At 53.2% G+C, this 55000-nt stretch overlaps 8 protein-coding genes across 8 annotated transcripts; 5 read left to right on the top strand and 3 right to left on the bottom strand.

Moving 5' to 3' along the window:
- Positions 1-962: 962 nt before the first annotated feature.
- EMWEY_00014850 (hypothetical protein) lies at positions 963-11688 on the top strand (the record flags this gene model as incomplete). Its single annotated transcript, XM_013479470.1, has 5 exons — positions 963-5887; positions 6296-7086; positions 7324-7546; positions 8168-9223; positions 9465-11688. 5 exons carry the CDS (start codon positions 963-965, stop codon positions 11686-11688), a joined length of 9219 nt encoding a protein of 3072 aa, XP_013334924.1.
- A 505-nt stretch (positions 11689-12193) lies between these two features.
- Positions 12194-18706, bottom strand: EMWEY_00014840 (hypothetical protein, conserved; the record flags this gene model as incomplete). The annotated part of the gene is made up of 8 exons (XM_013479469.1): positions 12194-12517; positions 12768-13018; positions 13309-13378; positions 13880-14135; positions 14306-14748; positions 14971-15061; positions 15427-16324; positions 16561-18706. The coding sequence occupies 8 exons, from the start codon at positions 18704-18706 to the stop codon at positions 12194-12196; spliced, it is 4479 nt and encodes a 1492-aa protein (XP_013334923.1).
- A 2742-nt stretch (positions 18707-21448) lies between these two features.
- On the top strand, positions 21449-29098 carry EMWEY_00014830 (hypothetical protein, conserved; the record flags this gene model as incomplete). Its single annotated transcript, XM_013479468.1, has 5 exons — positions 21449-27649; positions 27835-27991; positions 28112-28191; positions 28345-28437; positions 28739-29098. 5 exons carry the CDS (start codon positions 21449-21451, stop codon positions 29096-29098), a joined length of 6891 nt encoding a protein of 2296 aa, XP_013334922.1.
- Positions 29099-34884: 5786 nt separating this feature from the next.
- Positions 34885-36251, top strand: EMWEY_00014820 (TPR domain-containing protein, putative; the record flags this gene model as incomplete). The annotated part of the gene is made up of 2 exons (XM_013479467.1): positions 34885-35832; positions 36072-36251. The coding sequence occupies 2 exons, from the start codon at positions 34885-34887 to the stop codon at positions 36249-36251; spliced, it is 1128 nt and encodes a 375-aa protein (XP_013334921.1).
- A 1782-nt stretch (positions 36252-38033) lies between these two features.
- Positions 38034-44493, top strand: EMWEY_00014810 (hypothetical protein, conserved; the record flags this gene model as incomplete). Its single annotated transcript, XM_013479466.1, has 17 exons — positions 38034-38084; positions 38513-38812; positions 39004-39099; positions 39456-39653; positions 39751-40267; positions 40413-40796; positions 40992-41148; positions 41310-41410; positions 41612-41700; positions 41819-41960; positions 42126-42250; positions 42590-42708; positions 42807-42945; positions 43149-43264; positions 43510-43731; positions 44021-44111; positions 44278-44493. The coding sequence occupies 17 exons, from the start codon at positions 38034-38036 to the stop codon at positions 44491-44493; spliced, it is 3063 nt and encodes a 1020-aa protein (XP_013334920.1).
- Positions 44494-44545: 52 nt separating this feature from the next.
- EMWEY_00014800 (hypothetical protein, conserved) lies at positions 44546-47712 on the bottom strand (the record flags this gene model as incomplete). Its single annotated transcript, XM_013479465.1, has 10 exons — positions 44546-44667; positions 44841-44935; positions 45055-45125; positions 45309-45359; positions 45587-45910; positions 46070-46344; positions 46449-46667; positions 46811-46880; positions 47241-47492; positions 47593-47712. The coding sequence occupies 10 exons, from the start codon at positions 47710-47712 to the stop codon at positions 44546-44548; spliced, it is 1599 nt and encodes a 532-aa protein (XP_013334919.1).
- Positions 47713-49172: 1460 nt separating this feature from the next.
- EMWEY_00014790 (hypothetical protein, conserved) lies at positions 49173-53117 on the top strand (the record flags this gene model as incomplete). The annotated part of the gene is made up of 8 exons (XM_013479464.1): positions 49173-49560; positions 49841-50113; positions 50341-50494; positions 50844-51370; positions 51481-51925; positions 52375-52483; positions 52613-52744; positions 52983-53117. The coding sequence occupies 8 exons, from the start codon at positions 49173-49175 to the stop codon at positions 53115-53117; spliced, it is 2163 nt and encodes a 720-aa protein (XP_013334918.1).
- A 546-nt stretch (positions 53118-53663) lies between these two features.
- EMWEY_00014780 (hypothetical protein) lies at positions 53664-54685 on the bottom strand (the record flags this gene model as incomplete). The annotated part of the gene is made up of 4 exons (XM_013479463.1): positions 53664-53807; positions 53994-54056; positions 54375-54473; positions 54620-54685. 4 exons carry the CDS (start codon positions 54683-54685, stop codon positions 53664-53666), a joined length of 372 nt encoding a protein of 123 aa, XP_013334917.1.
- Between the last annotated feature and the right edge of the window lie 315 nt (positions 54686-55000).

Raw genomic sequence — 55000 nt, 5'->3', positions numbered from 1 at the left:
AATAAATAAGAAAGAAGGGTACCCTCCTCCTTCTTTCCTCTTCCTCCTGCTGCTTACTCCTTATTGCTATATCCTTTTATTAATAAAGAGGAGAGCAGCAAATAAATAAGAAGAAAAAAGAGGAAAAAAGAAGGGAAAGAAGAAGAAAAGGATAAATAAAAGGGAGGAGACACACTAACGGTGGGGCCCCTCTTTGTTATATAAAGGAGACAATTGTACCCTTTTGCCTAACCATTACTGTACCCTTTTCTTCTTTATGTGTAGTCAACACTACTTCAAGGGCATAGGGGCCCCCAAGGGGGGCCCCCAGAGGCCCGGGGGGCCCCCCTTGGGGGCCCACATGCCCAATCGTTTAGCCATAGATCTTTATTAAAAGATGCAAAATAATATTATTTATATTTATTTATTGTCTTTTTTGTTTATTTTTTATTAATTAAGGTGTACATACACCCCAATACTATCAAGACACCTGGCGACACAAACAGCTCATGGTAAAGACACATATAGCAGCAGAAGCAGGAGCATCAACAGCAGCCGCAGCAACAGCAGCAGCAGCAGCAGCAACAGCAGCAGCAACAGCAACAACAATGGCAATAAAATATTAATTGCTGCTTTTAAAGCAACAATATAACTTCTTAATGAATTATACGGTACAGGCACAGACAAGGGGCCCCAGAGGTCACCATAAGGGGCCCCCCACCGGTGCCAGGGGGCCCCCACCGCTGCAGAGGGGCCCACCTCCCTCTATGAAGACCTTTAGAGAGAGTTGATGGCCATTCAGTCTTCCCTCATAATGGACCCCCTGTACTAGAGACCAGCCGAAGGTCAGGGTCTGCTGTTGTACTTTCTGCTGCTGCTGCTGCTACTGCTGCTGCTGCTGCTTCTTGGGAAGCAGGGCCCTTGCTCACGGCAGCAGCAGCTGCTGCTCCTGCAGCTACTGCTGCTGTGGTGTCACCTAACCTATGGCACGGGAGGAGAGGAAGCAGCAGCAGCAAACATCAGGGAGGAGCTGCCAGGGGGCCCCGACAGGGGGCCCCTCTGTGCTGAGCAGCAGAAGCGGGATTAGTAGCAGCAGCGGGATTAATAGCAGCAGAAGCAGCAGCAGGAGCAGCAGCAGACGGGGGGATGAGCCGCATGCAGCAGTCAACCATAGCGCCGTTAGGGGCCCCACTCCTGCCTTGGGGGCCCCTGATGCAGCAATTAGACCCTATAAAAGAAGATGCAGGGAAGAAGAAATCGTTGCATCTAACGACCTACTGGGTGCTGGGTTAGCCCCTCGTGCCTGCTACAGCAGCAACTGCAGCAGCAGCAGCTGCAGCCCCTCGACTGCACCTGCAGCAGAGTCTAAAGCAGCAGCAGCAACATCTGCAACAGCAGCAGCAACAGCAGCAACAGCAGCACTTCTCCCCCCTTGTTGTGTCTCCATTGGGGGCCCCTATATCTCCCCCTTCTCTAAGGCCAAAGATGTCTTGGGGTTTGGGGTGTACGTACAGCAGGTGCTGCATGCTGCTGCTGCTGCAGCGCAGCAGTATCTTGACCTAAAGGAAGATATTATATGTGGGGGCTCCCTCCTTCTCTCCAGCAGGAGGCAGCAGGGGACTGCTGCTGCTGCTGCTGTTGCTGCAGCAGCAAAACTATTGAGAGATGCAGGTGCTGCGGTGTCTGCACACTTGTCTACCGTTGCTGCTGCTGATGAGGAAGATTTACGCAGGCATATGTGCTCTGCTGCTGCTGCTATTGACAATGTTGTTGTTGTTGCTGCTGCTGCTGCTGCTGGTTCTCCTGGTGAAGGGAGACAGTGGGACAGATGCGTGCTGCTGCAGCAAATATGTGGGGGGCTGCTGCTGCTGGGGATCGAACGGCTTTCGCAGCCGCAGCTGCAGCAGCAACCTAGCCCGGTTGCCGCTGCTGCTGCTGCTGCTGCTGCATTCATAGGAGTGAAGAAGCTGCTGCTGCAGGAGAGGTGGGAGATGCCACTGTGGCTACACAGCAGCCGCAGCGGCAGCAGCAGCAGCAGCAGCAGCAGCGGGCCCGTGCTCCTGGGGTGTCTGCTGCGTGTTCCCGATGAGGGCGGCGGTTCGCTGCTCTTTGCTGATGCAGCGATCATCACGGGCGGTTTAACAGCAGCACAGCCGCAGCAGCAGCAGCAGCAACAGCAGCAGCAACAGCAGCAACGGGGAGAGCCTTGCCCTATATACGCAATTGCATGCACAATATGGGGCTCCTTTAGCAGCAGTGCCTTTGTGTCTCTTGAACTCATTAGAGACAGGGGCCCCCAAATCTCTTGGGGGCCCATTGGGGGTAGCAACAGCAGCAGGGATACGGGGCACCATCGGTCCAGTACCCTTTGTGGTCGCTTGGTGTCGGAGGGGGCCCCTGGGGGCCCCTGTCTCCTCGCCGTTAGACAGTGGCGGTACATCCCCACAGCAGGCATCAACAGGGTCTCGGGGCCCCCCCCCAAAGCAGGTGAGGAGAGTGGGGAGCCGCCCAACCTGCTGCTGCTGCAGCAGGGGGGCCCTGCAGCAAACCATAGGTCTAGTACAAAGTCCCCATGTGGTAGCCGGGTCAGCAGGGGGGCCCTACAGTCTCAGGGGTGTAGGGGCCCCCCAAATTGGGACAGAAGGAGAGAAAAGGGAGACAGAGACAGTAAGGAGACAGTGCTGCTGCATATCTTGCCAGGATGTGTGGGGTTAACTGCTGCCTCTGCTGTGCTGCTGCCGCTGCAGCAGCAGCAACAAGTTGCAGCTCCGCTGTTGCAGCAGACAACTGCACCGGAGGCTACAGCCACACCGCCACTGACGATAGCCGAGCCTTTAGCATCTGCTGCTGCAGCAGCTGCTGCTGCTGGCCGCGAGAGCCGGTCAGCACCAACAACAGCACCTGCAGCACAACCAGCAGCAACCGCAGCGTTCGCATACAAGTGGGCTGTAAGGGGGCCCTCGGGGGGGCCCCCAAACAGCAACAGTACAGCGCGGGGCCCCGAAGGGACACCGCATCTGGGGAGACCGCATTGGGTGTCTGTACAGCCCAATCTCTGCTCTACGAGTTCGTCTGAGGAAGAGCAAGCAGCAACACAGGCAGCAGCAGCAGCAGCCTCTGCAGCAGCAGATGCTGCAGCAGCAGCAGAGGCAGCATCAATAGCAGCAGCAGCAGAGACACTGGAAACACAAACAGCTGTTAGAACGCAAATCAACAGCTCTGCTGCTGCGGAGGAGAGCAGTAGCCCGCAGCAGCATCGGAACGACAGTTGCCCTGCTGAAGCAGCATGTGGAGGCCCCTATGGGGGCCTCCACGTGGAGCAGCAGCAGCAGCAGCAGGGCACGCTGCCGCTGCTGCCTGCAGAGGTTGCGCGGGGCTCTTCAAGGAAGTGTTTTGTGGTGTATGGGCGTGTGGTGTCTGTCTCCCCCATATTAAGTTCGAGGGAGACAGGTCCTGCTGCTGCTGCTGCTTCTGCTGCTGCTGCTGCTGCTCCTTGCTGCGTGGCTCGCTTGGCTTGCCCCCTCATTGGGGGGCCCCTGCAGCCACAGGACGTTAACTCTGCGGCGCCCCCCTATATACCGACCCTCCGCCGCCTGTGCAACAGCACCGTAGACCGTCACACACATGCGCGGCACTGCAGCAGCTGCAGCACCGGCAACAGCAGCACCAACAGCAGTAGCAGCCACTGCTTTACCAGTGCCGCTACCGGCAGCGCATGTAGTACCAGCAGTCGATGCAGCAGCAGTCGTTGCAGCAGCAGCACCACCACCACCACGAGCAGCAATATCTGCTGCTGTTGCTGCTGCCCTACAGGCGGCCTCATCTTTTTCGTTGGATCTGCTGCAGCAGTTGGACGTCTATGCTTGATGCCCGGTAGAGTCGCATGCATAGCGGGTCTGCGGCTACAGCGCATGCGCAGCAAAAAGCAGCTGCAGCAGCACGAGGAACAGCAACCCGAGCAACAGCAGCAGGAGGGGGAGCAACAGTGGCGTCTAGTTGCCGGGCCAGCAGTTTCTATTGCACAATGGCAAATGTCAGAGCTCGATGCAGCCTTGAAAGTAGCGCAGCAGCAGCAGCAGCAGCAAGTAGACACGTTGCAGCAAAGTACTGAGGAGACATCTGGTAAGAATGGATGGCAGCAGCAGAGTCCCCTGCTGCCACTGCTGCAGCAGCTGCTAGGGGGGGTCGGGCCTTCATTGATGTGCGACGGTCGCTTGCCGTGGCTGCTCCCGCTGCTGTCTAGGCACGGTGAGGAGGGTCCGTATGCTGCTGCTGTCCTACTTGCTGCCCACAGCACCAGCAGCAGCAGCAGCAGCAGTTGTATAGGGGGTACGGACTTGTGGGGTGCTTCGCTGCTGCACTATCTGGGGCAGCAGTGCAGCAGAGGAGGCCTTCGGAGAGAGAATATGGGGTCTCCTGTCTCTTTTGAAGGCCGGATGACGAGCAGCAGCAGCAGCACCAGCAGGTTTGGTCTGTTAGAAGGTTTGCTGCAGTGGCAGCCTTTTCCCTGGTGTCTCTGCAGCAGCACAGAGAGCAGGGGGTTCACGGGTGGTGTTGGGGCATCCGTGCTGCTGCTGCAGCAGCACGTCGCATGGAGACGTGTTGGCTGCAGCGGCAAGGATATCCTGCAGCGAGCAGCAAGATGCGCTGGAGCAACTTCAGCGGCAGCAGCAGCAAAAGCAGCAGCAACAGCAGCAAAGGATACAGAGGAACAGAAGGTGGGGTACTCCCCGTGGGCCCCCGCTGAAGTTAAAGATCGGCAATTCCCCCAAAGAGACACCGCACCGTCTGCTGCTGCTGCTGCTGCTGCTGCCGAAGGGCCTTTGCCTGTAGCGCTCATCTCCAGCAGCAGTAGCAGCGTGGTGGTGTTGGGGCCCCCTGCGGCGTCAGTACGGGGGGGCCCCCAGCACCTCTGCATAGACGACAGCAGCTTCCTCTCGCGGCTGCTCATGGCTGCTGCAAGTGGAGAGACAGCTGCAGCAGAGGGGGCAAGCAGCAGCAACAACAGCAGAAGCAGGATCATGTGCTGCGCTTGCTGCTCCTGCAGTAGTTTACGGCATCTAAACTGGCCGTTGTTGCTGCAAAACCAAGGTGCTGAAGGGGCAAAAGCATCGTATCCAGCAGCAGCAGCAGCAGCATCAACAGCAGCAGCAGCAGCAACAGCAGTAGCAACAGCCGCAGCAAGAGCAACAGCAGGAGCAGCAGGCATGGAAAGAGGAGAAAGTCTCCGCAGGAGTCCCCTGCTGCTAAGCTTCCTCTGTTGGCGGCATGCAAAGACAGCAGAAGAAATAAATTTAAAATTTAGTCCCTCCTGGATTGCTGAAAAATTCGGCTGTCTCCATGGGGTCTATGAAGGGCCTACGCATGCATCTGTTGCTGCTGCTGCTGCTGCTGCTGCTGCACTCCGTTGGTCAGCTTTAGTGGCACGTAGCAGCGCTGGTGCCGCCACAACAGCTGCAGCAAGCACCGCGGCAGACGCAGGAGAAGAAACAGCAGCAGCAGCAACAGCTGCAGCACCTGGAGCAGGTTCGTGGTGTGCTTCTCCTCTTACTCTCCTGCAGCCCTTCATTGGTTGCTGCGCCCTAACAGGGCGTCGCCCCAAGGCGTCGGAGGTGTGGGGCCCTTGGAGGCCGCTGACACCTGAAGAGGAGGATTGTCTCTGCCACCTCCGCAGCAGCAGCAGCAACGGCAGCAGCAGGAGCAACGGCAGCAGCAGCAACAGCAGCAATGATAGCGTGGTAAGGGTGCACAAGACTATAGGCATAGCAGCAGCAGTAAAGGAAGCTCAGACCTCTGTCTCCTACTGGCTGCTAATAGACGCTCAACATCTTGTGCTGCAGCTGCTGCAGCAAACTGCTGCTATTGCTGCAGCAAAAGCCTTCCGATATTTGGCAGCAGCAGCAGGCTGGTCCGTTTCTTGTAGCTCCAGTTTGCGCAGCAGCAGCAGCAGCAATTGCAGCAGCAGCAGCAGCAGCAGTCCTCATGATGGATCACTACAGAGCCATGGCAGCGGCAACTTGCCTGCTGCTGTTGCTGCAGTAACCCTCAATTCATTTGCTGCTGCTGCTGCCCACCTAGCGCAGGTGCCATCCCTTGTACACCTGCGGAGACCCTTAGTAATCGTCCCCGTAGATCCCTTCGCGTATGAAGGGGGCACTTGCTGCTGCTGCTGCTGCTGCAGCGGCGGCAGTAGCAGCAGGTGTCTGAGGTGTTTATCTCTGCACGGAGCAGCAGCAGCACCTGCTGCTGGTGCTACTGGATTGCCTTCAGCTGCCAGCTGCTGTATGGCAGGAGGGTCTTCTTGTGTCTCCTCCAGGCGTCTCTGTGCTGATGTGCTGCGGTGGCTGCTGCTGCTACAGCGCCAGGAAGCTCGGGTGTCTCTGCAGGTGCCACAGGACTACAGCAGCAGTATTGACCCCACACCGAGACCCCCGTTCTTTGGGGCTGCCACCACAACCACCTTTGCATGCGCAGCAGCAGATGAAGCAGCAGCAACATCAGCAGCAGCAGCAAATTTGAGCAAGACTTACTCCCTCAGTGTTCCTGCTTCGCCTGCAACTGCCGCTGCTGCAGATGCTGCTGCTGCAGATGCTGCTGCTGGTGGAGACGTCCCGCTGCATCGTTTGATCGAGTGGTCGTCCCTTTCAGAAGCCCAACCTCAAGACAGCAACGCTCGTTTCCTCCCCGTAGGAAAGCTCCAGAAGCAGCAGCAGCAGCCGGAGCAGCAGCAGCAGCAGCAGCAGAAACGGCTGCACCCACCCAGACTCACAGCTCCGATATCTTCAGCTGCTGTAGCCGCAACAACTCAGCAGTGTCCGCACCGCAGGCCACGCCACCACCAGAGGGAGCTGCAGCAGCAGGTGCAGCGTCAGCAGTTGCAGCATCAGCAGGTGCAGCAGCAGCAGCAACGCATGCACGCCTTGCCACCCATTAGCTGTACTGCCCTCAATGCAGTCGATTGTGCTGCTCTACTGGCAGCAGAAGATGTGTGTGGGGTTGTGGGGTTCCTCAACTACGGGATCCCCCTGCCCCCTGCTGCTGCTGCAGCTGCTGGTGTTCGAAGCCGCAGCAGCAGCACCAGCAGCAACAGCAGCAGGTATACTGTGGGTACTAGCCAGTTTAGTCTATGCGGCAATTTGCTGCTGCTGTCTGACCAATCCTTGACAATACCTGTGCTGCTGCTGCCGAGCTGCCCCCATGCTGTCTCTTCAAGTGTCTCCTCGTGTTTGCTGCGGGAGTTGCTGCCAGCAGCAGCAGCAGCACCACCTGGTGCTCGGTCTCTTTGTGTCTCCCTTGATCGTTGCTGCTTTGTTGCTGCTGTCTCCTTCAATGCCATTCCCACAGCCGAGTGTCTCTCCACCTCCTTAGCAGCAGCAGCAGCAAAGGTGCAGCAAAACAAGGGGATTAATGCGCCTGCTGCTGCGGCTGTGGAGACAGGAACACGAGACACCTCCACCAGCAGCAGCAGCAGCAGGACTAGCAAGAAGGCTGGATCGGGACCTCTCCAGCGGCGTCAGCATCACCAGCAGCATCAGCAGCAGGAGCAGGAGCAGCAGCAGCAGTGTGGGTTGGCATCTGGTGTTATTCCCGCTGCACCAGCAACAGCAGCATGCTGCTCCTCGTTCCTCAGTGTGTCTCCTTTGTTTGGTTTTATTTCTTTAATTATTTGTTCTGCTGCAGCAGTTAAAGTAACCCACATAACTCACTGTGTAACGGAGAATGGGGTGTCTCCTCAGTCTTTTTTTGTGTCTCCTCGTCAGTCTCCTGTGTCTCCTTTATCCTTTTTAGATAAAGAAAGAGACACTAAGAGTTTTTTCCCTGCTGCTGTCTCCTCCGGCTGCTTCTTCTTCTTCCTTAGAAGCAAATGCTGTGTCGTACTGTCAACTAAAAGCAAAGCAAAAGGGCCTCAGGGGGCCCCCAAAGGGGGGGCCCCGTCAAGTGTCTCTCCCGAGTGTATCTGTCTTATCCAGGGGAGCGTCTTCTCCCCTCTCGGGAGCCCCTGTGTCCCTTCAACAGGGGCCCCCACACACGTCTGCTGCTGCAAGAAGCAGCGGCAGGGGCCCCCCACGAGTCCTACTGCTGCAAGTGTAGGGGCCCCCACCTGCCGCTGCAGGGGCCCTGGGCGGGAGGTGACTTTTCATGTGTCTCCCTGGCAGTTTGCTGCGCTGCAGCGTCTTGCCTTCTATAGGGTGCTGCCTGCTGCAGCTGCTGCAGATGCACTTGAAGCAACGTCGAGTGTATCTGCAGCTGCTGCAGCAGAAGAAGAATTGCATTATCCCTGGGATCGTCAACTCCCGACCCCACACACATTCACAGACGCCCTCGCAGAACCGATCTTAGAGCGCATGCAGCGACGCAGCTGGACCGCATGCACCCCACGCATGCAGGAGGAGGAGGAGGAGGAGGAGGAGGAGCAGCAGCAGCAGCAGCAGCAGCAGGCAAACAAGAAACGAATGCGGGAGGAGACTGTCTCCTCAGATTGGCTGCCACCTGTCTCCTCCTTTGTTTTCCATCGTTGGCATTCGCTCGAGGAAGCAACACAGTTCATGGGGCCCCCTAACCGCAGCAGAGGCCCCTGTCTCTCTTTAAATGGGGTCCCTCCTCTGGGGGCCCCTCTACCTCCATCTACAGGAGACGACACCTCCACCAGCGGGAGGCCGCATGAAGCAACAGCAGCAAGCCCAGCAGCAGCAGAAGCTCCTCTGGTGCTGGCACGTCGTCTCCGCACGCCTCTGTGCTTCTGCGATCTCGCAACATCTGCTGCAGGACACGCAGTACAAGCAGCAACTACAGCAGCAGTAGCAGCAGCAGGAGCTGCTGCTGCTGCAAATGCTGGCGAAACGGGAGTTTGTCTCCCTACCTCACGGTGTCTGCGGTGTTTGTCTGTGTTGGGGTGTTGGGCTCTTGAGTGTCATCGATCTGCTGAGGAGGAGACACGGGGATCGTTCGACTCCCTGCTGCAGCTGATGGCAGCTGCAGCAACATGGCTGTGGGGCCCCACTCCCCCAGGGATCCGTTCCCCGTTGCAGTTATCTCCACAAGGCTGTCTCCCTCTGTCGTCGTCGAGGAGACAGCGCGTATTCCTCAAAGGCCTCACTGTCGTGGACCTGGTGATGCTGCCAATGCGAGCCGCTACAGGTGGTGCTACCGCTTCTGCTGCAGCAACAGCAGGCAGCAAGAGCAAACGTTCATGGGAACTGTTAGGGGATGAGGCCACCCGCCGCTGTACATGGCTAGTTGTAAGGTACGTTACATAGCTGACCCTTTTGTTTTGCTTCAGTAAGCTGTGCAGCCTCCTTACGATCAGCAACGGCAGCAGCAGGAAAAGCAGCAGCAGCAGGCGCAGCAGCAGGCAGGCAGGCAGGCATTCCTTTAAATTGTTTGTGTGTGTGGCAATTGCTTATCCTGGCGTGTATTTTATCTCCTGCGGCAGATGTTGCTGCTGTGCTGCTGCTGTTTCTGTGTGTTGCGTTGCTGCTGCTTAGGCTGGCTGGGTGCCCTTCGTTTGGCGTTGCAAGACGGGGGCCTCCTTCTGGAGCACATGACCCCCTCTTAAGGAAGAGCGGCCCCACAAAAGCAGACGGCGGATTCATTGATCTGTGGGTCCCCCCCGGTGTCTCCCCAGGGAGATTTGATGTGCTGCAGGTAGGCATGCAAATAGATGTGGGGCCCTGTCTCCTTGTCCTTTCTACAGCTCCCCCGTGGCCTCCTCCCCCAAGACGCATCCGCGGGAAGCCACGAGCAGCAGCAGCAGCAGCAACGGGAGCGGCAGCGGGGGAGGAGGAGAAACACTGTCTGGGGCCCTTGCCTGGGGAGGGACTCGGCAGTTGGGTGTCTCCATTATGCAGGATGTGGGCAGCAGCAATTGAGGAGACAGTGGGAGGGGGTCTACTTGGCAGATCAATTGCTGCTCATTGCATGCGCTGCACTGCTCCTATACCCTCTACTGTCTCCTTGACTCGCCAGCAGCTGCTTCTGTCCATAGCACTTGCAAATGCTGTGTCTATGGGCCCTTTGCCCTCTCTTAAGTGCTGTGGGGCCCCCCCTGGGCCCCCACAGCAGCACCCCACTGGCGCTCTGCAGCAGCAAGAGCAGCAGCATGCAACGGCGGCCTTTGGGGAGTTGCTTTTGGAAGCGATCCCAGCTACTGAAGTTAAATGTGTGGGCTTCAGTTCTGCTGCCTTGGCGCTGCGGTGTCTACCCTCGCAACAGGAGCTGCAAGGAGCAGCAACTGTCTCTTCTGTTTCCTTAGGGGGAGGAGACACTTCTTCTGCAGCCACCTCCTACTCGCCTCGTGTGGATGCTACTGCTGCTGCGTGTCCGCATCCGGTGCTGCAGCAGCTGCGGCACCGCTATGCAGCAGCCCCAGGAGGCCTTCCTCTAAGTTTATGGGAGACAGCAGAGGCGCATGCAGCGGCTGGTGCTGCAGCCAGCAGTAGAGACCCTCAAACTCCGTCCTATGCGTTTGCAGCCACTCGTCATCGCTGCAACAGTAGCAGTTGCTGCTGCTGCGCTGACGTGTCGCCCAGAAAAGGCACAAGAGCAGATGGGGCTCATTCGAATTTGCCTCTGAGCCTGCAGCTGTCTCCTTTGTTTTCTATTGGCATGGAACCTCCCGTGTCTGCTTCTTCTCTTGGGGGTAGAAGTGTCCCCTTGTGCGAGGAGACAGTTCCTGCTTCGCGGCGCGCATGCAGAGACACGCGACATGCAGCAAGCGGAGGCGGCCGGGAGAGCTGTCTCCAAAGGGACAAGAGAGACAGGAAAGGGGAGACAAAGGGGCACAATGCCCCTTCTGTCTCTTCTTTTCCTTACTATAAAAAACAACCCCACCTTATTAACACCTCTGCATGCAGTTGGGTGTCGGGGTCAATAGAAGAGCTGATGGCGGTGCACCTGTCTTGGGTGTGTCGCCGCTGCCTAACCGCCCCCAGCACCAGCAACACCAGCAGCACCAGCAGCAGTAATACCAGTACCGGCGGCGGCAGCAGCAGGAGCACCGGCAGGAGCATCTGCGGCGGCAGCTGTAGCTGTGGGGCTGTCCAACAGCAAGACACCGAGGGGAACCACAAATTGTTGGGCCTGCAGCTAGGCATATTAGTGGCCCTTGAGGAGAGCAGCACGGGGCGGCTGCTGCTGCTGCTGCTGCAGAACGCAGCAGCGCTTAGCTTGCTTCGGCACCTCGGGTGTCTCGGCACTGTATCCGATATGGAGACACTTGAGGAGTGTGCTGCAGCGTTGATGCTTGCGCAGAGAGATGAGCAGCAGCAGCAGCACAAGCAGCAGCAGCGCCAGCACAGAGACCTCCTGCTCAACAGCAACAGCAGCAGTGCAGGGCATCTGGTGTTTGGCGCTTTGTGCTGCGCTGCATGCAACGCAGCAGCAGGGTGTCTCCTCAGGTTTAATAAAGGACAAGACGGGGGGATAATTAACACAAAACGTATAAAAAGAATCAAGGCGGAGGGATTAATACGCCCTGTCTGCCTCCGCTACAAACAGCGTCGCCCCCCTTCTGCTGCTGCTGCTTCTCGGTCAGCAGCAACACCAGCAGCAGCAGCGCGAATGCGCCAGCAAGAGGAGCAGCAAACAGTTTGTCTCCCCGTACTCTTTGTTGTAGGCTGGGAACCAATCACAGCAGCGGAACTGTTGCGCAACATGTGCAACGAGCATGCCGATCTGCTGCAGGAGCAGCAGAAACCACAGCGAAAGTAGCAGCTGCAGCAGCAGCAGCAAGCGTAGCTGCTGCAGCAGCAGGCGCAGCTTGTGTCACTCTTTTAATAACCACCTGTACAGCTACAGCAGGCCTTGCTGTCCCGTTAATGCCACGAGGGATGCATGCGCACTTATGAGGCGCAGAGGGTGTCTCCTTTAGATAATCTACCTAACTGTCTCCTTTTGTCTCTGCCAGCTGCAACCTGTCTCCTTTTGTTGCAAGCTGTCACATTTTCGCTTTCTCTGCCTCCCTTTTTCTCCTTTCCAGTCTTCTGTTTCTTTAAGTTTCTACCCTATACTAATAATTATTATAATAACAATAATAGTTATTTTTGTCATTTTTACGCCTCCAGTAATAATAATAATTATTATTACTAGTAGTATTAGTATTAGTATTAGTATTAGTATTAGTATTAGTATTAGTATTAGTATTAGTATTAGTATTAGTATTATTTACAATAGTTGTAATAATAAGCGGCAGAGAGAAGGAGACAAAATGCTTAGCTCAGCTGCTCTTATAGCCATAGGCCTGCTGCAGAGCATCAAGAGCAGCAAGCGTGTTGCTGGTGTCTGCCTCTAGTGTCTCCTCAGCCCCAAGGGTCTCCTCCGTGTCTTGGCGTCCTTTAAGTTGGCTGTCTTGCATGGGTAGCTCTTCGCTTACACCGGGGGCACCGCTACCAGGACCAGGGGCCCCCGGGGCTTCAGGCCCCCCCCCAGCAACAGAGGTGCGGAGACGGGGCCTTCGCAGCATCCAATGACGGCTGCTGTTTCCTTTTGTTTCTTCTTCTAACTCATCGTCTGTTAGATCCTCAGCCTCCAACTGTCTCCTCTGAGCAGCACATGCACGCGAACACACGTTCCAGGCCAAATGCTTGCATGCATGCATGCAACACACCCCAAATATGCGTCCAACGAACGCGAAGCCACTGTATGCATACACCATATGCATAAAGGCCCTGTATGCTTGCATGACATGTACAAAGCCCCGCAAGCATGCATGTCATGTACAAAGCCCCTCGTGCATGGAGAGCCATAAGCAGCAAAGAGAAACGACTGTGCTCATTGTGGCTGCGCGTTACCCGCAGCAAAGGAAACTCTTCAAAAATATCCTTGCCAAGGAGGGCGCTGACAGAGGAATCCGACCCCGCATCCGGTCCCGTCTTCTGTTGCTGCTGGTGCTGTTGCTGTTGCTGCTGCTGCTGTGTGAAGGAGACAAAGGCTTCTGCTTGGGGGCAGCAGGACGCAGCAATCTGCGCCACAAAGCTGCGGAGGTTGCGGTCAAGCACAGCTGAGTAGAGGGCCCTTAGATGTACAGAGTGTACTGTCCAGCCTGAGGAGCCCCGCACCATACAACACAATCCCGACCCCAGCTTCTAGCATTTTCTTCTCCTCATAACGAATGAGACTGAAGGGAGCTGGCCTCCCAACACCGTAAAACCCTAGGAATGCCAGCAAACCCGCCCGTCTGTCCCTAAACCCTAAACCCTAAAACCTAGATCCCCATGGTCCTGCTACAGAGACAGTGGGAATTTAACAGAAGCACCGCAAAAGCTACTTAGGCACATAGACACCTTTATATTCTCTTATTTATGTAAAAACAAATAAAAGACAAAAACGTACCCAATAGTGCCAGCTGCCTCTGCCGCAGCTCCGCTGTTGCTGTTGGCTTATTCGACGGCGCCAATATATCCTGCACACAACAGAACAAATATGTATGCATGCGTCCATGCATGCATCGGCTACTGTTGCCTTGCACGCGTGCACTGCTCACGTCGCATTCTAGCGGAGCACTGACCACATCCGCTCTACAGGCTAAACGGAGGCCAACAGGTAAGCTAATGAGAACAGGAGAGGGTTTATGGTTTAGGGTGTAGGGTTTATGCTTGCCTGGAAGGCGAGAACATCTATTAGATGTTTCTCTATAGGGAAAGCGGCGCTGACTCTGTATATCCCCCCTACAACAAATGTTGTTTTGTGGGGTATCTTCATCTGTTCATGGAGATAACACACGCAAAAGAAGAAATAAAGCTGTTGTTGTTGCTGTTCCTGTTGTTGCTCCTGCTGCTCGTGCTGCTGCTTCTGCTGCTCCGGCTGCCCAGTGCTCCGGCTGCTGCTGGTGCCTCTGGTGGTTGTGCAGGTTGCTGCAGCAGCAGCACCTGCAGGAGCAACTGCAGCAGCAGCGCATGCGGACCTGTATAAGAGGTTCGGATAACCAGGCATCATAGTTGTAGTCCTTTACTCGCAGACGGCTGCCCCCTGGCCCAAATTTGTTTCGGGCCCCCCCCGTGAAGTAGACGTCGTAGCGGGGGGCCCCCAAGACAGTAGACAAAAATTTCCTTAGGTGCGGCGAATGAGGGCCTTTTAAAGAGGGTCCCCCAAAACGGGTTGCATGCAAGCACACCTGCTGCGCAGGCAGCAGGTCGAGGGGCAGTCGATCGCCGTATAGACTGAATAGCACATATACCCCATACAAAACCTGCAAAGCTATGCAGCAGCAGCAGCAGCAGGATCAACGGCCGCAACAACAACAGCTGGAGCAACAAGAACAGCATCAGCAACAATGACAACTGTAGCAGAAACGACAACAATAGCATCAGCAAGAACAGCAGCAACTCACCTCGCGACCTCCTCTAAAAGAGGCAGCAGATACTGCTCCTCTCCAAGAGAGACACAAGCAAATGCTGCCCTCAAGAGACTCTCCGCCAGCGCAACATCTTGGGGGGCCCCTTGTACATTATCCACAGCTTGTTGCTGCTCCTGGGCCCCCCGTATTACATTATCTACAGCTTGCTGCTGTTCCTGGGGGCCCCCTTGAACGGACGTGCCTATACCCGAAGGGAAAACTTCTCCTCCCCTGTAGCGCCCGAGGCCGTGGGCTTCGCAGAAGGCTTCCCTTTCCTCTTCATTAAAAAATAACACAGGCGGTGGTTCTAGAGAGGAGACAACAGTAGCATCAGGAGCATCAGCAGCATCAGAAGCAGCAGCTGGCTCCTTTTTTCCATAGCGGCGCTCCAGGAAATACCGCAGGACACTGCGAGTCCAGCCAAGGCTAAAATGCATCTGCAGCGACAACAGCAAACAGCGGAAGCAGCGGCAGCAATAGATACAGCAGCAGCAGTGACAGCAGATGAAGCAGCTTGGAAACCAAGGGCCTCCGCCGACACCTCACACAGATGCTGTCCTGCTGCTGTCCGGCCCCTCATGAGGAGCGGCTGCAGCGACCGGGGACTGAGGAGAGGGACAGCAGCAAGCAAGTGTCTCTGTCATTGTATATCTCCTTACTTCTGTTGTTGCCCACAGGAGGTGGCAAAGGGAAGGAAGAGACAGTAGCTCCCCTTCTGTCTCTAACTTGTGCTGCAGATTCTCTGCCATCCTGTAGCAGCAGCAGCAGCAAAACACCAACAGCAGCAGCACATTAGCGGCAGTAGCTTAGAACGTTCCCATTCCAGGTCCCCATTACCTCGGTTCTGTGCATCAGCTTCTGTTGTGTCTCCTCGTGCCTTTGATCTTTTTTTCTCTCCTTTTGCTAATTGCTGCTATGCTCATTGCTTGTTTATCTGTTGGTTTGCTCGTGTAGAGGGAGCTGTGGGGAATCGCCTGGCTCCTATCTACTGCCTAGTGTTTGCCGTCTCTTATCTTCTGTGTTATCTCTGCTGTCTCCCTTCTGTTGTCTGCCTCTTCCTGTCTCCTGTCTCCTTATTTGTATATATATGTATATTTGTGTGCGTTATTACTTACTTGAGTAGCGCCTCATCAGCAAATCCGATTTGTGCACAAGAGAAGATGAGAGCAGCAGTAGAATCAGGATCGAGTGTCATTGCAGCAATCTGCTGCAGCTGCATTGACAGGGCGTGCTGTACCTTAGGGCGCCGCTGTATATGTGTCCGCACCAGCAGTTTCTCCTCCTGCTGCAGTGCAGCAAGACACCCCAGCAGCCGCAAGAACTCACGCGAAGACGCACGCTGTAGCAGGAAGCACAACCGCCGCATCGCTAGCTGCAGCAGCTGCGGATCTGGCAACCGAAGCAGCAGCAACGCCTGCAGTAGGTCGCAAAGGCTCCCACAATCCAGACACCAGTGGTGCTTCAGCTTGGACTGCAGCTGCTGTTGCAGCTGCTGCTGCAGCTGCTGCAACCCCCTCCTATCAACCTGCTGCAACTGCTGCTGCTGCTGCGGTAACCGTGCTGCAGCAGCTAGTTTACTCAACAGGAGCAGCAGCTGCACACAATCCTCAGCAAATAACCACTCGACCTTCCTCCCCACAGCCCGCAGCAGCTGAGGGACAGCAGGATGCGATAAGTACTCTGCTTCTGATAGACCGACAAGGGCTTGTGTAAGAGCTGCTGGCTGCAGCGCATGCATGCGCTGCTGCAGCGCGGTGCAGCAGCTGTCGAGTGCTCGGGTATCCGTACACCCAGCAAGCCCCAAGCCATACACTGTACGTGCTAGCTGCTTAGGAGAGAAGGATTGCAGCTGCAGCAGCACCTTCTTTGCTATTGCATTTAATAACTCGCTGTTGCTGTACCCTAGGACGGCAAAGGAGACACATGTACTCGATAGCTGCTGTGGGGAAAATGCGCCTATGTGGGGTAACATCGTTACACTTAAATCAGCTAATAAATCCATGTCCTCCACCCCTGCAGCAAACAGCAGCAAATGCAGCAGCAAGGAGCATCACACTCGCAGCCAGCTCGGTATACAGCGCATGCAAGGGCAATGCAGGAGGGCCCCCATTCGCCCGACGGATGAGGACTACAGGGACCTCCATGGGTGGAGAGGGAGGAATGGGCCCCTCCCCCCAAGCCCTAAGCTCTAAAACCCAACCCGTAAACCCTTAACCCTAAACCCCCGCAGTAAGGGAAATATTACATACCTGCTTGGGCATAGGCAGCAGCAACAGTAGCGAGTTGCCTTGCATTAAGCTTGGGGAGACAACTCCTTAAGAGAGGAGTAATGGTATAATCAAAAGTGTCCCTTGCGTCTCCTAATGTACGCCCTAGGGCCCATGCAAACTGTACAGTATCTCCTGGTGCACAAGAGTCACCTTCTGTCTCCACGCGGCGCTGCACTGCAGTAAAGAAGGCCTTATCTGCTGCACCTACTGCAGCAAAGGCCCAGGAGACAGATGCAAGCTCGGACATAGATAGCTGCGGCAGCAGTCCCTTCGCTCGTTGCACAAGAGACAAAAGGAGACTCCTGTCTCTTATCTTAAGTCTTGCTAATGCGCAGCATATACAAGTTAGATCTAGGGGCCTCTGTAGCTGAGGAGACACACGGTAAGCTGCCTTAAGAAGGGCCCCCTGAAGGGCCACCCCCTCTGGTAAAGAGAGACACCCAGGCAGCACAGAGAGACAGTAGAGACAGGTAGCTACTTGATGAGGAGACAGCTGAGGAGACAGTTGCATGCACCGCTGCAGCAGCTGCGGCAACCATCGAGGATGATACTCTAGTTTTGTTAGTCCCCACAACAAGTTTGCTGCACCTTGACTATCTAGCAGCAGCAATGCTGCTTCTGCTGCCTGCAGCAGCACCAAGAACCTCGAGTCCGAGGAGACAGAAGAACCTCCAATAGGAGACACTAAACGTCCTAATCTATGTATTGCCGTCACTACATTGATTGCATCTAACCCATACAATTGTGATAAACGAACACGGGCAGCATCTGCATCAGCAGCAGCAGCAGGTGCTGCTGCTGTTGCTGCAGCTGTAGGTACCACAGCATCTGTTGCTGTTGCTGTTGCTGCTGTTTTATTAGCGTCGGAGATGGAGACAGTTAGCTTGTCGTCTTTGTTGTCAAGGGCCCAAGGAATACTCCCTGTCCCCCCTACTGTCTCTGCTGCTGCAGCAACAGCAGCTAATATACCCTCCGGTGTCTTTGCCCTTATTATCTGCTGCTGTGTATGTAGATGCTGAGGAGACAGTCTCTCCCATACAGAAGGAGGCATCCGTGCTGCATGCGTTGCCTTTGCTGTGGGGCTTTCTGTCTCTATTAATAACGCCGTCTCTTTACCTTCAGCTGTATCTGCAGCAGTAGCACCACGACGGGCCTCAGGGGGCCCCCCACAAGGATCCTCGGAGGGGCCCTCAGTAGACATTGCACCACATGGGCCCCCTGAATGTACGGTTTCGACCCCGGGATCGTCTTCTGGGAAGGGATCCGGTGGAAGGGGAAGACCGTCGGTGGGGCCCAGCTGGTCTGGGGTGCAGCCAGAGGGGCCCCCTTGTTGATTCTGACTCTCCCCTACATTCTTAGAATGTTGTATTGTTGATGAGAGCTCCCAAGACAGCTGAAGGTCCGAGAGGTCCCTCCAGTCAGGCAGAGGGGCACTCTCTTCTGTCTCTGCTGTGCAGCGGCTGCTGTCGCTGGAGGGCCCACTTTGGGGACTCGCAGGCCCTAGTGGGGGCCTTTCACTATTCGTTAGGCCCTGTGCAGCAGCAGCAGCAGCAGCGCTAGCAAATAACGCCTTAGTCCTGCGTCGTGCTGCATTGGCCTGTCTCTGCATGCGTTGCTGCTGCTCCTGCTGCAGCAGCTGCTGCCACAGAGAAGGTTGGTGCAGTGCCTCGTTTGGGTTTAGGCCCTTCACGTTAAATCGCGGCTTTCCAAACTGCCTCGCGTCCCCGGGGGAAGGGCCCCCCTCGTTTTTTGTTGCCCCCCCCTTGGGGCCCCTCCTCAATTCAGCCTTAACAGGGGACCTATAAGACGGAGAACCATATTCATCAATGGGTACTGGTCCCTCCTTAAACATGTCGCCAAATAGGCGGTGCTGCTCCTCAAGGCTATCCTCTCCTTCGTGAGAGGCCCTAGAGGCAGAGGAACCGGGACTCTGTACCCCTTGAGGGAAAGCACCGACGGGGGCCCCTCCATCGTCTGCTCCCCTGGGAGGGGGTCCACCACAAGAGGCCGCCCTGTCTGTTTGGCGGGCCGGTAGGCTACTGAAGAGGCGTGGGCTCCTGGTGAGGAACCTTCTAGAGAACTCAGAAGGGATGCACAGGGAAGGGGCCCCGACGAAGGGCCTCATGGGGGCCCACCTGAGGTACTTGTTCTTAAAGGGTACAACGGATAATAAAAACAGTATTTGTATCTCAAATTTAAAAACACGAAGAAAGAAGGATCCTTAAGACAAACAAAAACAAAGAAGAAACCCTGAGGGGGGCCCCCTTCGTACAAACAGACACAGATGGGTGGGATTAAATGTCATTATTCTCCTGTACTTCCTTTTCAAAGCGATTAACTAAGAAATAAAAAAGAAGCAACAAACAAAAATAAATACAAAGAAGAACACAGATTCCGTTTTGCACGGGAAGATCTGCTTGTGCGTCTTCGATTCCAGGGGGGCCCCTTGGGGGCCCCCCTCGGGGGCCTTATGGTACCCTCGATACCGTACCCCAATGGAGTTACACACCAGTAGCAGTTTAGCAGAGGAAGCAAGCCAACAACAAACACAAAAACAATAAATTTTACAAGCCGTCGTGTAGGAAGAACTCGTGCAGTTTGAAGAAAACCACTACAAGGGGGCGCCCACTACCTGGGCGTAAGTACACACTGGAGGTCATAGAGGTCTGAAGAGGGTCCCCCGACACAGGTCTGGGGCCACCCGTCAAGACTTCAGGGGCCCGCTACTGCCTGGCGGCGACTGCATCAGGGGGAGAGAGCCTTTCTCTCCTGCCTGCTAACACACAACAGATGGTGTCTCCTAATCCCTACGAAGAACGACTAAATCCGTCACCACCACGTAGTTTCTTTTAACGGTTTTATTTGCAAGTAAATTGTTGTTGTTGCTGCTTCTGCTTCAATTGGGCTTGCTGCTGCGCTGTTCGTGCATGCGTGCAGCGCATCGAGCGGCCCGCTACATTGCCTGATTGCAGGTTGGGTTGTTGTTACTTAGCAGCAACAACAACAACAACACGTTGATTGAAAGAGACGACTGCAGCTGTCTCCTTTTGCGCAGTCCGTCACTGTTGAGTTGCTCAATAGGGACAGGTCCCTTCATGCTATTTAATAATTATTTGCTGCACTACAGATTGAATTGCCTTTTATTCAACAATTCGCATGCAAACTTGTCACTAAGGAAAGAGACAAAGACGCATATAATGTTTGTATATACAATGGCTAATACAAAGCCTTAAAGAGGACACACTGCATGCAAAAAACAGCTCCATTATACTCCCTCCGCCTTCCTGCGTGCAGCCACATGCAGCAACAAATGGGCAATGATTAGCTGCATGCGCAAGGATACCGCGGATTTGGGGAGGGAACTACTGCAACTTTACAGCCCCTGAGAAACCCTAAACCCTAAACCCTTAGGACCTACACCTCCCACCTTCGCCTTGATTGTACTACTAAGGGTTTGTTGCTCAGTAACAGCCTACTTCAATTAAGGCCCCAAACTTACCCTCTATCTAAGAAGGAAGTGTTCTGCTGCTGCTGTAGTTGCTGCTCCTGCATTTTCTGCCGCCTTCTTGCTCGCTCCACACGCAGAAACTGGGGACGTTTGCTGGTTTAGGCAATAAGGTCCTGATGAATTACTTATACCTGCATAACTGTCTCCTGTGGGCGTCTCTTATCTGTCTCTTAAAGATATAAACAAGGCTAATGTGTGGTAGTATTAATAGCAGAAAGATACAACTGTTGAAGGTCACTGCATGAGGACACTGGCGTATATACAGCTAGCTATACAGCAGACTAAACCCTAATAAGAAAAAAAGAATAAACAGAGGAAACAAAGAGCCATCACAACTAAACAAAGCCTCATTTAAGCCTTTTTACAGCCAACAGCACTACAGGAAGATCCACCGCTGTAGCGCTGCTGTTGCTGAAGGTCTAGCGCACGACTAACCCAGAAATGCATGCATGTTGTTTGTACGCATGTATACACGCAACGAAAACAACAAAACCTGCGGTGGACAGGCAGCACCTAAGGGGGCCGACCGTCTCCGGCTAAGAGCGAGGATGTGCATAGGCAGCAGACTCTACAGCAGCACAGGTCCGTGCCGCTGCTGTTATAGCTGTTGTTGTTATTGCTGCTGCTGCTGCACAGTACTGTGCTGCATCTTGTTTGTATTTTTTGCTGTGTTTATCGCTCTCGGGCCCAACCCCACCGTGCCGTCCCCCCGAGGGGGGCCCCACGCGGGGGGCCTTTCCTACATAGAAGGTGGCTAAAGGGGCATCTAAAGTCTTCCTATAGAATAATGGCTTTAAATTATATTTAAATAACAAAGGAAAAGCTTAAAGTGCTGGACAGGGGCAGCAACGGTGCTACGGGCAAACCATCGGGAATAAAGGGGCGGCTGCCGGAGCTGCTGGAGCGTTGCAACAACAGCAACAACGGCAGCAGCTGCTGCAGCTGGAGGTGCTGGGGGGGGAGGAGGAGTTGATGACAGCGTAAATATCTCCTCATTAATAAGGTTGTTTTCTCAAGTTTTCTTTGTTTTTAGATGCTAGTATCCTCGGGTGTTTATAAACACTCCTGTGCTGCTGCGCCGATGCGCCCTAGAACTGTAACGGCAGCAGCGGCAGATTGTAAATAGGAAACCCTTCCTCTTCCGTCTCCTTTTTCCCTCTCTCCTTTTTATATCTTCTTGCTGAAGTGCTGCACATACACAGCCCCTATCTCCGAACGTAGGCCTGTCATCAGGAAGGGGCCCCCAGCCCTTTCTTGCCGCCACCAGCTGTAGCAGCACACCCGAAAAGGGCCCCCATCTGGCACTTGTTCTTGTTAGTGCTGCTGCTGCTCCTTCTCCTGCTGCTGCTGCTGCCTTTTATGCCGAGGCATCCCCCCCAAAACCACGGGGAGACCAGCAGCCATGTCTTTGCCCCAGGTCTGCTTCAAGGAGACACAGTCGCAGCAGACCTCCCCAAGAATACAGAGGGGCCCCCTGGCACGTGTGGGGCCCCACAACAGGGGCCCTCCGGCTCCCCAGGGCCGGTGGGGCAGCAGCATCATAGGGCAGATCACAACTCGACAGGGGTAAGGAGGCTGACTCCGTCTACACAGATAACCCCCCCTGCACTGGAAGGGGGGCCCCCAGGGGGCCCCCCCCCAGTGTCTCCTCTCGGCAGGGGGGGCCCTAGCGGCCTCCAGATAACGGAGGGCCTCCCCAAAGATGTTGAATGTCTCCCTAGGCAGCAAGAAGGCATTCCTAAACCCTTCAGCACGATGGCTGTGAGCGCCACAAAACAACCCCCTGGGCAGCCGCCGTCGGTGCAGCAGCAGGCAGGGGGCCCCCGGGGGCCTTCTTCCCGCTGCTCTCATTTTATGACTGCTGCCACCCCTAACACGAGACCCTGGGGCCCCTTAGGCCGCAGACACGGCCACAGCGTAGCACGCTCAACTCGCATAGGCAGGGGAGGCCCCGATGGTCCCCCAGGAGGTACCCCAAGAACCCCAAACACTGCACGGGAAGCAGGAACAGCAGCAGCAACAGCAGCAGTTGTAAGAAGAGCACCTTCCCAGGGCCTCGTTAAATGCCTCAACTCGCAGCGCGGCTGTAGGGGCCCCACAAGGAGGCCCCTAGAAAGCAACCGTAGGGTCCGTTTCTGGTGGCCGCAAGGCCCAAGCGTCGGGGGTCCCCAAGACTTGAGGGGCCCCTATTCCGCTCACGCAGCAGCAACAACAGCAGCAGCAGCCGCAGCAGCACAAACAGCAGTAGACCCCACCTCTCCATCAGCTAACAACATGGAGAGGGCGCAGCGCCCAGCAAGTATTCCTCTTCCGGCTGCAGCGCTTGCAGGTCCTCCTGTTGCCAGCAACAGCAACAGGAATAGCAGCAGCAGCAGAGGGGAGCAGACATCAGAAGCTCTGCCTCCTCCCCCACCGCAAAGGGGACCTGTTATTGCCAGGAGGGCATGCAGCACATGCATTAAACTGGTCCAAGGGAATTGCTATCGTCCAGCAGCAGCAACAACAACAGAAGCAGCAGCAACAGGAACAGCAGCAACAGCAGCGACTACAATGGTCGCGCAGGCAGCAGCAGGAGCAGCAGCTGCAGCACAAACAGCAGGGCCTCCTCCCTGTTCAAGTGGAGAGGGCCCGGAAGGTACATTACAGCGCATGCAGGCGCATGCATCAGCACAAAGAGGAGGCAGCAAAGGAGGAGGTGTACATACATCCCAAGCTCTCCTGTCTCCTTCTACTCCCCACACACTTGGTGCTGTTAAGGGGGCCATCTTTTGTCCCCATGAGGGCCCCCTAACAAAGGGGGGACAGCCACCTACGCGAGAGGTTGCTGCAGCAGCAACAGCAGCAGCACCAGCACCTCTTGCAGCAGAGGGGGTCTCCGTTGCGGCCACCCGTGCTGCTGCAGTGGCGAAGGCTGCTGCTGCTGTTGCTGCTGCAGCACAGGCAGAGGTTGAGGCTGCTGCTGCTGTTGCAGCATGGGGAGACAGTAGAAAATGTATCTCCAACTGCAGCACGCTTACAACAAACGAGCAGCGACGGGAGCAGCTAGTATTGATCTTGCGGCTTCTGCTGCTGCTGCCACCGGAGCTGCAGCACGCCATTCAAGCCCGTCTCTTTATGCTGCAGCAGATGCAACAGCAGCAACACAGATGGGCCTTCAGCTGCTCAGATCCCTGGCCTAAGAGGGCAGCAACAACAGCAGATCTACCTGTCACCCTCATGGCCTCGGGGGTTGTTGGAACCCCTTGGAAGCAGCAGCAGCAGCAGCCGTTGCATGCAGCATCAGCTGCTGGTGCTACTGCTGCTCCTTGTCCCTCACCGTCAGGACCCCACACCTTGAAGGGCAGAGATGTGCGGCAAGCCAGCAGCAGCAGCAGCAGCAAATCCGTCGGTGCGGCAGCAAGGTTCACCCCAAGCTGTGCACAGCAGCAAGACCACAACAAGATGCAGCAAGAGAATAGCCCGCAGCAGCAGCAGCAGCAGCAACAGCAGCAAATGCTGCGGCAGCACAATGCAGCAAACTCTACAGTCAATGGTCTCTTTATGTCCGCCACCTTACAGGCTTCCGCAGTGCTACAACTTACACCTGGGAGACACGGAGGCGAGCGTGCAGCAGCCCCCTCAGCAGCAGCAGCAGCAGCAGCAGGGAGCACAGCAATGGTGCGCTCCTCAATTAGCGGGATGGCATCCAGCTGCAGATGCCGCGGCAGCGCTGCAGCAGGGCTTTCTCGTTACCCTGTGTCCTTTCCTGCTCACGGCAGAGGCACACTGCAGCAGCAGCAACAGCAGCAGCAGCAGCAGGAGGTTCCTGCTGCCGGGGACGGTGGTGCAGGAGCACCTTGCTGCAGCAACAGCGGCAGCTGCTCAGGAGCAGTGCAGTCTTCATGTCGGTGTCTTCATCGTGTCCCCTCTAGTCAAGCTGGGGAGGCACTTTTAATGTTAGGGGGGTGTTCGCGCTCTTCGGTCTCCTCTTGGGGAGGAGCGTGCAGATGCTGCAGTGCAGCAACAGCAGCTGGTGCTAGCAGCAGCAGCAGCACAAACAGCAGCAGCTGTCGTGGAGAGCGCGGAGGAATGCCAAACAGCATGCAAGTGCAGCAACACCACCATCAGAATGCAGCAACGGCTGCAGCAGCAGCAACCGCTGCTGCTGCTGGTACCGTGGGGCCCCGATCTCAACGTGGCAGCGCACCGCTGCTATGTTACTACTCAACAGCTAGCCAATTAAGTGCCACCAACTCAGGTAGGTTGCATACATCACGAGGAGCAGCAGAGTGCTGCCACGTCGCCCGCAAGAACTGCTGCAGCAACGCGTCTTCGCTGGGGCAGCAGCAACAGCAACAGCAGATGGCGAGGGAAAACGGGAACGTAGCAGCAGCTGCAACAGCAGCTGCTGCTGCAGCTGGGCCCAACAACTCCTTTGGCAACGGGATGGATAATTGCATGCAGAGCGAAGGCGGCTCTTTCTTGTCAGCACACCCACAGTCACCCATGAGGTGTAGAGGACAGCAGCAGCGGCAGCAACAGCAACAGCAGCAGCAGCAGCAGGCGGCATGTTCTGTAACAGCAGCTCAAGCTTCCCACGCAGGGGGAGTCAGCGTGAGTCCGTCGACCGGCGGCAGCTGCAGCAGCTGCAACAATTGCAGCAGCACGCGCTGGGGCAATCAGGGGGCATTGCAAATGGATGTCTCGTTGCTGCCGTCTTTGTTGCGGCCTCAAGCTGCTGTTGATGCATGCAAAGCATCAGCAGATTCCGCTGCGCTTGGGGGGCCACCCTCTAGGTTGCTGCGTGCGGCTGCTGCAAGAGGTAGGGAACCGGGGCCCTTGGCCCTCGCGTTGCCGTCTAACAGCGGCGATAGCAGCACGGCGCGGAGTAGCAGCAACAGCAGCGGTAATTGCAGCAGCAGCAGCAGCAGCAGCGGCAGCAGGAGCACCAACAGCATCAGCGATGGAGGCCAAAGCACAGCAACACAAGGAACAGAAGGGGAAGCTGCAGAGACAGAGGAGGAGGAGCAGAAGCAGGAACAGAGGGCAACTACAGCAGCAGCAGCTGCTGCTGCTGCTGCACCAGCAGCTGCTGCTGCTGCTGCACCAGCAGCACCAGCAACAGCAGCACAAGCAGCAGCTACTGCTGCTACGGTTGCTGCTGCTGCATTGTCCCGTGCGCGGTCGCACCCAGCAGAACCGCCGCAGCTGTCGGGGCTGCTGGCAGGTGCTCCTGTGTCTCCTGGAGACAGCAGGTGTCTGTCTCCTCCTGCGGTCCCGTTTATTCGTTTATCTTCTGCCGATATTGCTGCTGCAGCAGAGGGACAGAAGAGTGCTCCTGCGGCTGATGATGGAGGGCAGACAACAAGGGAGGGAATGGGACTGCCTCCTTTGTCTTGGGGGGCAGATGAGGGCCCATTTGTCCCTTCTTCAACAGAGACACTCCCGCGGTGCCTCCTTTCTACTTTGCCTGCGGGGTCGGGAGACAGTAGCGCCGCTGCAGCACATGGATTCGCAAAGCCTACGAGTCTCCTTTTTGCATCAGGAGACCCAAGGAGATACAACGGTCCCCTTATGCAGAGTGCAGTTGTCTCCGTTGAAGCTGTCCCCTTGGGGATAGCAGATCCGTCGGGGGAAAGGGTGGCGAAGAGTCCCCCTGGGAAGAGGGGGAAGGACGAAGCAGACCTGCAGCAGCAGCAGCAAGATGATCAAGAACAACAGGAACAAGAAGCTGCTGCGCTGCTGCGGCTGCTGCCGGTAACGATGCGGTCATTGGCGTCAGACAACTCATCCAAGCAGCAGCAGGGCCGGTGCCCTCGCTCTTGCCCCAATCTGCTGAGACCAGAAGCAGCAGCAACAGCAGCAGCGGCAGCAGCCGCAGACAAGTTAATGCTGGGCAGTCTTAGTCGTGGTGTTGTGTCTTGGGTACCGAAGACACAACGCAAGAGGAGAAAGGGTCTCTTTCCCCTTGGCTGTTGCCAGCCGCCTCCTCGTTTTGCTGTCCCTTGTCCCTCTGTTAGTCTAGGGTCTCTGCAGCAGAGCCAGGTCCTCTTCTCCGAGGAGCCGCTACACTGCGCAGCTCCTGCTTGTCCCCCCTCTGGTGTCGCCTCCCCCTCTGCATGCATAAGGAGATGGAGCAGAGGGCCCTGGGGGCCCTCTATCTCCCGCAGCAGTTGCGCGCTGCAGCAAACTCAGCAACAGCGGCAGAAGGAAGGGAATGCAAGAAGGGCGACCGAGGTGACAGTACGATCGGAGAAAGGAGACAAAAGACGCGATCAGGAGACAACAAGCAGAAGCACCACCGTCCTAAGGCAGGAGCCCCCCCTTGGCAGGTGCTCTCCCGCTTGGGGCCTTAAAGGTGTTGGGTTGATGCCCGGAGCCAGTCACCGGCGAGCAGCAGCAGATACTGCTGCAGCCGCAGCAGAAACTAGCGCAGCCGCAGCAGAAACGCCGAAGTCTAGTATTGTTGCAGAGCCAGCGGGGGAGGAGAGACAGCAAGACGACTCCGAAGTGTGGGGACCTTTGCCTGCAGCAAACAGGCGAAGTGTCCCCTTTGGAGACACCTTGGAGCAGCTGTTGTCTAAGCTTGTGGGGCCGCCAGCTAGTACTAGGCCTGTGGAGACGGTCGAGGCCCTCCTTAAGGACCTGATGGTGTCTTTTCAAGAAGGGGCAGCAGCAACAAGGGAAACTGCAGGCCTTATACCTCCCGTCGCAGCTAAGCAGCAGACAGACGACATGCCGTGTGCAGATGCGGATAGGCGAGAGGGGGGGGGGCCGAGGCCCCCACGAGAGGACGGCACCCAAGACGAGAACGAGAGGCCCCCCGTATATGGCAGGAGCACCGAGCATTGTTTACCTGGAGACCTAGCAGATATCCTGAAAACGGAAAGAGAGGCACAAAAGACTCTTTTGCTTGAGCACCAGCAGCTGTGGGAAGATGTTGCCACAAAGGCGGCTAGGCTACAAGCAGCAGGCGATTGCACTGGTGCTGTAGGAGTGCAAGCAGCAGCTATTGAACGTCTGTGCCACTGCGCGCTGCAGCGGGCAGTAAGTGCTCGGCGAGCTTTTGGGGCCTTGCAAGTGGAGGACGAGAGGAGAGTGCAGCTTCTGCAGCAGTACGAAGCAGAGGCAACGCGGCTTCTGTACATGCAACAAGGGAAGACAGAAGAGCGGCTGCATAAAGAGAGCCAGTCGCAGCAGGAACCATCTGTGCATGCGCCCCCCATGGGCTCGATGCAGGGGGGGCAGCAAGCAGCAGAGCCGGCCACATCAGATTCCTCTTCAGACTCTTGCACGGGTAGTCACGCGCTGCTCCGCAACACTTCTGTGTCGCCGGAGCTGTTGTTGCACAGCGGCCCGGACAGCGTGAGTCAGCGCGTGTCTTCCCTACGCCGCGCGGCCGAAGCCTCTCGAGACGTAACAGCAGCAACAGCAACAGCAACAGTAGCACTAACAACAGCCAACAGCATCGGCAGCAATGCTACGGGACTTGCGGCAGCTACACGCAAAGGGGAAGCCCTGTTGAGCTCGCAGGACGCCGCGTCGCGTGCGGAGGAGAGGAGTCCGCTCGAGCCAACTGAAGTAAGCCCTGCGTTGTCTTACGTAGTTCTAAAGACAGCTTTAAGGAGGCATAGTTCCGGCACATACACATACAACACAGAGGTGTTACTAGCGGCCACAATGAGATATGACAAGGGGTAGAATGATTATCTGAGCTACTAAATGTATATATAGCGAGTCATTTTGGTTGTGGGGTTTCTGGACAGGACGCGCTGTTACACTTTGAGCACAACCAGCAGTTGGTTGCGGCCTTTCTGAACGATTTCGCGGCCTGGGAATTCAATTGTTCAGCCGAAAACGACGCTGAATTGGCCTTCTTAAAGCAGCTGCAAACCGAGTACGCAGCAGCAGCAGCGGCCGCAGGTGAGCATATTCGCCCTTGAGCTAACACCTGACTTTCTTCAAGTGTAGGAGCAATTCTTTCTGTTCCGCGAAATGCGTGCACCGTAATATCTTCTCTTTGTATTTATTCGGTGCATACAGGTGGCACTGAACAACTTCCCCTCAGTACTTTCCTGCTGCAGAAGAGAGAAGAAGCCCTCAAGAGTTTACCGCCCGAGATGGTAAGGTGTAATAATGCGCCGTTGTGCCTTTAACGTCACTTCCATTTTAGCTGTATAGTATTTAGAAACTGCAGCAGCCACTGTCTATGGGGCATCTTAAGGCCGTGCACACAAACTGACAAGCCAGCAGGAACCAGCTGCGTTTCTGTGCAGGCATCAGCTGAGCAGGTCAAGGCAGTGCTGCAACCTGTCGCGCAGCAAGTTGCTGCACGTTTGCCGCCCATTGAGGCTTTGCTTCAAAATCAGGTAGGATGCAGCAACCTTCTTGGAAATCAGCCGCAGGTCGAGCTGTGTTCGTCCAAAGAAAGTTCGAAAATCGTTGCTTCTGTGTAGTCAGAGGTCGCATGCCCTGTGTTTGTGGTGTGCACCTTGATGGAGCCCAAGTGACGTGTTTTAAGAAGTTGACGGGCGTTCTATCGTTACAAAAGCAAAATGTGGTGCATGAGTGGCTGTTTCTTATTTTCAGGGGAGCCTACATGAAGGCTGTTTCGTTTTGTTATTTAGTGCATTCAGTAGGACAGCCTGTCGTGCGGTGAATGCGGCTCAGGTAAAGACTTCTGTGGACATGCTGATGGGGAACCCTACAGGCCACCAGCGCTTGTTGAAACTTTGCAGATCCGATCAGCTTGCAAACAAGTTGGAAGCCAAGCAAATGCGCCACTCCAGCAGCAGCCCAAAGGACTCTTCTGGGGCCACACCTGAAAAGGGCCTACATGGCACAGCAGCGCATGATGATGGGTGTCTCGAAGGACACATGGCCGCCGAGCAGCTCGAAGAAGTAGAAGCTCTGGTGAAGGCCGAGCTGAAGCAGCTCACAGATGCATGCGCCAAGTCGCTTCAGGAGGCAACACGGCTGCTCCAGGACGTGATGCAAGTCGAAGTGAAACGTCTCCCCAAGACTCCGTGATTGCATCGACATGAATACATCTAAATATACACTCGTTTATTTATACATTTTTGTATGAGCGATGCTTGCGTACTAACAGGCTGGAAGCGAGCCCCCAGAAATGCCGTCCTCCTTTAGGTGAGGTCACTGCTCTCCCCTGGGGGTTGTTTGAACAATTAGAGCAAACACCCCAGCCTGCAGCGGACCCGCGTGGGCCCTGGAACCAGGTGATCTAAACCCTAGGGGATTTCATTTTCTACTTCTGTCACAAATTTGACAGCGCAGCCGCTGGCACGTGCGATCTTCGCAGCGACATTTGCAGCGGTCTGCTTTACACGACGCAGGCACCGCTCGGGCAGATCACATGCGACGCCCAGCTCGCCAGAGCGAACGCATGCATGCAAACGCCCTCTTTACCACGTAAGAGGGGCCACGGGACCAGGCGAACTGTTCACTGTGTATACGGTTTGTGCTATGGCTCCACATGCCAACTTGCCTCGATACTGCGGCCCTCTCCAGTCTCTGCAGCTGCAGGGAGACAACAGAGCACGAGTCAACCCCCATCTGGCACGTTTGCATGTGCTGGGCCGAAGGGAACACTAATTAGGAACAGCTAGCTGCGTCTGTATAACCCACCCGCCTGTGGTGTATATGCAACCTCAAGTAATGAATTGGGGACGAAGGACCAGGAGGAGGGCGAAGAGACGAAAAACTGTCCTCGCTCGTCGTTGCCAGTCCCTGCGATACTAAGTATGCAGCCAAGTCTTTCTTGAAGAAGAAACCATTGCGAAATTTGATGTTGGCTCTCACAAAACCCACGTCTGCTTCTACAGGGACAAAATACACTCTCCTCCCGATTAGGAGCCGCTTCATGGCTGCTATGCAAGCTGGGCTGATCGCACTGGGGTTGCAACTATCGCCAGCGGACCTGACCGTACCATCTTGTGGCTCGTTGGGCACTGCAGCAGCAGCAGCAGCAGCAGCTGAAGACGTCTCTGGGTATGCTCTGTTAAGAGGCAGGTCAACAGTGTCTAGACGGAGGGCGATGCAGTCACGCGCGCGGCGCGATTGTAAGAGCGGTTGCAGGGGAAGCAGAGGAAGTAGGGCATGCATGAGAGGCAAGTGGTTCACATATATGTATCCTGATCACAAACCGCGTGCATAGACGGGAAGCGCACTCAGCAGATCTACGCAGTATAAATGCAAGTACATGTATTTATGCATTCGGATTACAGCGCGCGCGTGTCGTCACCTGCCCTGTTGGCCGACGGCAAAAACAATGCCCATCAGTTCCTTGCGCCTCTCATATACCCTCTGAGGAATGTCCTCTTGCCTGCTTATTCGATTTATCTGCACATACAGCAGCATGAATGTATATGGTGTGATTGAGATGGGGGAGTGTGCACGATATCCCGGCTCTACTCAGCTTCCCGCCGCCCACCCTATGGTCAGGAATGTTTTGTTTTAGTGCAATGAGGAGAAGGAAAAATATGGAGTTAAGGCATGCTGATATCCAACGCCGATTCGCATCTACCGCATCTCGTAGTTGATCCCACAATGAGGACGTCTGGAGCTCCGTCCGAGATGCTGGGACCAGTGGATTGCTTTTGGGTCCTTCATGGTCCTTGAATTTCATTTATCTTAATAGCATGTACGTAAGTGCTTCCTATTCCCAAAGAGGAAGATGTGGGCACGCAGAATCCTGCAGTTTCACAGCCGCGCCGCGGTGCACGCGTGCTGCTGAACAGCAGGCGATCGTCTGGGTCCCTTGACGGGAAATGTCACAATTGATAACAGAGGTAAAAGCATGCTCAGTAACAATGTTAACGAACATATGTGACTGGGATTGTTGGCAGGAGGGCGGGCCACTTTTTTGCGGGCACGCTGTGTATTTACTGCATGCACGAAGGCACGAAGTTCAAAGCAAGTCAGCGCTGAAGTCCGTTATGTAGCAGGAGCAAATATAGTCCTAAGCAGATTCGTAGCTAGTCAATTTGCTTTTACCGGACTATGAAATGACGATGTTTAGCCGTATCACTCTTCTGATTGTCCTGTCAATAGTAAGAACCTGCTGAAGGAAGCTCCAGTCGGCTGCGCATTCAAATACAGGGTTGCAGTGCACAGAAAGCACGGCGAATCGTAACACCGCTGCGATTGATCCTTCAAGCTTGTTGCCAAGCAGGTTTGGGTTTTATTGGGGAATTTTTTTCGGCAGGGTCTGACGCTCTAATTCAGCTCTTTGTTGCACCCCATGGATTTCCAAGATGACTGGCAAGCTAGCGAACCAATCCCAATTGACATATTCTACAAAGTCCCAAGTACGCTAAAATCGGTTTCGTCTTCATGAGCAAGGATTTCGCAGGGAAAATAAATCAACTTCAGTCAATGGTGATGGTGACCTGCGACGAGCATTAGAACGGGCAAACGATGTTGCACGTGCGTTGAATGTCTGCAAGGCTAATTGCTCTGTTTAGAAAATGAACTGCCTGGGGAATCTAAGTGATTTCTGCACAGGTACTGTAGACACATTTCTGCTGATTTATGGGGAATAGAGTGTTTGCCATCAGCGGCGGAGGGAAATGAGCCGAGAATTGCAAGACAAGGTTAGCTAAACAGATCGTTGTCTGCGAAACGACAAAAGTTTCATAGTGTGGCATTTCAGGAATACATCCGACGACAAATTTCGTCTAGATTGGACAATTCACGGAAAAGACTGAGCACCGCACGACACTGAAGTGCTGGCCATCATATTCAGCATTCCCGTTGATAGCGCGAATGTTCCATCCCGTTGCCAGAATAGCGAGTTTGTCTCCCGCATTCTGTAAATACGAAATTGATCACCTTCCTGGTGGGCAGTCCCTTACTGCTGCTAAAGTGCTTCAAATGCATTAAAACCTCATAGCCACTGCCTTCCTGGTTTGCTTGTTGCCATGCACTTCCTTTTGACACTTTAAATACTGCTTGGCGTGAGGATATGTCCGCCTTTCCACTATATTTATTCCAGTAGACCTCGGTAGAGGCCTGTTTGCAAATGCCCCTACACCACTCAGTCCCCGGCGCATGCCTAGGGCCAGCCTGTCTTGGTTATGTGACTTAGTTTTGAAGTCCAGCATCATGGTAATACAGTTTTTCGCTAGGGTGAAACCCAATTTTTCTTACACGTCCAGTTATCCACTTATCCACGTATTCTGTCCGGCATTGACGAAATGAAGTCTCAAAGACTACACCAGGTTGGTTCCCCTTGTTCGCATAGTTTTAGGACATAGTGATACTTGCAGCCCGTATAAATTTGATTTGCAACTATTTAATTATCAATGCAAAGCTGCAGGAGCAATGAGCTTACTGGTGGCGGCTCTTCCAGTGCGGCTATCACCGTGGTAATGCCACATCATTGCTGCGCAGTCTAGCTTCAAGCCATAACACTTCGTTGACTCTTAGCTCATGCAGTGGTGTGATGTTCAAATACTTGCCTTTTCAACGCTGTTGTCACAGACTTCCATGTTCAGATAGCTGCAATCTGGTACAACATCAAAGAAAACCGAATTTGCCTCTGGGTCTGCCCCCGCATGTTTTCGTATGTTTCGTATGCCGGTACTGTAATGCTGTGTTGCCGCAACTTTTTGTCCGTTACTTTTGAGGGCTGGCACATGCACCCCAAACCTTTGTTGGGAATATTAAGGAACCAGTTCCATGGCCATTAGCTGTTTGCAGTTTATTGTTAAATCTGCGCCGCCAAGCATACTTCAGATTGCCCCTCATTTGGGCAATGCATTGCTATCGAAAAGCAAAAATATATCAGCTGCGGCTTTATATCGAGACTGGTACTTGTCAAGTGAGTACACATATTGCCTCACGTTGCGTTCTATCGGCATGCCCCCTACTAAAAGAACTCCCAGGCGATAATTTTGACATGTTCTTTCCCTTCCGGCCATAAAAGGTTGCCATCTACAGTGCAAGATATCTCAAAAGTTTGCATGTAAGCCCCAGAGAAGGGGAATCACCTCTTGGGCAGAAACGTGATGTCCGCACCTCCTATAATATGAGAAAAAACGTTAAAAGAAACTCAAGCTCCTGCTCTGCGCGCAGAATTCTGCGTCCATACGGAAGTATATGATACTAAACTGACGGACGGCATGTGAGGATCGCCTTTCTGCCGTACATGAGAAACTCGCAACGGCCGATGCATTCTTCAGAATTTTCTCAATCAAGGCGATTTTCGTTAGATGATGTGAGAATAGTGTGCCTTTCTCCCGTGACAGAAGCTCCCCGACTGTTGCTTGCTCCCTCACTCGAAGGCAGATCCTGCCCAACTTTAACAATTTAGGAGGAGGGAATACTGAACACTGAACAAATATTTTAAGAGCCTCCCTAAGACCCTCCCTCTCTTGTTGGAAAGCAATTTCATGACAAAGCACTTCTACACACCAAAATAACCAGCGGTGTAGATGGGATTCACCGCTCGTCTCTTAGTTGCGCAGCTCTACCAGGTGCCACATCCTGAGCCGAGGACAATGGAGAGCTGCACCACAGCATACAAGCGTGGGGGTTTCCAAAAGGGAGCCATCCCAACAACAATTGCATTGGCCCGCGACTGCTACAGAAAGTAGGAGTTTCCGATTCATTTTACTTTGCAGCAACCTATGGTGCAAAGCAAGTCACCACGAACCTGCATCAAAACAACCTCTGTATTAATTGTCTATAATACCACAGACGACTGTAACATTTTTACCATGTTGGTGCATGCCCCTTCTACTGGGGAGATTTATCTCTCACAAGTACGAAATGATGGAGGGGCACTGCTGAGAGCTGCTTGGTGTGGTCCACTAACCTATGGCTAATCAACGCGTCTCCAACGCAGGCATCGAATAAATGGGTATCCAGGTACACGCAATCAGAGGAAAGACAGAAAATAAGGTAAAGACCTACAAGATAAAGAAACAGAGAATGCAAGGCTGCGGGCCACTTTAGTTCCCTGGTCTTCGACGGCGGCACCAGGGAAATTCTAAACCCTGTGGCACTCCTCCGTGTTCAGGGTTTATATGCTGTAGAGACAGAATTGAATACACTACTCAATAACGGCAGGCAATTGGGCTATCTAGTTGTCAGCTTCCCTAGCGCACTTCAACAGTGATTTTGGATACACTGCAGTCAAAATGTGACTCTCGGGTGGCCTGGTTCAGGGAAGGCCAAGAGCTGCTACGCCGGCATTCAAGGAACCCCCTATGGGCTCTGTCCTATATCTTTCTTACTTTTGTATATGCTTTGGTTGAATTTTTTGAGAGAGGAAAGAAGGCTGACACTTTCGTGACGGTCTCCTGCACGGAGCCCGGCCGACGCTGTCCTTCATCCGTCGGAACCTGACCCGTGCAAGCGATACGGCTTGCCGTTTCATCACCAACCAGTTCTTGTCTTTGGATTTTAAAGTGTTAGTGTTTCAACGTTTCAAGCTGATGGTAATTCTTTATCAGCTTTGAAATTCTCGGCACTCTGGGTACCTATCCGCTTCGCAGCCACCGAAGCAGCAGAAGCCAACAGACTTCCTCTTCTTGCAGTCGGTTCTTTCCTTGAGTTGAAGCCGTTGAACCGGGCATTTTGTGTACGTACGCTCTGAGGAGATTCTTAAAGTTGCTGGTTGATCAGAGTTTCGCCAACCCTAACCGCCATGGGCAACGCGCCGTCTTCGGTGGCACAGCCGCCTATTTTGGAAAGCGAACTGACAACACCATCTTTGCAGCGTCGCTCTCGCCCTTGCGAAGACAGCTGTGCATATTTGGTGACAGCTCCTCGCCACCAGAATGAGAGTGCGAATGATTCGTATACGTTGGATGTCTCATCAGACGCTTCACTATGTTGCGGTCCGACGCCCAGGAATGGGACCGTTTCCTTTGTATCGAGGTACGCCTAGGGTTTCACGAAAATTTCACACCACCGTCGTCATGGAAGCTTTCAAGGAAATGAACGACCAGAGCTGTGCGAAATCAACTGTGTGCTGCAGGGAGGAGGCCCTAGTGAAAGCGCGGTACTACAGGGAAAAAAATCCTGAACTGGCTAAACGAGCCTATCTTTTTGCTCTAGACCTCCCGTCGGCAAAATTCGCTGGGAAACTACATAAGCTGGGAGCACTTAATCAAACCGAAAACTGCGGCTGCTCATTTGTCCGTTGCAGCATCCCCCAGCCGGTCGGCGCATGCTGGGCTCCCGGCCAGTTCGACCACCCCGCAGTGCTTGCAGGTGAGACTGAAGGGGCCATGCAAAAAATGAGTAGTGCAGAGTTCGCGTCGACTGCGTTCACCAGTGGGAATGTATCCCGCCTGCACACAGACGACATAGATGAGCTTGTGGTGAACAACCCGGCGGCTAAAAGGCTGCATGTAGGCAGTATCTCGGCCCGTACAACAGGAAAGGAATGTTTTGGCCAGCTTGATGACAGTGACTTTAGGGCTGAAATCCATGCAGAACTGGCAGAGCTGTACCTCACTTGTGGAGATCCTCGAAAGGCCATGGAATGCTACCAAAGTGCAGCAATGCTGGCGCCGCATCAGTTGTCTTATTCGTACAAAAGAGGAGTTGTTCTTCAGCAGCTTGGTGAGCGTGATAGGGCAATAGCGTGCTTCCGGGAGGTTCTTCAAAACGATTCTACTTACAAGCCTGCCATCTTCAACCTGGGCGTCTGTCTCGCTGAAGACCCGGCGACGCGGTCTGAGGCTCTTGGAACATTCCAGCACTTGCTTTCTATTGACCCGAACAATGACAATGTATGTGCCACGTCTTAAAACGAACCCCTCCAAGCTACCATGCAAGCACTTGAGGTTTTCCATATGACTTTGGTAGTGCACTCATATGTCCAAAAGTTCATTTTTTAGTGTGGCTTTCAACACCTTTTCGTCGGTATTGCTAAGAAATGTCCAGCTGTAGTGGTTTGCTTATGCCTCCACTAAGGTCACTCGGAATGTTGGAATCTACGCTTGTTACTGTTTGTTTTGCTCCTCTGCAGGCTTTGGATATGATTGCTGATATCCACGAGAAAGAGGGGCGCGTGGCAGAAGCCTATGCGGTAAAGCAGCGCGTTGTCACCCTTGACCCAACTAATTTCCGGGCAGGTAGAGACTTGGCAAGACTGGAGTCAAGTCTTCTAGATCGCGGAGGTGTTCCTGGATATGTTACGCTGAACTGAGAGTCAGCGCACAACTCAGGGCAGGGTTAATTGTTTGCATCTGCTTCCCGTAGGGCCTGCACATGCCTCCAGCATTGCAAGGTGTTGGCTAGGCGGCGATCATCCATATGCAATTCACACACCGCATAAGAGGGGAGGGAGGAGGGGGTAAGAAGCAAATGATTACGGGGTTTCTTGAGAGTCGTACAGAACAGGGGACAGGAGAGTTTCAATGCGAAACATTCCGGTGGCAGGCCTTCGCAGGTAAAGATTTTTGTGTAGTAGGGGCTTGAGCGGAAGCAGACTCTGCATGCATGCAGCAGAAGTGAATGCGTGTCTTCGTAAATGGGACTGGCCCAGTCACGGGCTGAAATAGCGTGTCATTTCTGTAGCTTATGTGGTTGTGGCAAGTTCCACTGGCTGACGGCCCCAAAACCCTTAGTGGTGTCATACAGCAGAGCGGGGCTTCCAAAATGATTGAAGTTCTGGGGGGCGTTGCGCACATTTTTTTTGTGCCTTATCCCTCGACCCATTGATACGGGAGCACACTAGGAGACATTTACTATTGCCGAATCTCCCTCGCAGGCAGACTTGTTGGTACTCGAAATTTTCAGGAAGGAGACGGTTCTACAAACAACTCAATGAATGAAGCTTTGGCAGGGCAGATGCACACAAAGTAGTCTACGCTTTCACTTTCTTGGTCAGATGCAGTGGAATTTTGGGAGCCAGTACACAGCGATGTCAGCAAATGAAAAGCAGTAGTGCTTGGGATACTTCTTTCTGAACAGAATTTGGATAGCTGAATGACATGCATGTCGAAGCAGCAAGGAGTTTATATAGGAGTTAGTATGAGGGAGTTCAAGTAGTTCCCTAACAGGCGCCATATGGGTGATAGCTGAATGTTCGTCCGCCCATACTGGCGCAATAACATTCGAAACGACTGTAATTACTGAAAAAAATCTATATGCTTTTTACCAAGACGGGGCTACACTGAACTAGGTCTCAGTTCTCTCTCAGTTTCTTTGGTGCCTTGCCACCTTCCGCGGGACCTAAATACAGTATGAAGCTTCAGCCTGACTGAAGAACGGGAATACTAGTAATGAAATGCTGGGTAACGTTTCCATTCTACATTAGACTTTCTGGTGGGTACATAAGTTTCCCTTGAGTGTGCTTGGATTTCAACGCCACAAGTTAACCTTGGCAGAAATACCGATTCGGCACACGAGTTCAGGGGTTTGTCGCTAGAATGTCGCAGGGAAAGTAGAGGCAAATATGTGGTGAAGATGTCATTATTATTGTTTTTTGTTAAGGTGGATCGTGTTGCCGGTTGTGGCTTCGCTTGGCACAGCCTTGAAGTCCATTCCTGTCGTAGTGCCTGCTCCACCTGGCAATGCCTTGCCACGTTAAGCCCGTTTTTAGACGTACTAGAATGAAATGAACTCACACACCAAGTATTCCGCACCTCAGAACCAAATTTAATGCCACGCTGCTGCATAGTTTCGTCTACATAAGTTTAATTTGTGCCCCAGTGTGGAGGTCAATCGAGAGGGTTGTCTCGAGATCCTCAGCCCTTGGGCCCTATGTCGGATGTCATCGAACATATTGCGCAGACAGGCAAGGTTTATCTAAATTCATTGGCGAGATTCTCGCATAAATTCTAGCTGCATCTTCTGTATCAGCAGGCGGGCTACCAGTTCGTTTGCCTGCCTCCTGGCTTCCTCTTCGCCCGTGGCAGGATGGTATTAATGGCATTTGGCGTGGTGTAGCAGTAACTTACTGTCAAACATGGTACCCTAGGATGATATGGATGTCCCTGGATTCTGCGTCCTCTTCCCCTTGACAGTCTATGAGGAGGTACATGAGCTAAAGCTGTGCGGGTGGTGATGCCTTGGGGCAGTCAGCTGTGGCTCCTGCTGGGTATGGTAGGCTGGTGGACATGTCCTCACCTTCTTACCTCAGGGGCATTCGTAATAATCCCTCCCACGACCAGATGTGCCTCTTCGAATCTGCAGAAGCCGACGAATTTGCCCAACTTGCTCTTTCTTTTTTCACGCTGGAGCAGCGCATCTTCAGGGCATCCTGAGGGGGGCTTCTCCTGGGCAAGCTCAAACAGATATATCCCCATACAAAGATCTCTAAGAGCACTTGGATCATACGTTAATAATTGCTCTCTAAAACAACACTTGCGTTGCCCCAGCAGACTACCTGGCATTCCTGATTGCGCTCGTGCAGCTGCAGGGCACAGCCTGTGGGACGAGTGCACAATCCCCCTTCTTACACAGGTTGATCGTTTCGTCCTCTTCGGCGACCTACACGTGAGCGAGGCGACACTGCCTACATGTCTTGATGCCCTTTCCCTGGTGCAGCAAGCATGTAAGCGTCAGAGTACATCCGACAGCGCAGGCTACCAGAAAAAACCGACAGCTGTCGCTGGTCGTGGCAAGGAAGGCAACTCAGAATCCCAGAAAACGCCGGCTGTTGCCGTGTTCTTGGGGGATTTCTGGCATTCACGGATCGAGAGACATCTGCACTGGGGTCTCCTGAGACCTGTTCTCGAGTTCTGGGAGCAATGGGATGTTCCAGTGAGCTCAAGTTTCACAGTCCAATTTTCTCTCTACATGCATATGTATGGATGCACTAACCGTTGCCTTCAAAATGCAATTTACCATTTTGTCACAGTGTGCGATTCTCCATCGAGTATGTGGTGCGCTGAAGTCCAGCGGTCATATTGCTGTCGGGCTTTTCTCGTGTGCCTGTTGGAATAATTGATCAGGTTGTCCTGCTGCCCGGGAACCATGACCAACTGTCCTACGAAGCAGGGCGCGATTTGCTACAGCCCCTTGAGAAGGCTGTATCTCGAAGCCCTCTGGTATTGCCGTTGAGACGACCAACCCTGATCAACCAGGAGCTTCTCTTCTTACCACATATTCGTGAGCTGGGGAAGTTACGACGAATTATGAGCCATGCTAAACAGGTGTGGAGGAAAATGCCACTTCATCCAACAACTGGGCATGCCGAGAAAATTGTTTCACTCACATCAGTGTAAATAGATATTCGCGGTTCATTCGCCGTTCCATTTGAGTCGTCCTTCATCTAGAATGCCTAGACTTTTGCGACTCGTCAACCAGAGTTCCCACATATAGCAAAACGACTTCTCTGCGTTCGTGCCCACGAGAGAGCGGGTGACCACAGGCCTGTTTTTCGCCCTGTCTTAACTGTTTTCAGTGCAAGACACTTCGCGCGGTCTTCGGTCACCTCAGTGTTCGTGGAGCCACATTAAATCCCCTTTTAGAGAGCGATTGGGCTATACTAAACGATGGGATAGACATTGATCTACTGCCAGATGTGCCTGTATACTCTGGCCACATACACACCCCGCAGCTGGTTGGCAAGCAGGTTCGGTACGTGGGTTCGCTCTATCAGGTGAGCAGCTTATGAGCAATGTGAAAGCGATCGGCAAGGCGTTTATCGGATAGCTCGGAATCACCTACTCCCAGCCTTGCTTTCATGTTTCGTGCAGACATCACTAGCGGAGGCTTATCAGCGGAAGTGTCTGTATACCATATCTAGGTCGTGCGACTTTGAAGTGGTAGACGTACAAGAGTCCACGGTTGGTCCGAGGCACTTCCCTGTGAGAGACCCGCGTCTCCTGCCCCCACCACAAGCTCTTCGCCGTGGGGACAGAGTGGTTTTGCTACCAAGCACCTCAGCCACAGCGGAGCTCCCTGCCAGCCAAAGTGTTGTACAACCACACTCCCACGAAGGTAGTGGGGGGCAACTGCCACCGCAACGAGAGCTAGATAGCAACGCAGAATCCTTGCAAAGACAGTCTGAAGATTTCGCTGATCAAGAACGCTCCATGCTCAATACAAGCTCTGGGAGCGACCATGCCAGCAGCAGCTGGACTGTGTCACCTAAAGCAACTTTAGGTGGAAGCAGTGGGCTAGACACCGCTCTCAATGAGACATTGATGAGAGGAAAAAATGAATTAAATACGGACCAGCTCCTTCAAATATGTGATGCCTACAGAGAAGCCGGTAATACAGTCTCTGGCAGAATCCGTGGCTACTTTTGGTATTTAAACGCAGCCTTTAAAAAGTGCTCTGAGGCATGTGTTCCCCAAGAAACCATGCGTGTTTGCAAGCATCAAAGAGACACACATGATATCAATTTTGTTTGCAGGCGTATTATTCGATTGCCGGGTCAATCCACTTGCATCAGCTTCTTCCGTGTCTCAGCACGTGACCGCCAGTGTTGGGAACGACCACCAGGAAACGCCCTCACCAATAAACGTTGGGCTACGAGGGCTAGGAAACCCATCTGGCGCGAATCTACAGAATATCTCTACTCATAACTCCCGAGCGGCGGAAGAACAAAGCGCGAAAGACGCTTCACAGGTCTCCACCGATTTTGACAATCTGCTTCCAGATGCAAGCACATCCCCCTTAAGGCTACTTATCCATCATGGCCTAATACCAGTTGAAAACCGCCCGCCACGTGAGGCGCTGCGTGTTTACGCTGATCAACTCGCCAAGGATGGATCTCACACCTTCAGTGAACAAGCATGTACGACGAAGACAGCAGCAAGAACTCTCTTGCATGCCCCATGGATACGCATCGCAGCCTGCAGCTGTTTCATCATGTCTATTTTCACAGTAGATCTGCGTTCGAATATGCAACATTCCGAGCACATGCGCAGGCGTCTATTTATTCTCACATTGTTATTTGCACCGTCTTGCGTTTGCTTCGGAATTTCTCCAGTGGAAGAAGCCGATATGATCCTTAAGGAGCAAGTGGAAGGGGCTTGCTGGAGTGGGGCAGAGAGCTCTTGCAGAGCGGCTTCCCTTCCAACAGGACCAAACGCAGGATGGCCGCATGCTGCTGCAGACCTGGTGATACATCAGGCACGTGTCCAATCGTACGGACTCTACAGGTGTGGACTCCTGGAAATATAGAGAAGATGGCCTTCATTGCCCTTGCGGTTTCACTAGCGTTGATATCGCATCAGCATCACTGCAGTTTTGCTGTTTGATGATCACTGAGTAAGTGAGTAACTCTGGGTTTGCGCTGTCTTCACAGTGGCGTCGTTGTCTTCGACTTGCGCCGACGTGGTATGGTTTTCATTCAAGGCAGCAAAGATCCCCATGCTCGTGGAAGTCTTCATGCTGCAAACGGAGCAGGTCGGACGTGTTCAAGTCAAAACTCAGAAGCAGTTGTACAGGCGCGGATAGTTTACATAGGTTTGGAGGGAGGAAGGTGCCGGATTAATTCTGCTGATATGCCGGATTCTATATGTCTTTTTGGAATTTGCGCTTTTCCCCGTTGTATTGTGCCTGTTTACTAGGCCTGTAGTATCTATACTTTTGTGTGCCTATTTTCAGGTAAAACAACTATGATGCAGGCCGTCGTTTGGGCACTTATAGGCGACGCGGTCTGTAACGGTTTCACTGCTGTTTCGGGAAGACCCAAAGTGAGTCAGCAGATGCATGTTAAATCAAGAAGCTATGGAGCACTTGATTGCCGAAGCAAAAGGGGCTTCTGCAGGTAAATTTCGCATGGTGCTGTGTCAGCGTGCGATAACGTTCCAGGTTACGGGCGTTGTTTGTGATGACGTGCCGCCCGTTTCTACCTTGAACTGCGGGCCAGCAGGCAGCTTCGCATGTGACGAAAGAGGTGCAGAAGATGTGATCCAATGCGCTGAAGATCGGTTCGCGTCCGTTGAACTCGAGGGTAAGCCATTTGCATTAGTCATTAGTAGCGGTAGACCACCTAGCCTAGACTAGCCGAAACTCCCTTGCCGGCAGTGATTAGTGCAGAGTACTCTCCACAGGATACCCACCCCTGTGCCTCACCAACTCCATAGATGACAATGCATGCGTTTCCCCATTTCTTCAGGCGAACTGAATGGAGAGCCATTTTGTCTGCGGAGAATACGTTGGCGTTCGGGACGCTGCGAGTTAACGCTCCATGTGGGGGGCAGGGACATGACGGCTCAGAGCGTCGTAGACACGCAACGCGAGGTGATGTCTGCCAGTCCTATTGCCACAAGTCCACGGGGCTCTTGACAAGGCGTTCTCTATAACCGCGCTCGATGGCGACTGTTTTAATATGCGTGCGTCTGCAGCTTGAATCCCTTTTCGGGGGTAGACTCAAGGCTTGGAGTCAGTTTATCTACTTATCATCCCAAGGGGCTGACGGATTGCTAAGGACTTCAGAAGCGAACTTTTCCGTGCGTGAATGGTTCATCTATAACTCGATTGTGCCACAGAAAATGTAGACTCCGTAAGGCACATTCATGGGCAGAAGGGTTGGCAATATCAGTATATCAGTGTGTTTTCTTGTACTCTTGCAATGCCCAGGCATTACTGTCACTGCTTTTTCCGCTGGACATATGGACCGCTGCGACGGCAGCAGCGCGTGTGAAGCAACGGGTTTTGAGCAAGGCAGCAGAGGCCCTTGACCATGTGGCGGCAATACGGTGGGTAGCCCTTCTATCCCCTCCGTGGCTTGATTTCATTTTAAACTCTGCGTCGGGTGGCACTACTGTAGTGCCGTGTGTGCTGGCTTTTGGAACAGATTGAGAGACCTTCAACGTCTCGTAGGAAGAAGGACGCGTTTTTTACCTACGCATCACACGAAGACAGGACTGACTGTTAACGTCCGCGAATGCGAAGGGACCGACATCGAAGCTGAGGCGAAACAATCTCGTCTAGATGTAAACTCTAGTGACGACCATTCTGTTCTGTCCCACTCGCTTGGAGGGGTGCCACTAGGAGATGGCAAAGGAGCAACACGTATTCAAGCGAGAAGACTGCAGAGGCTTATTTCTCTACTGCGTTCGCGAGCTGCGTTCTATATGTAAGTGACTAACATTGGCCTGAAAGCTTTGTCAGCCTAGTGAGGGATTCTGCGAGATAGGTAATGCTACCTGTAGCTTTGCGATTTGTTTGCGTTATTCCTAGATCTCAGAAAGCAGTGCTAGAAGAGGTGGAGCTTCACCTTGGTCCACAAGGAATCCAGCGCCACCTTCTCGCGTAAGGTGTCCACAGAACTTACCACATGAGGCCAGATGCCCATTTTTACGTAGCTGCATCTGTAGTCTGTTCCCGCACAATAGAGATTTTCTGGCAGGCAGCTTCACGGTTGCAGCACATGGATCAAGCATGCGTGCCCTTGCAAACCTTCAGCAGTCACTCAAATATCTCATGTTTCCTCGGGTTACTGTTCCATTTCGTGCAAGAAATGAGTAGGCCGTGCATTAGCTGCGTACTGTGTGCAGATCAGCCTTATGCCAGCTGGAGGAACAGACAAACATCTACCTTAAACAGGCCAGTGACGGCCTGCTTCGGCTAGATTTCGCGTCATCAAAAACTAGTCGCCTGACCAGAGTGCTGAGCGTCCGCGGCTCTGACGGCGCCTTTAGGCAAGCAGAGGCCATTGCGTGGGATCAGAATACAAATCGCTCCATTACGTCTTCTCAGGTAGATGGCATTGGCAATACGTGTGTACGCTTTTCGGCTCAGGGAAAGGACCATCCACCAAGCTTCCAGCGGGCAACGCCAGCTGATCGGCTTGTGCCTGTACCTAGCATTTGTCGTTATACTTAAGCGCCGGGCTGGCCTCCGATGTAACGTCCTCTTCCTGGACGAGCCGTTTTTGTCGCTCGACAGCGCAAACAAGTAGGTGGTTCGTTTTGACCGTGGGTGTACTGCATATTCATGCATCCAGATTCACGCGTGCATGCCCTGGCAGCACTGTAGGACCCGCTCACTCTTTACGTGTGTTGACAGGCAGCGCGTGCTCGAACTTTTACGAAGCCTCGCCAGCGAGCCTCGGAGTTCCCAATTGGCCGAGTTCGATAGTATCTTTTTCACTCAACATGTAAGATCTTGAACCCCTGCAATAGTCATGCTCTGCACAGCTCCTGTTGTCCGCTAGTGTTGCATATGTTTCCCTGACCGCAGCTTATGGATCATTCCCTCAGTCACCAGCGTAAGAGACCATTGGTAGCACGGCATACAGCTTTGTGAAGTTCTCTTGTGCTCAGGGTCTCGACCCTCGCAAGTGGCGACGCATTCTTGATGCCGTCGATACGATTGCAATTCATAAGAAATCTGGGCACCCTAGCATTCGCACATCTATCTATTTAAAGAGCTCGAAAACAAAGATCACTGGGACAGAGGCGCCCTCAGAACATACAGCAGATGTTAAAATAGGTTCTCCCGGAGCCACGGACCATGAGTCCATGGCTGCAGCAGGTTGAATGCCTTTTTGCCAGTGTAGATGACTGCCTTCGGGGTTAATATCTCTGGGGGTCAAGGCATAGTGGTAGTCGCGTCGCTGGCAGCAACTGTTTGCAGCAGCATCCCACGGACTTTCGCTGGAGCTTCGGCACTAAGAATCATATGTAGCGTTGACTCGCCACTGGCGTCACTACCTGAAGCGCATGCGTCAAGCAGTATCAGCATCACTAGTACGTCGCATTACCTCTTGGGGACTGCAGCAAATTTGCATGTAGGCTAAAATGCTTGCGACGCACTGAACGGTATATAGAGTTGGCAACTCAGTGTTACTGGCTATCGAAACTCCTAAGTTCTGTGACAGACTCACCATGGGGCTGTCCTGTGTACGCTACTGCTGTCTCCGCAACCCCTACAACAGATATAGCTGCCCACGCTCCTGACCCTTGTGATTGTAGCCAGGTGCTAAGACGCCCGCAAACACACAATTAGCCCATAGCTTAGAGCTCCGCAGAGGTGCGCATGCACACGTGGTGTTCACTCTGGTTGTTGGCTGGACTTTGGTGGCACGCCCGCCGGCTTACCATAGGGACTCAGCAGCCGCTACTACAGCAGTAGAGTGAAGAAGCCCCCCGGACACACTAGCAACAGGAATCTGCACACAAGAATCCACAAAAGGGCAAAATGATTAAAAGTTCATTTAGCACGTAAAGTTTATCCTGTGCAGTCAACAGCAGAGGCGGAGTCAAAGGCACACAGCAAAACCCCTCTTTTGCAGTTGAAGAACGGCAAATGCTACTATGACTGCGCATGCATGGGATGGGCCTCAACGCCTTACCGATTGCGGGTCTTTCATGCGGTCGGCCTCCCGAAACCAATCACAGTCCTCCTGCAGTGCACAATGACGCGAATGCTTCTGCCTTACCCATCCGCCATTTTACATTTCACACTTTTGCCAACGTACATGGCCTCGTTGGGCACCCTGACCAACACTCTACGAAACTCCAAAAATAGTTATCATCCGACAGACCTCAATTGTTATGGGCACGCACTATGGGGAAGCATCCCGATTTCCTTCCAGCCAGCGGCCGAAATCCAGAATGTCTCATTGCTTACTTTGCTCACAGGAATGTCCAAACCAAGGCAACCGAGGTATTCGGTGATTCTGGAGAATAAGGCCTCTGCTGGTGGCTGCTTCCTGAATGGGGGAGGGGCGGCCATCTGCAACGCCTCCTCAGTGTGGCTTGCGTTTTCCGGTGCGGGCTGGGTATCCTTACTCCGCTGTTGCAATTTATTCTCCCGCCATTGCCTCTGCCTTTCATGCAATAGCTGAAGCGCTCCTAGATAATCTGGGCGGATAGGTGGACTCTGCCGCGTGTTGGCGGACTCGCCTAGCTCACTGCAACTATGACTCCGTGAAGCCATGTTGCTATCTGGGTTCTGAACACGCGCATGTGTGGGCATTCTTGCAGCACGGCTGCTCAAACCTTTGTGCTTGTCTTTTTGTCTCACCACCAGGGCTGCAACAGCCTCCCCAGTAGACGGTGGGCAGGTTCTTCGTGCTGCAGCAGCTGCAGCAGCAAATAGCTTGTCCCAGACCGGTAACACGAGGCGATAAGGAGTCTGGGAATCAGGAAGGTCTGGAGTCATCAGTATATGATCCGCATGGTGCGTTTGTGAAGAGCTCGCCGTGCTGACTGCCAGTGAGGCCTCCGCCGTCATGTCAAGTATACCCCCCCTATATTCCGACACACGGCACTGGAACTGCACGATATTGCAGGTAGCTGTGGGACTTCCACTAGCGCGCAGTAGAAGCTGCACTTCTTCTGCGAGCTCACGCCTTGCATCTACTCCCCCGCAATCTCCTTCAGGTGCTGCGGGAACACAGCCACTTCACGTAATCGGAGGCATTCCTGGTGACAGGCACGGCAAGCATGAAGGCCTAGGATGTTACGTGTACCGAATATCCAGGGCTTACGCGCTGTACTGGAGAGGAGGTCAACAGGTTCGAGTGATCGTAGACTTCGCTGAAGCTGCTCGAAGAGTCGAGAAGGCGGCCCTGCAATCGAGCTCCCCTGTTCTATTTGCACCCCTTGCATTTGCCGTTTTAGCCTATTCTGGGTAACCATCTTCTGGTGGCGCACGACTGCCGGATGCTGCACATCAATTTTAAGGTAGCGGGTTCCAGGGGGAAGGGCTGCGAAAGGAAGCAGGCCGCATGGGAAAGTAGAGACGCTAGATGTCGGTTCTCACCGAAATTTGCTCTCGCACGTATACTAGGAAATAAGTACAACAATACATGTCGATAAAGTAGATCCAAGGAAAAGAGAGGCTTCTCACATTTCCGCATAAAATGAGGCAATCGTATCCATGTGTCAAGTCCCAACACCTGCGCCGTGAAGCGATCCAACTGAACACACACAGGTGCGCATTAGCCGAGCATTCCATGATCAGGATATTTGCATAGTGTCCAAGATCTTGCGCCGCACTACGCCGTGAGGCACAAGCGCACGTCACGTCTGCCTGTGGCCCGCACCAGGATGAACGGGCTAGATGCTCTGCATTGCGCTAACGATGGCATCTAAGCAATAAGTAATTGTCTTAGCGCTTATTCGGCGTAATAAGGTTTGCTCTTGTGGGAAAAATTGCAATATTGCGTCATATTGGGAAACACTGCAAAGCCAGTATGGTAGGCCTTACTGCACAGGCTCTCCTGCTGCACAATCTTTGCCGAGTTTTGCTCTCCCCAAAATAGCGTGGGCATGCATACCTTCAGAATCATGACTCCGTCATTTTGCAGAGAAGCCGTATTCCTATCACCTCCAGTGTCTCCTATCACTGGGCAGGGCGCCCCCGGGTTTTCTATAGTTGCTGTTCCACAACATGGCGCTGAACCCCCAGGTCCCCGCCAGGTAAGAAGAGACCCATTCCAGCGCCTCAGCAGCAGCTGCTGCAGTGGGAGATGCAGGAATGCATCAAGAGAGACGTTTCTCAAGCAGAGGCAACAGCTCCCGTTAACCAGCTGTAAACCCCAAGCAAATCACAAGTTTGAAAATTAAAATACCAAGTGCACAACTGTCTTGTTGGCTAAACTAATCGGCTATGCAAAATCATAGTCTTACGCTAGACACTGCCAAATCAACAGCCGATTTGGAGCTTGCCGCTGAGGGGCCCGGTAGACCGTCCGAAGCAATGAGGAATACCTGCACAGAAGCAGCACACCAGTGGGCTGCCAGACACATCCTTATGCTGGCATGTGTAAGTGCTCATCTTGCTGCCTTTTAATACTCCATACCTGCGAATTAAAATGCAAGAGCTACCATCAGGAATACGCAAATGAAATTACAGCCAGAACTGCAACATAATTCTATAGCGTGGGCCCTTCGGTACAAACGCGGAAGCAACTACTTGTCAGGCATCTTTAGTAAATGAGGCTGTAACAGCATATGACACTGATGTGCGAGCATACTTGCTGATTAAAAGGATGGCGATTCAGGGTGTGGGCAAACTGGCGTATAATTGAGGGGCCCTCTCCAGCACGAAGAGAGAAGCGGGCCTGCGGCAGCTGGTAGGCATTTCGCGGGCCTGTGCCTTCCCTCTGAAAGAACATTTGCCAACAGATGGCTTGGTATCAGACTGAGGTTCACAGCCATGCAATATGTCCGGCTTAAACGGAAGGCGTGGGAGGCGACAAAAAACTGTCCCTAGAAAATGGGACGCTTGCTCGGTAGTGCCGTAGGAGTTTAAGCGGGCTCGAGAGAAACGGGACGCCGAGTTATTGCATGTTAGAAGGAATTCAAAGCTGTTTCGAGAGCTTCTTGCAATTCATAAGCAATGGCGGCTCCCAGTTGCTGTTCACTACAGATGGATCTGTAGGGCCCGATACTGCTCCGACACAGCATCGCTAGCAGATACTTCAGCAACGCTGTAGAGGCCAAAAGAAGGATATTCACAGCATTAAAAATAAGGATGAGAAGCAAGCGACGTTGTAGAAGGGAGGCTCAGAGAATTCACAGGGTGGCAGGCATCCACCGGGGCCCCCGAGAAAAACCAGGTGGGCCAGTACCCAGAAAAGGGACTCGACAACTCGCGCACTCTTGAATTCTATATAATCTAATGCTGGATGAGTATTTGAAGCAAAACCGTTGAAGGACAAGCAAATCCACTAATGGTCGTACTTTGAAAGGTCACCACAGCATATGTTGTGGCTGCCACGCAGGCTGGGAAACAAATTCGCGGGGTCTCTCAGTTCCCAGCATACTTAGGCCTACACCTTTTCATTTGTTATAAATTCTTCCTCCTTATTGTTAAGTGCTGGACGATGGACGCGGAAGTTCGGGTTTCCACCATTAAGTAGGAATTCCCGTGTTTACGAGTTTCCGCTCGCCAGCGCTCGTGAAAACAGGATCTTCTGCGGACCGCAAGGCTTCGCGAGTCCTTACAAATTCGTTAGACAGCAGCTACGCGTGTTTTTACTTGGCATATAGGAGTTCAGGATCAGTGCCGCGGTGGCGGGTGCCGACAGGTGTCGGCCCTCCACATTCAGGACACGCGCGTACTCATGTGAAACATGCTTACTTTTACTTTTGGCGCCTAGCTCATGGCTGGTGCCGAGCGTACTCAGCATGACTGTTTTCTGGTGTGGGCTTTTCACTAAGGCTCACCCTGTGCTAGAAAGAGGCCTGTCTGGTGTGACGGTAAGATGTTTCGGCTCCTCGATAAGGCACACTGCACGACGCACAAGGTGTGCAATTCCTTCTCGCAGTTCTACAAAGGAGGTCCCAGCCTGTGGCGCAGTAGGAGCTGCAACAGTCCTGGCGCCAAGGGAAGCGACAACGATGCTCGCATCAGGCAACTTCTTGGACGTCTCAGGGCACCTCACAGGCCCACGCAGCACAGCAAAGCGGTTTCGTCTCTAGTGGCGTTGCGCAAGGGTTGCTATGCTACTGGTGTTGCTCTCAGTGCTGCAGGACTTATTGGTTGGGGAATTCAGGTAATGATGCCTGAAAGGACCCGCACGTGGGCCGTGTTAAGATGCGCGAACGCTGCTGCTGTCCTTGCTGCACTGAGCATTGACTACAAGATGCTTGGTGAGCATTTGTGGCCACAGCAGAAGAGTAGACAATGCTGGATTTCTCCCTAGCTCCACTGTACTCAGCCGTGCGGCTATACAGAAAGCTATTTTGGCACTAAACGTTCAAACATGCTGGAAAATTTCGGTTATTGCTGAGGTTCTTCTGCATACGGCCCCTAGGATATGGCCCTTTCGCATCTCCAAAGCAATCAAGATATGCAGGTATGCTGTGACATATGCTTGAGCGCTATCCTCTTGCTGTGGCGCCGATGTGTGAATGCTTTTATTATGTTCAGCCTGGTGGGACATCAGTGGCTGCCACCGTCGGAGTGCACGGCGTCTCGTGCGGTTGGCTGAGAGGAACAGAGGGGTATACGTCAAACTCGGGCAGCATGCAAGTGCTATGGAGTATCTGTTGCCCGTGGAATATACCCAACAGCTGCAGAAGCTTCAATGCAACCTTCCCCCGTCTCCTATGACGCAAGTGGAGGCGGTACTCAAGCAAGAACTCAACATTGAGAGGTTGGATGAAGTATTTGAGATATTTGAGGAAACCCCCGTTGGCACCGGTAGGGCTACTTATCACTGTGGAGAAGGCTCCTTTTTTAATAGTGCTCACGAGTTCGGCAGTCTACTGTTTAGGCCGTTGCTGCCTTGACTTTTGGATTCGGTTAATTGACAGGCTTCGTCCCTTGCGCCTCGTGTCGCGCTGTCTACCGTGTTTGCTAAGGTACTTCTGACAGGACAAGCAAGCGTACGTTCGCACCCTTGATTTTGTGCTTTCTACGCATCGCAGCCTCGCTGGCGCAAGTACACTTCGCTGTGCTGGCAAATGGGCAACCAGTGGCTGTTAAAGTGCAGCATGCCGACGTGCGGGAGCTTGCCGAGACGGACACGAAAGTTGTTGAGCTGCTGACGGCAGTTGCTGCTAAAATATTCCCAGATGTCAGGTAATGGCCCCTCGACAGCAGCAGCAATAATGTTCTATAGCTGTTTACCTAGGAATGTACCTACGTTCAACTCCAAGCGGCCTTGCACACAACAAATTTGCTTGCACAGGACTTTATTCCCGCGCTTGCTGGTGAAATGTGGCACGACGCAGAAATTGCACAACGGAACAGTGCAATGAAGTTCAAGTTGTGGCTGTGGTTTAAACTCTGGTGTTTCTGTATAGAGCAGTTGCCGAATAGTGTAAAAACACTGCCGGGCCTTGCCTTCTGCTGGCTGTGCAGTTAAATCAGGCTAGCGGAATATCCCTCTGCAAAGCGCTGAACTGTCCGCCATCCTTTCTACATGCAGGCTGGACTGGCTTGTAGATCTCCTTCGACAAAACCTCCCTGCTGAATTGGACTTCAGAAAGGAGGCAGAAAATGCCAAAAGATGTCGTGATTTGCTGCAAGGCGGACGATCCACTTTTCATCTCGTTCTGCCGCAACGTTCATTGCTGCAATCGATCCTCTTCCGGCTCGCAGCAAAGGCAGCATCGTGGTTCAGGCTTTCTAATCCCCATATTGGAGATAACAATGGTTCGAAACTGCCGAACCGCATAGAAAGTGATTCAGGAAACGCTTTGCTTGTTACGAACGAACAGAAGCGCTATAGATCCCCAGTGCTACACACAGGGTCAACCGCCACTTCAACCTTCCGCATACAAGATGGTGGTTCCAACTCCCACCCACAGGATGATAGCTCTCACTGCCTCACTGACTACCAGGTGGAGCTGTACGTGCCTAGGGTTTACAACCACTTGACTACCGCCAGAGTCCTCGTCATGGAACGGTGTAAAGGAGTAGCAGTGGACGATTTGCGGGGAATACTTTCTCAAGGTAATCTGGAATTGTACGAGGGAATCGCGCCTTGGCTATTCGGAGCACTCGGTTTACCACATGGCAAATCATGTAGGGCACTAGTGACTTTTCTCTTTACTCCTCCGCAGGAATCCACCCCTTAGCGGTCTCTGAAGCACTTTCGGAACTGTACGCGAGGCTCATTTTTGACGTTGGTTTTGTGCATGCTGACCCGCACCCTGGAAACGTTATAGTACATCTAGACAAGAGCCCCAACCCAGACTACGATCTTCAACAGCCGACGAGTAGGTGCCACACAGCGGTCCTTTTGTCTTCTCTCAGCTGTGAGAAGGCCTTGAACACTCAGAGGCCGTCACGGGAATCCGTCCACACAAAGGGGCGGCTTCGTCTCAGCCTGCTGGATCACGGCCTATACTGTTCACTTACTGAGCAATTTAGATATACCTACGCCAGCATGTGGCTTGCAATGCAACGGGGAGACATAGCAGGTGTGACTGCCTGCGCGAAAGAGTTTGGCGTGGGGGAATTGGCTGGGTTGCTCGCCGTTATTCTCAGCCTGAGAAGCGAAGACAGGTACGGTGGGAACCAATATGTTGAAATTGTTTCTTTGAACCTTACTTCCATCCGGGCAATGTATTTTCTTGTTATGAACTCTGTTGTGTTTTCAGCATCAATTCGGGGTTGCAGCTGTCGCGAAAGACTCCCGAGTAAGAATTATATTAATGGCACCTCCCAACGTATTTGTAGAAAGCGATCGTATGCGTCACTTCCACTATCTACATTATTGGTTTTTGGGGTGGAATTGATGAAACCAGCTCCTCACGCCATTCATGAATTTTTCTATACACGAGCTACAATGTGTCGCACAGGAAATAGTACAATAAAAATAAGTAGCGTTCATTTTACTAAATGGGGCAGACGAGTGTTAACTTTATTAGCATGTGGCCCAATTTGTTTAGTTAAACCTAGAATTATTGCAAGTTACTATCGTCGTAATAACAACTGTTGCCGCGTGTGTGCAGAGAGGCAGCACTGCTACAAAGGTCATTCCCTGAATACTTCACCCGGATTACAAGCGTCCTGCAGGATATCCCTCAGGAACTAATCCTTCTTATCAAGACAAATGATTTGGTCAGTCCTCTCTTCCCTCGTCCTTCCTTTGTCTTCACCACAGCGAAGTGACCTCGTACCCTTGCCTTAAGAGCCATCTGGTCGCCGGATGCACATTGCTGAAGGCGCCGGTTGGTTGAGTTGTTGCAGCTGCGAGCCATACAAGGAAGGCTAGGCATTGATGAGGCGCTCGTTCTACTGCCGCTGCTACATCGTGCCCTAGCTATTGTTGGCAAGAAGGAATTGCAAGAGCTTGTTCAGCTCAAGGCACCTACCATTCAGGTACCCCAGATTTCAACGTACATGCATGAATTCAACTAATGCCTGCCTTTTTTCAGCTCAAGTAAAAAGTTCCAGAACAAGGGGGTTTTCATCATGCACCTATGAATGACATGAATCGCTCTTCTGCTAAGATACAGCTTTTGCGATTGTTCCCGTTTCCAGGCACATAAAAAACGCCTTTGCTGTAGAACTACAGCAGGGTACGAGGCTTTGGTTTTTCAAATTGGTGCTTGTTCAGGTTCTGAATGCTCGCTGGCGGCTGTGGGTCGCTACGACGCGTCTAACGTGGGCGCAGCAGCTGTTGAGGGTGCGGTCCATGAGCTGGGCCACTCCCCTAGAAAAGGCAATCGACCGTCTTTGTGGCACCTCATAACCGCCATTGTGACGGTGAGTTTTAGTTAACAGGCCATGCTGGTCATAGGCAACTCATGTAAAATCCTTTTTAAACTGTTGTTCCTCTGAGAGCAGCCAAGCTACAGAACTGGCTAACCAGGAGGCGGTTGCCGTCTGCTGAATCCGTTTGTTCAATTCGGTCTTGCCGAGAAGAGCTAGTGTGGCATGCAGCCGACGCATAAGAAGGCCTGATCAATGCCTGCCCGTCCTTCGTCGCCTGCGGTTGGTCGAGCCCGATTATACCTGTTTTGTGGTGGGATGCCTTTAATTGAGCGGAAGCGTGTATATAGCAATAACATAATTTGAACGTGATTTTCCATCCGCCCCTGGAATCCACCGTCAAGTAGAGTATCGCTGGCCCCCAGCTACAGCTAGGAAGCGAGCACCACTGCTACTCTTGCTCTTGCGTCTCTCACTGAGACCTTGTGTTTGCCACTCCGACACACAATATGCAGCTGGTTCCTGTTATGAATTCGGAATTTAGATTCTACAATTTGGCTTTGAGGCCTATGATCCGGCCGACACTTTAAGGTGCAGTCTCTGGTAGCTTTTCATGCGGCGCATATCCACGCTTGTCGCTCGACACTTGGGGCTTCATCAGGCTTCTTGAATATTGCCTGACCTCGGAGACAACGGTTAAGGGAAGACCCGTCCTCCGCGCGACAAGCTCCTGCAAATGCGAAACGCCACAGCAGCAACACAAGCTGAAGAAGCAAAGAGGGCATTAGAGACCACCCGCAGTGGCTGCAGCAGTAGTAGTAGCACCACTGCAACGCTAAGTGATGCATGCAACAGCAGGAGATCTCCCAACAGCAAAAGGAAAGACAGCCCGCAAGCAGTAGCAGCAGCAATTCACCTCCAGTTTTCTGCTGTCGGAGCACTCTGGGACCTTCATCACCACCAGCAGGGCTTCGGCAGCCTGACAGACAAACCCATGAACACTACAAGGTCTGAAGAAAGGTGCAGACTCCCAAAAAACAGTAACGGTTTAAATTTTAGGGCTGAGTTAAGTGGTATGGTTTACTTCCACAACGCAGCGAGGACACGTGCATGAGAAGCCGTAGCGCTGCAAAGCACAAAACCGAAAGCGTGAACAATAAGAAGAACGCCACACCCTCAACCCTGAATCCCAGTTTGTGCACTCTGAGGTGCTGGTTGTTTGTCTCAACCTGTTTGAGAAAGTTGCTTAAGTAGGTAAGGCCCAAAGCCCTTAGCTGCAAAATAGCCTCAACCATACTTTCTGCAGGGCCTCGCGCCGTTGGTGGAGAGGGAGAGACTCCTCTATGTAGGAGACAGTAACCTCCTCCCCCTTGTCAATGGGTCGCAACGCCCTAACCTGCAACAAACCTTAAACACGCAGGCCCTAGACATTATGTCTAAACAGTAAGGCCCGCACTGTACACCCCAAACTGTAAACCACAAGGTCTCAACACTGAACTGTAAACACTAGACCCGACACAATGATACCTTCAGGGAACGCACCTCTAGGGTGGCGCTGTGTAGCGGGAAGTCCGCCTCTGCATTGGGCCAGCAGCTATGGTTTGTCATTGATCCCAGGCGAAACAGACCCCATCCAATAAATGGTAACAGCGGGGCCTCCCAAGTAGTCCCAGCGATCCCTGACGTCTCTGTAGTATCTGGGCTCTCGTCCCCATCGTACCAGCGAGTTATCCCGTGCACCTCTTGCAGCAACTACCAGACACACAAACCTCAAAACATTGAAGAAGATACCCAAACTCCTTAACTGCATGCCGACACAAGCACAAATTCTAGGCCTGAACCCTAAACTGCAACAATGAGGTCTCAGACCTTCAGCCCCGGGTGAAGGCCTGAGACCTAATTGTATATATATATAATATATAT

The sequence above is a fragment of the Eimeria maxima genome, genomic scaffold (genome assembly GCF_000499605.1).
Source record: "Eimeria maxima Weybridge genomic scaffold, Emw_scaff116, whole genome shotgun sequence".
In the NCBI taxonomy this organism is placed as follows: domain Eukaryota; phylum Apicomplexa; class Conoidasida; order Eucoccidiorida; family Eimeriidae; genus Eimeria; species Eimeria maxima.
The sequence above is the reverse complement of the archived record's forward strand: the minus strand, read 5'-3'. Positions and strand labels throughout refer to the sequence as shown.